Source organism: Humulus lupulus, chromosome 6 (assembly GCF_963169125.1).
Source record: "Humulus lupulus chromosome 6, drHumLupu1.1, whole genome shotgun sequence".
Classification (NCBI taxonomy): domain Eukaryota; kingdom Viridiplantae; phylum Streptophyta; class Magnoliopsida; order Rosales; family Cannabaceae; genus Humulus; species Humulus lupulus.
The window spans coordinates 12,176,318-12,248,406 of NC_084798.1; the positions used below are offsets into that span (position 1 = coordinate 12,176,318).

The 72,089-nt window shown below is 39.1% G+C and overlaps 2 protein-coding genes across 3 annotated transcripts; one reads left to right on the plus strand and one right to left on the minus strand.

The window, feature by feature from the left end:
• The first annotated feature begins 12,877 nt into the window (after positions 1 to 12,877).
• Positions 12,878 to 14,517, plus strand: LOC133781678 (zeatin O-xylosyltransferase-like). Its single transcript, XM_062220738.1, has one exon. The coding sequence runs from the start codon at positions 12,883 to 12,885 to the stop codon at positions 14,368 to 14,370; it is 1,488 nt and encodes a 495-aa protein (XP_062076722.1). The 5' UTR covers positions 12,878 to 12,882; the 3' UTR covers positions 14,371 to 14,517.
• A 9,512-nt stretch (positions 14,518 to 24,029) lies between these two features.
• Positions 24,030 to 33,753, minus strand: LOC133781679 (E3 ubiquitin-protein ligase BRE1-like 2). Of its 2 annotated transcripts, XM_062220739.1 has the most exons (19): positions 33,562 to 33,753; positions 32,035 to 32,196; positions 31,844 to 31,931; positions 31,490 to 31,720; positions 31,123 to 31,290; positions 30,671 to 30,864; positions 30,498 to 30,581; positions 30,134 to 30,253; positions 29,858 to 30,044; positions 29,614 to 29,774; positions 28,755 to 28,826; positions 27,087 to 27,163; positions 26,408 to 26,602; positions 25,716 to 25,788; positions 25,530 to 25,616; positions 25,295 to 25,432; positions 25,023 to 25,225; positions 24,613 to 24,775; positions 24,030 to 24,526 (listed from the first exon to the last, which is right to left on the minus strand). In XM_062220739.1, exons 1-19 carry the CDS (start codon positions 33,619 to 33,621, stop codon positions 24,395 to 24,397), a joined length of 2,595 nt encoding a protein of 864 aa, XP_062076723.1. In that variant the 5' UTR covers positions 33,622 to 33,753; the 3' UTR covers positions 24,030 to 24,394. The 2 variants fall into 2 exon arrangements, with proteins under 2 accessions (XP_062076723.1, XP_062076724.1); XM_062220740.1 differs by lacking the exons at positions 31,844 to 31,931; positions 32,035 to 32,196; positions 33,562 to 33,753 and having other exon boundaries at positions 31,472 to 31,592.
• Between the last annotated feature and the right edge of the window lie 38,336 nt (positions 33,754 to 72,089).

A 72,089-nucleotide genomic window follows, 5' to 3' on the forward strand; every position in this document is an offset into this window, starting at 1 on the left:
CAATAATTCACAACATGTTACCCTTTAATACCCGGTAACGCTCTAATCATTAGAATCACCCCGAGACTCAATCCAAGCTCCAACACTTACACATGTTGTGACTAAACCGCTAATCAATATTCTAAGATCGTCTCATGTCGAATAGCTCGAACAAACCCACATTATAATGTGGTCTCAACACATATCATCTACATGCATACAATTATACAATTATACTCTCAATGAGCCAAATGACCATCACACCCCTGTAATTAAAATGCGGGCCCACATGCATGCATTTAACATCATATTATAATATAATTCACATATACATGTATAACACATTTAATGGCGTAATTGAGCAGTTATGACCCTCCCGGCCCACTAATCCAGCCATTAAACCATATTAGAGAATCCGGGGCATTACAGTGGTGGTATGATACATGTGCCACCGTCCATGTCACCTATAACAAATCATTGTTCAAGACCTTTGAAGAGTCAAAGGGCAACCATGAAATACAAATGGGCAATGAGGGCAAATCCAAGGTACTTGGCAAAGGTACTATTGAAGTCTACTTCACCTCCGGCAAGAAAGTTACATTAGTGAATGTACTTTATGTTCCTGAAATGAGTAGAAACTTGGTAAGTGGTGATTTGCTTGGCAAGCCAGGCTTTAAAGCCGTTTTTGAGTCCGGTAAACTTATACTTACCAAATCAAATGTATTCTTGGGAAAAGGGTACTCTTGTGAGGGAATGGTTAAATTGTGCACCAATGATGTAACTTTCAATGTTATCAATAAAAATGTTAATTCCGCCTATATTGTTGAGTATGATTCTTTATTTTTGTGGCATCTTAGACTATCGCGTATAGGTTTTTCAACCATGAAAAGAGTAGTAAAATGTGGTATGATTGCATGCAATGTTAAAAACTATGGTAAATGTGAAACATGTGTTAAGGCAAAAATGATTAAGAAACCATTTCCTAGTGTAGAAAGATCATCTAATTTACTAGATTTAATCCATAGTGATCTTTGTGAATTAAATAGTGCTTTAACTAGAGGCGGTAAAAGGTATTTTCTTACTTTTATAGATGATTTTAGTAGATATACCTATGTGTTTCTTTTAAAGCATAAAGATGAAACTTTTGATGCTTTTAAATTGTATAAATTAGAAGTTGAAAATCAACTAAATAAAAAGATTAAGGTGCTAAGAAGTGATAGAGGAGGAGAGTACTTCTCTAATGAATTCAATAAATTTTGTGAAGAAAATGGTATAATTCATTAGTGCACTGCACCTTATACACCACAACACAATGGTGTTGCCGAAAGGAAAAATAGGACTTATCTAGAGATGATATATTCTATGTTGGTGTTTTCCAAGTTGAACTTCAACTTATGGGGTGAAGCGCTTTTAACCGCTTGTCACATTCTTAATCGAATACCGATGAAGAAAAATGAGATATCTTCATATGAGTTATGGAAAGGAAGAAAACCCAACATAGGGTACTTCAAAGTGTGGGGGTGTCTTGCATATTGCAAGAAAAACCTAATAGAACAAAGTTAGGTTCAAGAGCCATAAAGTGTGCTTTTGTACATATAAACAATATTAACTAAGGAAACACCCATATGTAAACCATGAAAAAAGTTTTATTTTTTTCTTTCTTTTTTACTTGAGGCATCCAGAAACACAGGGAGAACTCAATTTATATAAACTTTAAAATAAATTTACCATAACCTATAAATTTATTTACACCGAAACTAAAATTTGCACATCTTACAAGTAAAAAAAAATATTTATAATCAGATCTCATATATTTGATTTTGAATTGATCACCTATATTTTTTAAAATAAAAAAAATAATGAACTCTTAATAAAACAAATTGTCATACTAAAGGAGATAAACACTAAAGTTTAATACAAACTTTTAAAAAATCCATAAGCAAAAGTATTGTGGATTTCTTTATATTAAATAATTATTCTAATACATATCTTGCTAATCTTACAAACCAAATCTGAGTTTGTTAGTGAAGAAATTAGTTAGTTGATTCAGAGTTAGCCCTAGTGTTAGTTAGGCCTTCAGTTAGTCTCCTTAATAGAATTTGTTAAGTTGCTTACTCAGCTCCATAATTTCTGCTTCTGTAATAACAAATTCTGTTAAGTCCAAAGGCTTCTAAAGCATTCTAATGTATTCTATATATACTTATCAATACAAAAGGTAGTTCTCATGAATTCACTCTGAGCTTCTTCAATCACAGAGCTTTGCTTTTTTATCTGGTATCACAGAGCCAACCATTTTTCTTCTCTTTCGCTGAAGCTTCCATGGCGACATCTTCAAGTACTCCTACTCCTATTGATTCTATTCCTCTTGTTGGTGGCTCCTCTTCCACTGCTGTTGCTTCTTCCCCAGCTCCGGCACCTGCGGTGGTCTTTTCGGCGAATCTGGTTCCTTTGAATCTCCAATTTGACCCTCACAACTACTCAATTTGGCGTTCCCAAGTTCTACCGACTATTCATGCTCATCAACATGATGGTATCCTCACTGGTGGTAACCCTCGCTCTGAGATTCTTGTACCAGATTCCTCTACACCTCCTCCCATGGTTCTTAATCCTGCCTACATTGATTGGCTCTATCTCGACTAATTCTTCATGAGATGGCTCTTCAATTCCATCTTTGAAGCCATGCTGTTCGTTTCCATTCTACAAATGAGATCTGGCAATTTCTGGAGCAGCTCTTCTCCACGCAGTCCAAAGCTCGAGTTCTCCAACTCCACAGCTCCCTTCAATCCACAAATAAAGGATACATCTGTCGTAGAGTATATGGTAAACATGTGTTGCCTTGCCGATGCTCTCATTGTTGTTGGTCAACAACTCACAGACGATGAGCTCATTTTGTACATTCTTGGAGGCCTTGGTCCAGAATATGATGCTTTGGTGATTCATCTAACCTCTCGTGACACTATCACGCTCTCTGGGGTACAGTTTATGTTACATAATCAAGAAATGCATTTAGAACAACAAAAATATGTTGCTAGAGTAGATCTTCCTGCTCCCACGGTCAACTATGCTTCTCAATCAATGAATCCTACTACACATCTTCCTACTCACTCTACTGGCCCCAACTCAACCAATCTTGATCGTGGATCTCATGGTCGTGGTCGAAGCTATGGTGGACATGGCACCAATAATCGCCTGATTTATCAAGTTTGTGGCAGATCCGGTCATATAGCCTTGAAATGCTACCATCTCTTTGATGTGAGCTATTCTGGAGATACCTCAGCTAACTCCTCTAATGTTGCTGCCACTAATGAGTCTCCTCAAGCTCTCGTTGTCAGTGCTGAAACTGTTGTTGATGAGAGTTGGTACCTGGACAGTGGTGTTGGGAATAGTGCCCTTAAAGCAATTGTAGTTGACAAATATTTTAAATGAAATAAATAATTTAATTGAATTATTATATATAGACTATGTCTGATATTATATTGAGAATATTAAATAAATATCAGAAAATTCCAAAGTTTATCTATGTGGTCTTGATCTCAAATTAGTATGAGAGGATCGAGATTAAGATAATAAACTTAAAATAATTCGCAGTAAAATAAAGTTATGGAATCTTTAATTAATTACTGCTAATACGGTCCACTAGTATTATCACTACAAGAAAAAAGGGCTTTTACTTTGGTTTTTAAGCTTGATTTACTTCGGTTTTCGCTAAAATTCGCAACCGCAGTAGTTCGGAGCGAAGTAAAAAGTAGTTAAAAACTAAAGTAGAATCCCCACTTTCTACTTCGGTTTTTACATAATAATCGAAGTAGAAAGTGGGGCACGCATCCATTCTTGACACTTTTAACTTCGGTTTTAGGTAAAAACCGAAGTAAAATGTGCACTTTCCACTTCAGTTTTTTACCTAAAAACCGAAGTAGAAAGTTCCCAGCAATGGACATTCTACTTCGGTTTTTAGGTAAAACCCGAAGTGGAAAGTCACCTTTTACTTCAGTTTTTACCTAAAAACCGAATAGTAGAAAGTGCCCATTTTTTTTAATAATTATTTTTGATTATTTTTAAATGGCCCAATTCTATTTATATATATTTTTTTTTTTTGGCTTAAATTTATTTAAATGGTCTAATTATACATATATATATTTTGGCCAAATTTTTTTTCAACGGTCTAATTATATGAATTTATAGTTATATATATTTTCACAATTGGAATTGGTTAAGAATTTTTTTTGAATGAAAATATGCTAACTTTCATTAATTAAAAATGTCATGCATAAGCATATAAAACACAAGTACTTAAGTAAGATAGCTAACCTTAACATTAATACATTTACATAAAAGTAAACTTACAACTAAACGAACTTATAAACAAAATAGGCTTACTGATAAATGTATGTCATCAATCGACCTAACCATTCGTGTTGGATTGGCAAGAGGTCTGCAATGTCACAATATTGCTTCTTTCCATCAAACTGTAAAATTAATAAATATAAATTAATTTTATAGATTATCGATACCAAAATAAGTTATAAAAAATGAACTTACTTTTTATTTTAAGGTTTCTATTGCATTTGATGCCATACAAGATCTCTAATGTACTTCAACACATAAAAACCACATTCATGACTTTGTGGTTGTCTTGGACATGAAACATTGAATATCTTTGTAGGATTGTCGAGTAATTCATTGGAAAATGCCTTATAATATGCACTATTTAAAAAGAAAATTAACAAAAGTTATTATAATGTAGTAACATGTAATAGTTGTTGCATATTGAGAAATATTTTTAAAAATTTAAGACTTACCTCATTATCCTAGAATGAGAGGAGAAACCTCATTTTATAGGCTTCATGGAGAATTGAAAATGTGTGTGAATCAAGTGCATTAATGCTCAAATATCCAACAAATATAGAATCTTAATTTCTGAAAATTAATCATAATTAATCACACTTATCTGGTAATATCAGCAGTTACCCAAAGTGATTTTCTAAAAATCAATCAGAATTAATTACACTTATTCTGGTAATATCAGATGTTATCCAAAGTGATTTTCTTACAATCAATCTGAATTAATCACACAATTTTATGATATCTCAATTTTGACCAAAGTGATTTGCCAAAATCAATCAGAATAAATCACACAATATTACAATATTATGATAATCTCATCTTTAATCAAAGTGATTTGCTAAATCATTACCATTTTAGACATCAATTTCTCATTCACTCATTTTTTTTCTAATATATATATATATATATACTAGATACAAGCAACGTGCAATATGCACGTTTGCTTAGTTTTATTTATAAGATTGATTAATTATTTTTATTAAATTTATATTAATATCATATAAATTTTGAAATAAATATCCTATTTTAATTAAATAATTTATTTATTTTTGTTTAAGTTTATATTTTTTTTACTTTTTTGAATTTGAGACTGACAACAAGAGATTATATATTATATGTTTAATGTAATATTAAATATTTTAAATTTAAGTTTCTTGCTAGGTTTTAAAAAAAAAAACAATTTGTTGCTAACTCACAAGAGATATTATTATTGTTTAATATGATATTATTCTAATAAGTAAGTTTAAGTTTAATTAAATTTTATTTAAGTTATAAAACGTATGATTTTATTATTTTAAAATGATTATTATTGTAAAATATCTCAAAAATATCATATTTTAATTTGTTTAATTATTTATTATTTTTAAATAATTATCATTGTAAAATATCTGAAAAATATCATATTTTAATTTGTTTAATTATTTATTATTTTTAAATAATTATCATTGTAAAATATCTCAAAAATATCATATTTTAATTTTTTTAATTATTTATTTTATTTTAATTAAGTTTAAATATTTATAAACTACCGTTAAATATGAGAATATTCTGTTAAATATAAGAATATTTAACATTAAAACCATAAAAAAAAAAAAAAAAAAAACCATTAAGACCAAGAATAATTATTTCTATACTTATTATATAGAAATGATATATATATATATATGTATGGGGAATTCTTCCATCCCTCGGTTTGTTTTGAATGACTTAGTCCTGTGTTGATTTTGAGCCTTTGGATTTATTGTTTTAGAAAATGGATGGTCAGATTTAGTTGCTGAGTTTATTGGGTGTCAAAGTACAATTATGCCCTTAGTCACCCCTTAGTAACCAATCACCTTTTTTTTATTCGTGTTTTCGCCCGTTTAGGCCATTCTTCTACTTTCAAAAGGAAAAGTCCCTCCGAACCCAAACAATAACTGTTTGGAAGGAAAATTCCCTCCCATTTAGTCCATTCTTCTCCCTGACGAATTTGGGGTAGATTTTTTTGTTTGGAGTAGTGGGGATTTCGATTGAGCTTGGTAATTTTTTCCGGCGTGGTTTGGAGGTGTTTGATTCTACATGCGATGTTGTTTGGCGTGAGTTTGAAGGACCGAGTGCCCACTTTTCTGATGTAAAGCATAAATCCCTGCATCTTTGTGTCAAGTTATTCGGGTAAGTTCTTATAGCACATTTACTCAATATGTTTTGGGCCTTAGCTATTTAGGCAACAAATTTTGTTTGGCTTCATTTTTTTTTGTAATGGTGCACTCGAGTATTCAGTGCCCGATCATATATAATGGTGACCACCTCATGTTTGAATTTTTGTTTGAGATAAATTATAATAGCAATTCCGTCAAAATGGAAATCAAAATATACATGAAAAAAAAACGTCAAAATAGAAGTCAATTCCGTCTCCATTCTTATTTTTCTCAGGTACTGTGCTCCCAAAGGTCCTCCCACGTAATACCATTCACAACTCACATGACCATGACGTGCTGAAATGCAAATTCTAATTCTTCCCACGTAATACGTGACTGCTTCCTTATGTTTCTAATAATAGCATACTTTATGTAATTTTGACTGATGTGCAACCCTATTTTTTATAAGTGACAGTGCATTAACAACTCCGCCATTTACAGGAAGACCTCACCTTACACTTACTTGATCCACTCCTCCATGCTTGTGTTTTCTATATGTATATATATGTGTGTAGGAATCATGTTAACCTCAATTCAATCTCCACCACCCTACATGTATACTTGTCTATCCTCTTTTTCTCTCTAAAATGGACTCCACACCTTTCCCAATGAATATCATCGTTAACTTCCAGTCGTTTGATGACAATCATCTTGAGCTAATGCAATACATTAACCGAATTGTGCATGACAACGTCAGGCTGGCCACCGAGCGGAACGAATGGGAGAGGAGATACAATGCATCCAACATCCAGAACACTCTTCTTAAGTCTGACCTACAGTCCATCAAGATGTTTCATTTATTCCCCAACAATCAAGCAAGCAAGCAAGTACTGACTCTCCTAATTAATCAATCATCTAAATAACATTTTTCCATACCTAATTGAGTTAGTGATTCATTCATCCCAATATTGAATAAATGAAACTTCTCGATGGAAATTTTTTAAAAAAATCTTATAAAACAACTACAAAACATATATCAGTTTTACTTACGTAGTTATTATTGCGTCTCACTCAACATAACATATAAATCACTTGGCGGAAGCACAATGCTTACGTTACCAAAATCGTAAATATCTCTCAAATTCATATTAAGTTTACGATCAAGTCCTCAACTGTATATATTTTTTGACATGGAATTACTTTTTTGCCCCTACTTTTTATACCCACATCACCAACAACTTTCCAACCGGTTCACATAACCGGTCATTGCAAGTCAAAAGCAAATGTGAAAAAAAGACTTACCTCTATAAAATTTGGACAATTGGCAAAAAAATAGACCCCACACTGAAAGACTGAGTCCTATGAGGGACTGAAGAATTCGCCTATATGTATATATTATATTGGGAAAGTTTAAAAGTTACACTATATGCATGGTAACCACTTTCGATCAACTTCCTGTTGTATCTCATTTCTATGAATAAATTAAGCTCTCGGCCGGGCCTTGCTTCTAATTGAAGTTTTGAGCCATATATTTCATTCAACAACCTTTCTTCAGCCGAGAGCATCCTACACCTACATATATATAGTGTCTAGCTAAGAAAGGATCATAAAACTGGTGTGAATGGTAGTTCATTTGTGATATATTAATCTTTTTGTAATAATTAAAGTGAAAGTTGCATTATCAACGTGATATGGTCGCCAGTTTTGATGCCTTATATTTGATCGAAGAAGCTCAATAATTCACTCATCACTTGACTGTAGTATTATTGAGCCGCCCATGACAAGGTTCATCGTTACAAATAATAAAGTAGCACCACTCACAACACACCTTTGTACACCAAGTAATAAACCATAATACAATATATACTTAATATTCTGTTATTTTATATACTTAATATTCTGTTATTTTTACCTTTGGACAGCTGTCCTTGTGGTCCTTTGTACCTATATATACATTGTAATGGTCTCAGTACTATTTTGAGGAATATACACATTTTGGCCCTACAACTTCTGACATGGTATCAGAACCATAACGGCTCCTCCAATGGCCTCTGAAATTAGTACAGGCTCCACTCACATTCCTGAACATCCACACAAAAATATACCAACACAAACCAATACCTCTTTTTCTTTTCCTTCCTCCCAGTTGTCCAACAACTTTCCTTCCGTGAGCCAAACAATAACAATCAAGCTTGATGAAACAAATTACCAGATCTGGATAATGCAAATGCTCAATATCATCATTGCCAATGGTTTGGAAAGCTTCATTGACGGCAGCTTCGTTTGTCCACCCTCCCAACTACCCGACGACCCATCCAAATCCAACCCCGATTTCGTATCTTGGCACCGTTATAATCGATTGATCATGAGCTGGATTTATGCTTCTCTTTCTGACGGGATGCTGGGTCAGATTGTTGCCTTCTCCACCGCCGCCGAGATATGGTCCTCACTCGAACGGATCTACACAGCAGCTTCTTTTGCTAGAGTTTCAGAGCATCGCACCACACTGTAGAACATCAAGAAAGATGGTCTGACTGCATTTGCTTATTTGCATAAAATAACCTCTCTCTGCAACATCTTAGCCTCCGCCGGTGACCCCGTTTCTTACCAAGATCACCTCATCTACTTGCTCAATGGTTTGGGTCCAGCTTACAATGCTTTCGTCACGCCGATTCAAGCTCACTTCCCACAACCGTCCATCGAAGAGGTGCATTCTCTCTTGCTAAGTTATGATGCTCGTCTTGATCCTCAAACCGCTGCGGCTTCTCTGAGCTCCCTTCAAGCCAACTTCACCAATCTCCATTTACCCAAATCAAACCCGAAATCACCCCATCGACCACCCTCTTCTTCCTCACCCTATCCCTCAGCTCCTCCAAGCCGTCCAACTCCTCGTCCTTACTATCTGCCTTCCACCCGTCCGCCTAACCCTCATTCCCAACCCCATCGTCCTCCTCCCAGACCCCCAAAATGCCAGATCTATTTCCAAATTGGCCATTACGCTAGCTCCTGTCCTCATCGAACCAATCTGCAGTTTCAACCCCCACCTCCACCTAAGCGTTACAATGCCTATTTTACCCAATATTCCTCCTCCACCGCTCCTCAGCCTCCTGTGGCTCATCCTAGCATTGTGCACGATCCTCACTGGTATATGGACTCTAGAGCATCTCACCATTTTACTCCAAATATCAACATGCTTGAATCGACGCAACCACTATCTGGTGGTGATAAGATTACTCTCGGCAATGGTACAGGTACCCCCATTTCTCATGTTGGTTTTGCACATTTACCTGCTTCTCCCTTACCTCTTAAACTGACCCATGTTTATCACTCCCCTGCCTTGTCCAAAAATTTACTCAGTGTTTCTAAGCTTTGTCACGACAATAATGCCTATGTCGAGTTTCACCCTTCTTTTTTTTGTGTCAAACACCAGGTCAGTCATCGAATACTTCTCACCGGTCTTCTTGATCAAGGGATTTATCGGGTCTCGTCTCCATCTTCGCAGTCCATCTCCTCTGCTAGTCCAGCTCACCTTCTCCTCACCACAAAATCGTCTCCTTCTCTCTGGCACTCACGTTTGGGTCATCTAGCTTCTGATGTCATTTCTAGTGTTTTTTCTCTATGCAATTTTTCTTTTCCTAAGTCAGCTACCACTACATTTTGTAATTCCTGTCACTTGGCCAAGTCGCATCGACTTCCCTTTCCTGTATCTGTTTCTCGGGCTTCCATGCCCTTTGAATTAATACATTCCGATTTATGGGGTCCTTCCCCTGTTACCTCTATTACTGGTGTGCGTTATTTTGCTTTATTTCTTGATGACTATACTCACTTCACATGGCTATATTTACTCCATACTAAGGATGAAATTTTTCAAGCATTTCTTACTTTCAAAACAATGGTTCACACACAATTCTCTGCCAATATTAAACGTGTTCGCACTGATTGGGGTGGCGAATTTCGTTCCCTCGCTCCTTATTTTTCTAAATTGGGTATCCTTCATGAGTTATCTTGTCCCCATACCCCGCAACAAAGCGGGCATGTTGAACGCAAAAATCGACATGTTGTCGAAGTTGGCTTAACTCTTCTCTCTCATGCCTCCATGCCTCTGCATTTTTGGCCTTACGCCTTTAGCACTGCCGTTTACCTCATCAACCGTCTTCCTACCCGAGTACTGTCCTCTCAAAGTCCATTCCAAGTTTTATATGACAAGCCTCCCTCTTATACTCACTTCCGGGACTTTGGTTGTCAATGTTTTCCCTTTCTTCGGCCTTATAATCGCCACAAATTGGAACTCCGTTCTGCCCCCTGTGTTTTTCTTGGGTATAGCAGCCAACACAAAGGCTATCTATGTCTTAATCCTACTTCTGATCGTCTCTATATTGATCGTCATGTCGTCTTCAATGAAGAGCACTTCCCTTTTGCCACTCCCACACCGTTTCTCCTCCTACACGCCCATATCATGTTGTACATTGCCTTCCCTTTCCTAGTTCACACCCTTCCTTTCCCAACCCCTCTTCCCCACCTCCCTCTTCTTCGGCCCCAACTCCTTCACCTACTCGACCTCCTGCTTTCTCACCTCAACCAAGTTGTTCCTCATCTTCCCCTGTCTCTCCCGCTTCTGTCTCTTCTTCATCTACCTCTTCTTCACCCCCACCCTTCCCATTGCAGGTCATGTTGCAAGGCCCTCGTGAGCCTACTGTTGCTACAACTAACTTACACCCGATGGTTACCCGTGCCAAGTCTAGCACGCTTAAACCGCAATTATTTTATGGTGTTATTTCAGGTACCCCTGTTGAGCCCTCTAATTTTCGTGAGGCTAGCCGTGATCCTCATTGGAACAATGCCATGGACACTGAAATGTCTGCTCTTCGTTCTCAAGGCACTTGGATCTTAGTTCCTCCCCCTCCGCATTGTAAGATAATTGGTTGTAAGTGGGTCTATCGTATCAAGCTCAATTCTGATGGTTCGGTTAGTCGTTACAAGGCTCGTTTGGTTGCCAAAGGATATGATCAAACTCCGGGACTTGACTTTCATGAGACCTTTAGTCCCGTCATCAAACCCACTACCATTCGGCTGGTTCTCTCCATTGCGGTATCTCTTTCTTGGCCTATTCAACAACTGGACATTCAAAATGCTTTTCTACATGGGGACTTGACTGAGACCGTTTACATGCACCAACCCCAAGGTTATATCGATGCCACTGCTCCCACACATGTGTGTAAACTTTCTAAATCCATCTATGGGCTCAAACAATCACCTCGGGCGTGGTTTCTCAAACTCAGTACTGCTCTTCTTGCTTGGGATTTCATTGCATCTAAGGCTGACTGTTCTATGTTTCTCTACACATCGGCTACTGCCATGCTTATAGTTTTGGTCTATGTTGACGACATCATTGTTACGGGCTCCTGTTCATCTACTATTTCTCGTCTCATGGCCTATCTCCACACTCAGTTTGCTGTCAAAGATCTCGGTCCCCTGCATTTTTTTCTCGGCATTCAAGTGTCCCAGTCCTCGTCCAGCCTTCATCTCTCCCAAGCTAAATACATTAGAGATCTTCTCACCAAAACAGGTTTGCTGGATTCGAAACCTGTGGCCACTCCGCTTGCACTTGGTTCTCTTTCTCTCTATGATGGTACTCCTCTCTCAAACGGTACTGAGTTTCGCAGTCTTGTTGGTGCTCTTCAATATTGTACGTTTACTCGACCTGACATTGCATACTCCGTCAACAAGCTTTGTCAATTTATGCACGCTCCCACCGATACTCATCTTCAAGCCGCCAAACGTATTCTTCGCTATCTCAAAGGTACGGCTCATCTCGGTCTTCTCTTACACTTCGACCCTCACTTTCATCTTCGATGTTATACGGATGCCGATTGGGCCTCTTGTCCCGACGATCGACGAAGCACGAGTGCGTATTGTATATTCCTTGGTGTGAATTTAATTTCCTGATCTTCTGCTAAACAGAAAATTGTTTTTCGTTCTAGCACCGAATCTGAGTATCGCGCTCTTGCCAATGGAGCCTCGGAAGTGTCCTGGATCGAATCTCTTCTTTCTGAACTTGGCATCCATCTCTCCGCTGCACCATCTCTGCATTGTGACAACTCAGCACCTTACATGTTGCTTCGAATCCGGTCCTTCATGCTCGTACCAAGCATGTTAAACTCGACTATCATTTTGTTCGTGAGCGTGTTGCTAACGGTTCTCTCTCTGTGGTCTTCACACCATCCGCTGAACAACTCGCTGACTGCCTCACTAAACCACTTGTGGCTTCTCGGTTCCAAGAGCTACGCATCAAACTCTCGGTGCTTCCTAGCCCCATGAGTTTGAGGGGGGATAATAAACCATAATACAATATATACTTAATATTCTGTTATTTTTACCTTTGGACAGCTGTCCTTGTGGTCCTTTGTACCTATATATACATTGTAATGGTCTGAGTACTATTATGAGGAATATACACATTTTGGCCCTACAACTTCTAACACCAAGGAACCTGAGGAGGAAAAAGACTAAGAAATCAATGGAGACTACTGGAGTCTTGAAAGAATTATCAACACAATCGTCAGTTGTGGTGGTAATGGTTCCATTCCTAGCTCAAAGCCACCTGAACCAGCTCCTTCAGTTCGCCCATGTAGTTTCCTCATACAACATCCCAGTCCACTACGTTAGCTCAACTCTTCACAACTCTCAAGTCAAGTCTCGAGCCTCAAACCCTCTTCACCAACTAACCAAAATCCATTTCCATGACTACCCACTTCCATTTTCACCATCTTCTACACCCGAACCCTGCTCCGGAACAAAGTTCCCCGAAAACTTCATCCCTTGTTTCGAAGCCACCACGCACCTTCGCCAACCGGTCTCTGATCTCCTCCGAACACTCTCTCCATCGTCGAAACGACTTGTCGTTGTTCATGATGCTTTGATGGCTTCGGTAGTTCAGGACGTTGCTCGCATCCCGAACGGAGAAGCATACTCAGTCAATTGCGGATCAATCTTCGCTTGGTTCGGATACTTCTGTGATGCCTTGGGACGAAACGACATCTTCCCAACAAACAATACACCGCCTTTGAAATCATGTTTCCCTGCTGTAATCAACGATTTTATAGAAAGAGAGTTACAGGAGTTGAAATACCAAGCTGGAGAGATCTTCAATAGTTGTAGAGCTATCGAAGGCACTTTTCTACAACATCTAGTAGACGACATTGGTATTTGCGGTGGGGAGAAGAAGATGTGGGCAGTTGGACCCTTACACCAAACGACAATCACCAAGGAGCTGAGGGATCAAGATAAGTGGTTATTGGAGTGGCTAGACGAACAAGAGCCAAGTAGTGTGTTGTATGTCTCTTTTGGAACGACAACTGTTTTTTCAGAGGAAGAGATTAAGGAGATTGCAGTTGGTTTAGAGCTGAGTGGGGTGAAGTTTATATGGGCCTTGAGAGAAGCAGATAAAGTTGATGAATTAAGTACTGATCAACAGGGGAGCGGGAGAACCCAACTTCCAGATGGGTTTGAGGAGAGGATGAAGAAGGGAATGGGAATTGTGGTGAGGGAATGGGTACCCCAAGTGGAGATTTTAGGGCACAAATCAACAGGTGGGTTTGTGAGTCATTGTGGATGGAACTCTTGCATGGAGAGCATAAGTATGGGAGTGCCTATAGCAGCATGGCCAATGCATTCAGATCAACCTTGCAATGCTTTGTTACTCACAAAACTGCTCAAAGTGGGCGTGGCTGTTATGGAATGGGAGCAGAGAGATGAGTTGGTGACTTCATCCATGATTAGCAGAGCTGTGAGGACATTAATGGCATCAGATGAAGGTGGTGAGATCAGGAAGAGGGCTGAGGAGTTGGGAGCTGAAGTTAGAAAGTCTACAGCTGAAGGAGGAGTCACTCGAATGGAATGGGATTCTTTCATTGCTCATATCACTAGATAATTAATCTCCATCAGATCTTTAATTATTAAGCTCGGAAATGTTTTGATTCAGTAATTAGACTACTTTTGGTATTGTATTTTTTTCTATCGTTATTTCTGATTTAATAAATTTACGTACATGCATGATACCACTTGCAGTTATTGGCAATCGCAATTATTCATAAGAAATAAAGTTTTCAAATTCAAAAGAAATGAAGGTGCACCTACGTGTTAACACCACATCCACATGAGACAATTTATATTTAATCAATGCATCGAGATATATATATATATATATATTTATAGGGTCGTGACCTATTGTAAACCACTCATTTTATATATTATTTTTACAATGTGAGAATGACCATGCCATAGAAATTTAGTTATTTATCATTTACTTGTAACTTTCATGGGAATTTTTTTGTTTGCTGACAAGTCATATACTTCTGCTATAAAACTAGTGTTATATATATTTATATATATGTAAACCTAGAAAGATCATATACTGGTTTTAAATGACATGCATTGATTTCATTTATAACTGCAAGACCTTAGTGGGTGAGATGTTGTAAAGATAGTGTCTATTTGATATCTCATAGTTAGGGCTGTGCAGAAACGATCCGATCCAATAACAAACCGACCGATCCAATGTCAACCGACCGCTAAAAATTGGATATCCAATCATGATTGGATTGGATCGGATGACATTTTTAAAAATCCAATATTGGATCGGTCGGTTCTTGGATGACATGTAAATCCAATGGATCCAACCGACCGATCCAATCCAATAATGATCCAATACCATCCAATTAATATTCAGATAAAAAATATATTATATATATTTTTTTAAGTTAAAATATATTATATTTTATTACATTTACTATATTTTTATTATTTAGATGAGTAATTAGTATTTTTATAATTGAAATAATATATATTTTTTTTAAAAAATCAGCCTAAATAAAGGTTTTAAAATATCGGATGGATCCGATCCGATCCAATGGATAACCAATGGATGCATCCAATGGATGGAACCGAACCGATCCAATCATTCATTGGATCGGATCGGATTGGTTGGTTCAAGATGATTGGATTGGATCGGTTCCAAAAATCCAACATCCAATTGGATTATTGGATCGGATCGGATGGGCTTAAAAACATTGGATGTCATCCAATGAACACCCCTACTCATAGTGATAATAAAGAGAGATATGGGTCCATTTAGCAGCTGACATATATCCTCATAAGTAAGCAAAATATATTACATGATTGGCTGATCTAATATGTATAACTACATAGCTACCTATGGTAAGCTTTTTTATCTTTCTAGGACTACACTACCCAATTTCATATACGTGGAGAAGTTATGGGCCTAAGTTTTTTATACGACGATGTTTATTATAGTCATTGTAAATCTTCTATAAATTTTTAAAGAAATCTAGATAATTAATTGTGTCACAAAAACAATATTATTTAAATAAAAAGTCTAGATAGTATCATACTAGCTAGTATAAAGTGCCCAACAAGGGACATTCTACTTTGGTTTTTAGGTAAAACCTGAGGTGGAAAAGTCACATTTTACTTCAGTTTTTACCTAAAAATCAAATAGTAGAAAGTGCCCCATTTTTTTAATAATTATTTTTTATTATTTTTAAATGGCTCAATTCTATATATATATATATATATGGCTTAATTTTATTTAAATGGTCTAATTATACATATATATATATTTTGGCCAAATTTTTTTCAACGGTGTAATTATATGAAGTTATAGCTATATATATTTTTACAATTGGAATTGGTTAAGAATTTTTTTTTGAATGAAAATATGCTAACTTTCATTAATTAAAAATGTCATGCATAAGCATATAAAACACAAGTACTTAAGTAAGATAGCTAACCTTAACATTAATACATTTACATAAAAGTAAACTTACAACTAAACGAACTTATAAACAAAATAGGCTTACTGATAAATGTATGTCATCAATCAACCTAACCATTCGTGTTGGATTGGCAAGAGGTCTGCAATCTCACAATATTGCTTCTTTCCATCAAACTGTAAAATTAATAAATATAAATTAATTTTATAGATTATCGATACCAAAATAAGTTATAAAAAATGAACTTACTTTTTCTTTTAAGGTTTCTATTGCATTTGATGCCATACAAGATCTCTAATGTACTTCAACACATAAAAACCACATTCATGACTTTGTGGTTGTCTTGGATATGAAACATTGAATATCTTTGTAGGATTGCCGAGTAATTCATTGGAAAATGCCTTATAATATGCACTATTTAAAAAGAAAATTAACAAAAGTTATTATAATGTAGTAACATGTAATAGTTGTTGCATATTGAGAAATATTTTTAAAAATTTAAAACTTACCTCATTATCCTAGAATGAGAGGAGAAACCTCATTTTATAGGCTTCATGGAGAGTTGAAAATGTGTGTGAATCAAGTGCATTAATGCTCAAATATCCAACAAATATAGAATCTTAATTTCTGAAAATTAATCATAATTAATCACACTTATCTGGTAATATCAGCAGTTACCCAAAGTGATTTTCTAAAAATCAATCAGAATTAATTATACTTATTCTGGTAATATCAGATGTTATCCAAAGTGATTTTCTTACAATCAATCTGAATTAATCACACAATTTTATGATATCTCAATTTTGACCAAAGTGATTTGCCAAAATCAATCAGAATAAATCACACAATATTACAATATTATGATAATCTCATCTTTAATCAAAGTGATTTGCTAAATCATTACCATTTTAGACATCAATTTCTCATTCACTCATTTTTTTTCTAATATATATATATACTAGATACAAGCAACGTGCAATATGCCCGTTTGCTTTGTTTTATTTATAAGATTGATTAATTATTTTTATTCAATTTATATTAATGTCATATAAATTTTGAAATAAATATCCTATTTTAATTAAATAATTTATTTATTTTTGTTTAAGTTTATATTTTTTTTAGTTTTTGAATGGCTCAATTTATTTATTTATTTTTAAATGGCTCAATTCTATAGATATATATATATATATATATTTGGCTTAATTTTATTTAAATGGTCTAATTATACATATATATATATATATTTTTTGGCCAAAAAAAATTTCAACGGTCTAATTATATAAATTTATAGTTATATATATTTTTACAATTGGAATTGGTTAAGAATTTTTTTTGAATGAAAATATGCTAACTTTCATTAATTAAAAATGTCATACATAAGCATATAAAACACAAGTACTTAAGTAAGATAGCTAACCTTAACATTAATACATTTACATAAAACTAAACTTACAACTAAACGAACTTATAAACAAAATAGGCGTACTGATAAATGTATGTCATCAATCGACCTAACCATTCGTGTTGGATTGGCAAGAGGTCTGCAATCTCACAATATTGTTTATTTCCATCAAACTGTAAATCCATAAGTTCTTGCAACTGTATCTTCAACTCTTTCTGTTCTGCTGGTGCCATCCTATACGGTGTCCTTGACACTGGCTCTGTCCCCAGTGCTAACTCGATCTCAAACTGAATCTGCCTGCATGGCAGCAACCCTGGCAGATCCTCAGGGAATACATCCAAAAACTGGCCAGAAAACCTATGCATCCCCCCAGCTACAAGTCTCTGGCTCTCAATGCCAAAATCATAGGTACGCGGGGTCCAGACACCGCACCCACAAAGACAAAAGGGTCCTCTCCCTCAGGCTCAAAAGTAACAATCTTCTTCCTGCAATCAATCATAGCTCCATACCTGGCCAACCAATCCATCCCTAAAATCATATCAAAATCCTCCAGATCCACCGAGAGTTCCCTACTATCAACCAACACTGGCAGTGCCCTAATCCATCTCCTAGAAACTACCAGTTCCCCTGTAGGCAATAAAGTCTCAAACCCTGCAGTCTGATACTCACTAGGTCTACACAATCTATCAATCACTCTACTAGAAACAAAAAAATATGTAGCACCAGAATCAATTAACACTGTAAAAGGAAATCCAGCACTAGAAAGCTGACCGCTCACTACTGAGGGACTAGCCTCAGCCTCCGCCTGAGTCAAGGTGAATACTCGAGTTGGAGTCAAGCTATCCACCTTCCCCGCTTCACCTTTCTTCACCGTTGGGCAGTCTTTCCTGAGATGCCCTACTGCCCCACACACAAAGCATGCCTTAGCCCGACACTCGCCCAAATGACGTCTTCTACACCTCGGGCACTCTGGATAGGTCCGCCATGCCTCGCCGCCACCCTGATGGCCACCCTAACCACCCCGACCCCTCCTATCAGGATCAGCAGCGGTCGAAGTGTCAGGAGTCTTTCTCTTGAAGTCACTGGGGCCTTCGCCCCTACCTGTCCCTGCAGCCCTCACGCCTCACTGCGCTCTCCATCCATATCTTGTTCTCCGCTTCCTCAGTGGTAAGAGCCTTCTCAACGGCCTGGGCATAAGTTGTTCCTCCAAGTACCGTTGTGATCCTGACATCCCGGGCTATCATAGCATTAAGCCCCCTGATAAAACGATCTTGCCTAGCAGCATCAGTAGGCACAAGATCTAGTGCAAACTTTGCAAGCCTATCAAACTTCAGAGCATATTCAATAACAGTCATATTTCCCTGCACAAGACTCACGAACTCATTAACCTTTGCTGCTCTGATAGCAACATTGTAATACTTCTGGCTAAACAAATCTTTGAAACCTTCCCAAGTCAAAGTGGTAACATCCTTGGTCTACGATGCCACTTCCCACCAGAAGCGGGCATCCTCCCTTAACATATAAGTGGCGCAGGCCACTCTATCATGCCCCTCAATTCTCATAAAATCCAGAATTGTAGTGATCATAGTTAGCCACTGCTCGGCTTTTAACGGATCCGGTCCACCCTCAAAAATTGGGGGTTGCTGCTTCCTGAACCGCTCATATAACGGTTCTCATCTGTTACCAACCTCCCCTGTCTGCACAACTGGTACCACTGTAGGTGGTACAATAGGGGCAGCACTCCCTGATGGAGCCTGCTGTCGCAGGATACGAATATGCTCATCCTGACTCTGTAATCGAGCCTGCATATCAACCATTAACTACTGCCAGTTCTTGGGGACTGGCGGGGGATTCTGGCCCTGATCATCACTACCGGTCCCGGACCTAGTGCCGGCTAGTCGTGTAGATTTTCTTGGACGCATAGCTATCCAAGTCAATCTGCAAATAACGACTCGGCAGTCAGACCATGATGACAGGGTAATAGCTTTTCCAGGATCCACCAATGGAACATAACCAATCACAAGCATTCAATATATAAACATCCATCCACATGCACTGGCTGCTCATAAGCACGCCTCCAATTTCACTACACAATAGCTATAAAACAGGCATTCATCCATGCACAATACACAATCAATCATCCATATATTCATGTACACGCACGGCAATGCTAATAAACATGCCTCAATATTCTCACACAACAGTCAAGGGCCAGGCCCTATCAGTATCGCATGCTTCCTAATAATCCAGTAAATAACAACATTCATAGCTCATCTCAGGCACATAAGCACATAAACACATATACACATTACCGAACCCTGTTTGAGCTTGTCTCAAGCAGCGAATGTACATGTCCAGCCTGTCTTCAGGAACCCTTAAACCTAGGAAGGCACATACCAAGTTGTAACGCCCTGGATAGCCAAGACCGCTACACTGTGTACTTTTAAAGGTGCAAAACTTGCTAATCAAGTCACTATTTTAAAAACGTGTCATTAAACATGTAAGAGCTAGGGTTAAAAAGGTTTTGGTCTCAAAAGACTCATTTTATATAATTAAACTGTTACATGCATGGGATCCCAAAAGAAACAGGGTTAAAAGTAAGTTTACAGACTCCCAAGGGTACATGAGTAATCATTAGCCATACTAAGGCAAAATAGACAGTCTTTGGGTCTCGCGTCCCTACCTAAATCTCAACCGTGGCGGCTGAGCAACTGGCCATGTACATTCCACTCGCTGAGCTCTCCAACCAAGGCTGGTCCAACTTACCCTTGCCTTTACCTGCACCAAATAGCACCCGTGAGCCAAGGCCCAGCTAGAAAACATCATATACAACACAATCAATGATATCAGACAGTTAAATCATTAAGCATGAACTTTCATAAAATAATTCACAATAGACATTCATCACATAAGCTTAGATTCTAGATGCAATCAATCATTTATATCATTCACATCACATAATATTCAGGGCCGACGACTTAGGCCGCACCCTCTGTTTATCCCACTGACTCCGGCCCGCTTAAACCGAGCTCAGTGTATAATAAGCTGTGCTCGGCTACCAGTGGCCGAGCCGCACCCTGTGCGCTAGTGAAACCCTTGGCACCCTTAGGCCGTTGGTTCACTAAATGGCTTGCATGGAATAATACCGTCTTTTCAAGCATTTACAATAGGGAACCCTTAGTCCCGTCACATATATTCAACCAGGTGTAGTTTTCTTACCTTTAATCTTTACAGTTATTGAATTACAAGCAACGCCCCTCAAGCGCGATCCGTTCCCGAGCCTAAGCCTTTATCACCTAGTCACAACCAAGGTATAGGGTTCCATTAATATTCAAATATAAGTTTCCAGATACAAAAATAACTCCCGAGAATCCGAATTCCACCAAGCACGGTGGTGAAACCAATCCCGAGCATACTAGACCACATTCCCATGCCTAAAATCCTCAAAAGTTCATGTGCACAACTAAGGGCTGTGGCCCTTGAAGCTTAGCCGCGGCCCTAGCCTCAAAACAGAACCAAGGCCATCCTGGACAAAGACACACGCTGCGACCCTTGCTTTGGGCGCCGCGACACCCACCCTTGGCCAAGCCTCCTTGACTTTTCTTCAACCTAGGGCCGCAGCGCTCTAGAACAGAGTTGCGGCCCTTCCCTTCTCGCCTAGATTTCCCACCATTTCTAAGCTTGAAACCTCACCTTAAACCATCCCAAAGCTTCCCAACTCAACACCGAACATTACCACAACTTATTAAACAACTTATGCTACACAATTCAATAGAAATTCAGCTCAAAAGCCCATAGATATCTCACTTTCAATTCTTAAAACTCTAAGAACATAAACACCTAATTTTAACCATTCAAAACTCAAATTCAAATCATTAACTCATGGAGTAAAACTTACCTTCTTGATAGAACCCTTCCTCTAGCCAAAACCCAGCTGATTCTAAGGATTTTCCAAGCTCAAATCCACCCTAACCATCAATTGAACACACCTCAATAACCCAGCTGAAACTCAAGTTCTAACCACTGAAAGAAAAAAATTCATGCTTACCTTAGCCCTGGTTTAATCCTTGATTGTCTACTGAGCTAATCCTCTAAGTTGCTCTTGAATTCCTCTAAATTTCCAGCAATTCTTCAGCTCTAATTTCCCAATTTTCCTCTGAGTGTTTCTTCCCTTGTTTCCCTTGAGAGTGAGAGAGAGAGAGAGAGTAACCAACTGAGTAGAAAATAAAGTCGATTTAATACTTTTCTAAAAGCTTCCTAACTTTTGTCCTTCTCCTTAAGTTAATCCTAGGGCTCGGGGTACCGGAACTGTCCCCGAGGCCAAAACAGTAAAATCCCCCAATACTCCCGCCTAGACATTCTAACCTCAAATATATCTCCATATATTTATTTTCATGACCCGATAGTCTAAAGTACCCCTGACTTGTCCAAAGTCATATTTTAAGTCCCGTTGTGACTTTCTTTTCCACTATCTAGCTCTAGGATCGCCTCGAGTCGTGCCCTGCAAACCTACCCACATAATAATGTGGTTCTCACATTTATCACATATATATATATATCATATTATCGCAGAAAACATTACTAAACATATAATTACACATTTAAATCACATTTAATCCAGTAATGCCCTCCTGGCACACTAATCGAGGCCCTTAAGCCTCATTAGCGAATTTGGGGTCGTTACAATGTAGGTACCATGAATCCATGAAATCAAGCTCCAATAAGTTATCGTGACTTTATTTACGAATAATTTCACTACCTTATTAATTCTTCGTGACTCCACTATAGACTCGAAATTGAACTCTCGAATTCATAGAACGTATTTTCCAAACCATAAATACGTTATCCATTGTTATAACCATTACCGTCAGTCAATCATTTATCAATGACTTACTAACGAGCTGGGTGCAAATTACGGATTTACCCCTCATCAATATTTTATCCTTAACTTCCACTAAGCTCCTTATAAATGATATTTCCGTGAACTTAATCACATTAATGACATCTCAATCATTTAACCTTTTGAACAAAGCAATTAAGAAAATCATCTTTTCACTTCTCATACAGAAGTTATAGATTTCATATCTATGAATAATATTCCCACTCAATTACATTACTAAATCTCCAAGATGTAAGTATGGGCTAGACCGTAGGGTAAGCTGGTAATGAATAAGTCAAAAGATTTAAATAATATAATTAGCAGAATATTATCACTCAGAATTAAGATCGACTTAACTTATGGTCAACGTTGTGACATTGATTAGATTCGATAACAACGATATTTATTTATCAATCAATAATCAATATTAGTCCTAGCCCAATGTAACGAAATACATCCAATCTTATCTACTTGTTCAATGCATTGGACAAGACATCACACCCTGAATGTGTAAGTTAATTATATCATAGATTGCCTAATCAGTTCAAGCGTAGAATAGCTTGGAATGTGGAAGCAGTTCAAGAGAAAAGCATTTTTTGAGATTGAACTGCAAGATAATGATGATAGAGAAAGAAGAAGATGAAGAAAGTTTGGGACTTTAGTATGGTATAATGGTGTCAGTGTGGACTGATTTTGCTGTTTAATTGGTGAAGCTGAGTATGGAAGAGAAGAGAGTACTGTTGTCCCATCCACATCGTAATATTTTTATGGAATGAATATAGGGTTGTTATGAATGAATTGACTGAATTCTTAGGTACTGTTGAAATTGTTATGTATTAAATTAGATTATGATTATGAAATATAAGAAGATTGATGCATTTAATGTTACTTCTTATCATTATTTTAATCTTAAAAATAAATATTGGGTGACTCTTCAATTTTCTACAATTGTATTGTTTACATCTTGAAATAAAGTAGATGATTTTGAGAGCTAAATGTTAGAATGTTATATAAACTTACCATTATCATATATCAATTTAGTGGATGTTATACAAACATTTGAAATAAAAATATCAAATGTATTGAAAAAATGTATTCTATAAAAAATTATTAATGTAAACTACTTTGTAAAATTAATATGGGTAGGTAACTATTTGATACTCTGTATTATTGTAAAATATCATTTTGATACTCTATGTTTACAATAATGTTCATTTGATATTCTGTATTTTGAAATCATACATATTTAGTACTTTATATTTTAAAATCGTACATATTTGTAACCCCTAAACTTAAATTTAATAAAATAAAATTTACCAATTTAATTAAACTGCTCTCAACTATACGAGTTCTAAATTCAAATTATTTAATTACTTGATTACATATAACTGATTGTATTTTGATTATATCGATAAAATTTTATGTATCAAATCTGAGTCTAAGAAATCAAATATATACGATTTTAAAATACTAACTATTATATAAGCATCTCAAAACTTATATAACAAATTATCAAATATATCCCAAAAAATAATATATTTCATAAAGAAATTATTTACATCAATTACTCTAAAATCTTTGAGTAACTCCTGAGTTCATTTATTTGAAGTTAGGTGGCCAATTTCACCTAAGATTTTTCTTATATGATTGTGTAGCAAAGAGAGCAAAATAATGTTTGGGTTGGGAGAAACACCAACCTTTTTTCTCAAATACCTCATACCAACAGAAAATCACCAGAAACCAAGAAAATCAGGTAAATTTATTTACATAAATGCCAATAACTCGGAAATGCAGAGGCCGCCGGAGACGAAGATCGGTTGGCTGGAAAATATGAAACTAAACTAGAATCAACCCCACCTTAATCTACAAGACAAGGATATGATCATATTTTTACAAAACGAATATCACTTTGACCGAATGCAGTTCCACAGGCAGGACACTTCCGATGGCGGATCTCCAAATTCTTTTGGATACAGAGATTGCAAAACAGATGAAAGCACTTCACAATCACAACCTGAAAAATTGATTGAAACTTTGTATTAGAATACTAGAATAGACCAAACAAGAGACGAAAGTAATGGGGTCAACAACAATTCTCACCTCCTTTGGCCTATCACGACAGACAAGACACTGTAAGATAGACTTGCAAAACTTGATTTCCTCTTGAAGTTTCTGCACTGCAGCCTCTCCAGTTTCAGAAGTCATCTCCTCAACACTAGTTTTTAATTCCTCAAACTCTTCCTCGAGGAGTTTCCGGGAGTTTCTGCATGATAATAACATGTTAGCGAGCACCCAACAAAAAAATTCAAAGCCAGCAAATCAACTGATTTTAACCCTTCATCGCACCTTAGAAAAGCTGAACTTAATGTTTGAAAGCAAAAAACCAAAACTAAGGATCTCAAATTGGCAAGATTTTACCAATATCATTCCAAAAACAGCATTGAATTGCCAATTAAATGATGTGGAGCAATAATAGAAGAGGTTGCAAATGAAATGCATCGGAATACCACCTTTCATTGTCTAGTTCACTTTGGATATCGTCAATATCCTGCTGAATTTGTTCATATTCCTTTTCAGAAGATGACAGAGTAAATTTAAAACACTTCACCTCCTTCTCAGCATCAGCTAATTCCCACTTGGCAGTTTCAAGATTGTCTTTAATATGTCTCCCTTCTTCAGTAACTTTAATCGCTTCACTCAGAAGAGCCTTAACCTGCATTCAAACAATTGTTAAAATGACTAAAAAATGCAAATTTTATCTATAAGACAAGTGAAACTATACCTGCTCTTCACCATGAACAATTCTCGTCCGCAAAGAATCTGTTAATGTTTTTATCTGTTGAAGTTGCTTTGTCAATGCCTGTTTGTCAGAGTGTAAAGAACTCTGTGCTTGTCTTTTCTTCACACTTTCAGAAACAAGCTGCATGAATCACAGGAAGGCTAAAAAAATTAGACTAAATATCCAGTTGTATTGAAGAGGGTGACAATAAAAAATGGAGCCAAACAATGACAATAACCTTAATGTTATAGTCATCCCTCTCGGCCACTTGCTGCAACAGATGCTGGTGCTGTGTCTGCATATCTTCATACGCTTGGCCAATGGTCTGGAGGATAATATGAATTAAATACAATCATGGAAGCAGTTTAATATAATTCTAGTTCAAGACCTGGAGGATGATATGAAATTGAAGCATATCAAGTACCTCAATTTCAGATATATATGCATCTGCTTCCACATCTTTAATTTTAATGGCCTCTGTAAGCTCCAGAACATCCCTACAATGCAATGCGAAAAACAATACTAAGTAATCCCAATATATCTTCATACATAATATTCTTCTTTTGTAATAAAAAAGAAACCATGAGCTATAGACAAGATAAGTTCAGCTATGAACAAGATAAGTTCTTTCATATGAAAACAATATACAAGAAAAACACGCTATTTCTTACAGCTCAATTCATAAAACTCAATACTTTGCAATAAGAGAAGAAAGAGCTTATATTATTAGAAGTTCCCAACTCCAAAAGAGAAAACAAAACTTTGATACATAAACTTAACTATCTCAATTCTTACTGACATGAAATCATTGTCTATGCATATTTGAGCATTTCTAGGGCACCACAAATAACATGCCTGTGTGATTCCTAATGAGAGAGAGAAATGAACACCATAATTTCCTCTCTTAGTATCATCAGATCTTATGCATCATGTCTTAAGCACCAATTTCGGATCGCACCATCTTCTAATGGATATTAATATAACATAACACCTAAAGGGAATATGGCATACCGCATACCCACTTGTGCACCCAGTAAAAGAGCACAGCATTCTTTATATAAAAAATAAAAAATTAGGACAATTTATGTAACTAAATGGTTTGCTTTAAGAATAAACCTCTCTGAAGAATCCAGTTTGGTTCGTAAATCAGCTAGTTCAGCTTCAGCAGCTGACAGCCTTAGTTGACAAGCAGCTTCAGCTTCATTGGCAGCTTTCACTCTCAACTCTAGACTATGTTCATCCAAGGCATTTTTTAGTACTTCAGCTTGGGTGTGAGCTCTTCGTTCTGATTCTTTGATCTCCATTAAGTCACTGAAATTCAGTTTAAAGTTTGTAATCGTTGATATAACAAAACGAGTAATATTTGATAAAGAAAACAAAAACACAAGAACACAATAAAGGAAAAAACCAAAATATAAAACAAGAAAGAAAAAGAAGGGACAGAACTCAGGAGGTATGTAATTCAAAGTTTATGAATAGTGCAGTCAAAAAATAACATTTCAAAATAAAATATATGCATACTGAGATTATTTTATAGGAGGTGTTTTCTGTGTCCAATAAGTACCCTGTTATATGCAACCCGGATGCTTAGCTTACAAATTTCAAGCACTATTAAAAAGCCCTTAAGATCTGCATATCAATGTTTCACTACAGCCTGCTTTGCTTCAAGATTAATATTCAAAATCCACACCACCCTAAACGTGCAGAGAAACTAGTAAACAGACAGCCAGTACATATAAGCTCAGATAAATAACCACAAGACTATCAATTTCCTTCATCATCCAAATTCAATTACCTGTTGTCATTACTTTCCTGTCCGTACATGTCCACGAAAAGTTGCACTTCTTGTTTTTCCTTCTGCAACTCCTCAATCTGCAATATATATTCAATCACATCAATGGCTGACTCATAAAGTTCAGATTTACAGTGCATAACAACTAAAGACCTTCAGCTATAATTTTCACAAAGTTCTGGCAATGATTAGCCAAAATTTTATGTAGTATGCATCAAAAAGGTTTTAATTAATAAGATTTTTTCAGAGAAGAAGAACGCGTACGAAGTGAGGGAGAATTACAGATCGACGAGCATAAACAGCGAGAAGAGAAATAAAAAGAGGAGCAAAGAGGAACAAGAAAGTGAAGAATGAAACAGAGAAGACAGCTAACAGATTAATAACTGGGCAAAATTTGTCTTTATTTTAAAGGAATTTAATTTAAATTGTTTAGTAGGAAAGTTTCATTATCGCTATCGATAGAAAAATTAATTTTTACCATTTAATTCTAGTCTAATAGTCATAGAAACTTAATATTATCCATAAATCATTAATTCCAATAAATATTAAATACAGCTTTCCATACAAATGAGAAATAAAAAATTCCCAATTGAACGGACTCCCTATATAGAGAAAATACTGTTTTGCTCCCCGAAGAATGCTAGGCACACACTCATTTTACACACTCAAAACGCACACAATAATGTGGCATGCACTTTAAACCATTCAAATTTATTAAGGTTAATGCACACTACATTATTGGGTACATTTTGAGTGTGTAGAATGAGTATCTATCTAACATTACTCTTTGGTCCCCTATGTTTTAGCTAAATACCATACTTGACCCTATGTTTTATAAAATCTACCAAAATTTACTCTACTTAATTTTGGTCAAACTATTTTCAATAGGATCTTTTTTCAATTATTTTATTATAATTAATAAAAGCATGGTTATTTTTAAACTAATAATATTTGTTAAAGCAATCTTATATGACACTTTCTTCATAAAATTTATTTATTTATTATTATTATACTTGTTTTTTTCAATAAAACAGTTTTACCGTTTTTTTATTATAATTAATAAAATTTTAGTTTATTTTAAACTTATATTATTTTTTTTAAAAAAAATTCTCATATGAAACTTTTTATAAGATTTGTTTTTTATTAATATTATTTTACCTTTAGTTTCAAAAAAAAATAAAATAATTAAAGTATATTAATTGTAATGAAACAAAGGTAAAAAGGTCTTATTTAACAAAAAAAAAAGTTTGGCCAAGATTAATTTTGGTATATTTTATAAAATAGAAGGTTATCATTGGATATTGTTTAAAAGAGAGGGTCAAGTCTGTAATCAGTTAAAAAGCAGGGGACTAAAATTAGTATTTTCTCTCTATTTTTTTATATTTATATAAATATATATATATATATGTATATAAGTAACTTCAGTGCAAAATTAGAATTCATTTACAATAAGGCCGATCCATATAAGAATACTAGACAAAGTGGAAATGAGATAAAATGACAAACATTATTCAGCACATAAATTGATACCCTTATTGATATATAACAATTAAAATACTACATTGACAAGGAACAGGGAAAGAAGAAGAAAAAAAACATCCATGGAGGAGAGGGACTGGGAGAAGCAAAAGGATCAGATACATCAGTTATGTAAGTGAGCACAAATCTTACCAATGCCTTTAGATCCTTGACCTCCATCACTTGTTCAGCACATTTTTCTACTAAACCCTTTTGTTCAATTGTCTATAAGATACAAAAAGCAAAGAATCAATGATTGAATAAATAAAAAGTACAGGACCAAATTGTTAAGGTTTGCAATATCTCATACACATGGAATATACATGAGAATTGGGATTGGGATCATAAGCAACAAATAGGCAAAATAATATTACTTCAAATTCAAACAAAAACTTCAATTTAAATTCAGTTTGTATCAACTAATTCGTTCATGTACATGTTTGCATATGAACAAGAGGGGGGAAGAGGAGTACAAACAAGAGAGACTGTGGCAGTCTTTTCAATTCTTTCTTAATTTTTTTATTAAAAGGGAACTGTAGTCATAGTCCATGAATAATAGGATTAAGAAAACATTGAACATCAAACTTAAAAGAAGAGATGGCCAAGAGTCAGGTGGTAAGAGGTGTGAGATAAAAATCAGATAGAGCTACAAGTAACAGTAGGGATGGATGTTACATATCACAGAAAGAAAATGCATAAGGAGAAGGCAGGGATGAAAGGAAAATTAGTCAATTACTTACTATAACTATTTTATTATGTACAGAATGCTCACTAAACAGTTTTCTAAAAACCACTGGTTTCAAATGTGTTCAGAAAATAAATCAAACAGACTCTTACTAATCATATAAATCATGTGAACACACTTTTGGCAGCTGCCTTGTAGAAGTAACCATTTAGCAATTCCCCCTACACTCAAGGTTGTAAGTCTTCCCTAAATCACCACTTTCATGGCCAAAACACAATATGCAACTAACAAAGGTGAATAATAAAAACATGGAGACTTAAACAATACCTTCTCACTCAGCAAAATTTTCAAAGATTGGGCTTTCTCACGTAGAGAAAGTGTTTCATCAGCTGTCTCCTGCCATCGTTTCAACTGGACTTCCATCATTTTCATTTCCTTGGACAAAGCTGAGGCCATGACATGAAACTCTGCTTTGATATCTTTTCTACCTGCAGAAGGGAGACCATTTACAAACCAGCAGTTGAAGTAAATGACTGCTAAAAAACAAAGCTCAAAAGATACAATATTTGACCTGAATCTTGGATAGTTTCTTCCATTTTAACCTCAATATCATTCTTTTCATTAATATTCTTCTGTAGCTGGAGCTCAAGTTCTTCAGTTCTGGAATCAGCAATTTCAACAGCATTCCTTGCTGCATCTGCTGATTCTACTTTAGCATTCAGCTCCTTCTCCCTTCTGATCACAAGAGACCTGTCAACCTGAAATTGTACTTTCAGAAGATGCAGAAATATAAAAGAAGTGAACAAATTACAAGGAATTACAAACTAGCAAAAGAAAGCAATTTAACCTGCAAAGCATCAATCATTGCTCTGTATTGCTCAACTTCAGCATTCCAATGTTGGAGTTGATCATTTAACAAAGTGTAAAGTCGAGAAGAATGTATGTATTTGTCATCTTTTAATGCATTCTGCAAAGAAAACAATATCATAGATATAATTATTTGTGTGATGAAACGAAATCCGGATAAATCCCAATAGCTATTATGGGTAAAAAAAAATACAGATCAAAACAAATACTTCTCGCAGCCATGAATCAACAAAATACGAGTTTGGTGCATGAAAAAGCATACTTCCATAGAACTATAAGGAAAAAGAATACAAGTCACTGTGAAAGCACCAATATCAAGTTCTACGACATTAAAGAGTACCAACCTGAACATCCTCCAGCTGTTTTGACAATGCTCGGTTTTCCTCCTGTGCTTCCGTAAGCTCAGAGAGACGGTTTGTTGCTAGCATCTGTATTAGATATTTAAATACAATCCCAACATGAGAACAGATGCATGAGTAAGAGACAGAGCACTAAAGAGATTAAACCACATGTATACCTTTGTTTCCTCAATTGAAATCTTCAAATCACGCAAACTTATTGTCCTCTCAGCAGACTTCTCAGGTGACAAGTGTCCATTTACTGCTCTTGAAGGAGGTATATGAAACCCAGATGCAACATCCTTTTGCATTTTCAGATTAATTAGTTTTCTTCTACTTTCTTCAAGTTCAGCCATAGTATCATCAAGCTCACCTTTTATCAATAACAGAGCAAGTATACATCCAACAGAGAGTTATGAAGCGCATCAGAAAAAATAACAATAACAATAATAGTTCAGGAACATCTCTTTCTTTTCATGAATTTAATAGTGTCTCAGTAATTTTAATTTGCTGAAAAATGAATGGCTATAACAAAGTTGGCATTCATGATTCATCCATATAAATTGCTAATAATAATACATATGTATATATTTATAACTTTGCATTTTAATTTGATAACCATCTCAATTACCTGCAAGACGTTTAATTTCAGACTGATCAGTTGATTGATTGCTTTCATAAGTTGCAATCTGATTTGCATACACTTTATGCTTTGAATGAAGAACATCAATCACGGAACGCAAATTATTAGCCTCCTCTTTCATCATATCATCAATCTTAGATAACTCAATGATGGCATCTAAATTCAAAATAAACATAAAGAAGCACCGTTTAATAAAAATGCACAAACATGTTTACTATTCATCAGTGAAAGATAAGAGATTTATTTATTTCTTGATAAGATTCATACAAGAAAAGGGAAAATAACAAACTAAATATATGAAATTAATATGAGGATATGGATTACAATTGAACCTCACATTATGATTTCTTCTGACCTTTTGAAGATAAATCTCCCCCCAGAGCCTGATATATGCTCTCAGTTTTGGCCCTTTGAGCATTAACACTACCTTCCAGGAGTGTCAACAAGTCCCGGGTAGACGCATGGCGGAAAGCAAGGGCTTCTTCAATATATTTTATAATACCATCTTTGTCATTAGCTTCAATGGAATCTTTTTGCAACAGCCTACAAAGAAACATCTCCCCCACAGGACATGATGGAATTGAACCTAAAGTGTAAATCATGTCAATCCATCTTGTATGGTGTAGATAAAATAAAGCTCAAATTAATCAAAATATGTGAACTGAGAGTAAATATATCCGCATACATGAGATAAAGGGGATGAAGATACCTCTATATATATCAGCACGATCCAAAGTCTGCAAAGCATTTTGATCTCCACCAACGTATGCTCCGAGAAGGATTAAATCATCTACCAGCTAAATATAAAATTTTATATATACTTGTCAGAAAATTTAAAATCATATTTTGAATCAGAAATTGAGACTACTAGAACATGTGCTAAATAATACATCCAATAACCTGATTCCATAGTTGATTCACTGCAATCAACATGTCATCGTAAGAACCTTGCTTTTCTTGTGATTTTTTTATTTTTGCTTCAAGATCATGCAACTCTTGCTTTTGTTTCTCTATCTGCTGATGAAGTTTCTGATTCTGGTAATGAAGAACTCCTGCATCAACCTAGACAAAAAGAAAAAAGCAAAACTTTGAGATAATTTTCCACCCCTATTGAATTGATTATAAGCAGAGCAAGTCAGATTTATGCCTAACTATAATTCCAATTCCACTCCACTGATCCATAAATACACAAAACAATTTGATGTTTCAAAGTCAAAGAATGCAATGATGTAAAGGACATGTGCCTATCACGAATAAAGGTATAAGCAAAACGCGCATACACAGCAATGCATGTTCATGTACATAGAAAATCACACCTTTATGTGAATTCTACTAAAGTTGGCGAGTCTCCTAAAACAGAATCACGATCATGTCATTCAAACAATCTAATTTCAAGATTACTAGTGAAATTTGTGTTAGTGTATCACACGTGATGTAACACTTTGTCTCCATATAATAGTAAACTTTTGTACTTTAATCAAACTTTTCCTAGGGACTGAATGTAATCAAATTCATTTCTTTCTTTCATTTCCAAGTGGCAAACACTAGACTTACATAGAGAAATGCATAGAGTCACAATTTCTTGAGCCCCGTGAGTCAATTAAGATATATGTTAAACCTCAATGTACGTTATATTAATTTGTGAAAAATCATAGATATAATTATTGCTTTTGATCTAAACCATTCTATCCTTGCCCAGAATTGGCTTTGGTCCCCAAATTCTATTTCCGTTCTTCTAAATTCACTCAAATAAGACTAGCTGAATTCTAGATGAGTCGGTATTCAGTTGTGTTGCGTAATCTAAGGGAAGTAGAAGTTGTTCCCATTTACAAAACCTCTAAACCAAATTAAAATTCAATTACTTGTAGATGAATTTGTTTCATTCACTGACAAATAAATGGCGGCAAAAGTCAAAAGGCAACCATCACAATTGCTTTCAGTATACCAAAATGGAGTCTTTGCAGCATTCACCTTAAAATATAAAACACCTGAATTTCATATATGACAATAGAAGATTGGAAGAGATAAATCATGGGCGTGAATTATTAGCTCTACACAAAAATTATATTCTTACAGGCTCATTTTAATTTCATAGGGTTCGCAAAACTCACTTTGATGCATTTGATTCAAATATTTCAAAAACTTGCATATCTAATAACTACCAAAATTTGATTAAAACCCTAAATGGGTTCTCTCACTATCTCAAAACAAAGAAACTGCAACACTTTGAAATTTGTAATTACATCAAACATATCCCCCAACAATCCATATACAAGAACAAGCATAAACTGAGTAATTATGAGACAAAATACAAACTCTTAGAAACAAAATACTCACGAATTGCTATACTTTAAGAAACTGAATAACTTCGACAAAAATCCAAAAGAAAAAAAGAGAAGATTTTCTGAGTCTCAGAAGAAAATTTACCTGAAGAGGTTCATGATTTTCGGAGAAAATATCCTTGAGATTAATCCCAATGCCATCCATTATCTGATTCTTCCTCCTTCTGGATTAATCGATTAATCGAATTCTGTGAGCAATGGCATCACTTGGTTCCTTCTGCGTCGAGAGTAGTGAGGGAATTTTACAGAGAGAAAGTAGCAAGGGAGGGTTTTATTTATGTAATAAAAACGTAAAAGAAATTTTATAGTTCTCTCAAAAAAAAAAAAAAAAAAAAAAAAAAGATAAAAAGAAAAGAAATATATGGTTTTCTCTTAAAAAAATAAAATAAAAGAAAGATGTGGTTTTTCCGAAAATTGTGGCTTATTCAAGAAATGTGTCGTTTTTAATGAGAATTGTCATTTTTTTAAATAACATTGCCGTTTTTTAGAGAAGTTGTCGTGTTTAAGAAAATTATCATTTTTCTTCAACTCTTAAAATTTTAAATAATATTGTATTTGGATTGGATTGGATTTGATGCATATTAATATTTTTATTTATTCTTAAATGCTTGATTTCGACAATTATTGAGCCGACCCATTTGGAATTGAGGACCAATAAATCACTTTCCGTCGAGGTTTCAAGGACAATTATGGAGTTGGGTTGTGTAGGACCCTTTCGATGATAACTTAAGAGAGTAAGGATGTTCATTGATTGGTTTGTGGGTTGGGTGGATTTTTGACAAACTCAAATATATAATTAGGTTGGTACTTTTCAACCAGTAATCCATCCAATTAAAAAAATAAAGTTCAATCTAGCTATCGATTTAGGCAGGTCAAACCGCCAAAATTTTTTAAATCATTTTTCAATAATTTTTTTTATTATTTTCTCTATTTTTAGTTTGCATTTGTAACTAAAAAAATTCTTACTTTAAAATATAGGGTTTTTTTATAAAAAAAAATATAATTTGAATTTAGTTTTATATATGTATAATTAATAATTAAATAAATTTAAAGTTTAAAAAAGTAGACAAATTCTTAATTGAGTTGGGTTATGTTGGATGGGCTGCCAAAAATTTCAAGGGAATTTTTCAAAAATGTTTTTATACTATCAATGTGCAAAAATATAGGAATTATACTTTTCTTAATTTGTATGGGAAAATTTATTAAAGAAAAAATTAAAGTATGGGAAATAAAATTAGTAGCTAACTAAAACATGAAAATGCCACTTTTTTTATCATAGTTATATTTTCTCTGATTTTGAAGGTAATTTTATTTTACTTTTTTTTATTTTTTATTTTTTATTTTTTCATTCATTTTTTATTATTTTTTCTTTCTTTTTTCTCTTATTTATTTTTTTTCATTTTTTCTTTTTTATTTTTTTCTACCAATTTTTCCTTCATCCTTTTTTTTCTTTTCATTTTTCCATTCTTCTTCTTCTTCTTTTTATTTTTATTCATTTATCTATTTTTTTCTTTCATTTATATTTTTTTTTTCCTTTTTTTTCATTTTTTTCCTTCTATTTTTTCTTTATTTTTGTATTTATTATTTTCTCTTTCTATTTTTTTTTCTTTTTTCACACTTATGAGCTTTTTTTTCCTTTCTTTTTTTCTTCTTCCATTTTTTTCTACCAATTTTTTCATTCATATTTTTTTTCCATTATTTTTCTTCTTTGTCTTTTCATTTTTATTTATTCATCTATTTTTTTCCTTCATCATTTCTTTTATTTTTTTTTCATTTTTGTACTTATTCTTTTCTCGTTCCATTTTTTTCATTTTTTTTCACACATATATTTTAACATTACATAATTATTTTACTATTTTTTTTATCTATTATCTTTTATATTATTGTAATTTTTTATAGTTTTTTGCACTATATGTAAAAAATTTCAAATCAACTTTTTCAACATTTTCTTTTTACTGTAACACTTATAGGAATACCAAAATTTGGAAAGAAAAGTAATAAAAATATGAGAACGTGAATGGGTAACTGGTTGTTACACCCAGATTTCGAGCTATGTTAATTATGACCTCAAAAGTTGGATTCGCAAATAAGTGGACTCATAAGGTTGGAAACATGCTCCAGGATTGTATGTCGAGCTTGCAGGATATAGACGACCTCGAAGTATTCATGATCTCGAAAGATAGCTCCGGGAACACGCTCATCTTCAGGGACGACTTCAGATCAGGGGTCCCGAGCTCGACGCACGTACGATCTCGAAAGCCATGTGGCCTCGGGAGATGTTTCTAGCTCGATAGATGACGGGAAACCTGGGAAGCTAAAGCCGTAGAGATACGCGATAACCACCTTGAATATCTACAAGTGTTATAAATATGAGATGTAATCCTCATTTATTATTGTAAATCCCCTAGAATTGTGGGATATTATTTGGTCAGTTATACGTCTCCTGGTCTTCAGGGGACGTTTCCTTTTATATCTGATTATAGACATTTAAAGTCATTTATTTTATTTATACAAAAAGAGTAACTACCCAAAGTATGTGGGATAGTATTTTGCAGCCTTCTCTATAAATAGAGAAACCATGCACCATTGTAAAGGACCGAAATTCTGATCCTTGAGAGAAAACTCTGGAGAATTCATTCTTGAAGAATTCCTAGAGATAATCTTGAGTTTAATAACAAAGACTCGTGGACTAGGCAGATTTAACTGCTGAACCACGTAAAAAATCGTGTGTTTACATTGTTTTATTTCAATTGGCCATTATTAACTATTGTTTATGTGCTCTTCTTTCACTGTTTGACGAAAAACGGCGTCAACAGTTTGGTGCTTTCATTGAGAGCCTTAAGCATTCATCTCTGAGAAAATCATGGCCACAAACAATCAGAACACCCGTGATGAAAACTACCCAAGGCGTCCTGGAAAACAACCAATGGAGAACCCGGATGCTGAGGAGAGAAGTGGGTCCTCTGATTCCCGGGGACCACCGCCTCCACCAAGGGATGAGGATATGTACTACAATCCTGAGCGTTACGTTCCTATTGTAGAACTGGAAAACCGGCAGTTGAAACAGCTGTTGGCAGAGGCCAACAAACGGAATGAGGAGTTGACTAGGATAGCCGCAGATGCGCAGGTGGCTCAGCCCCCACCTCCGCGCGAAAACCAAGTCCCTCCTCCAAGGGACGTGCATGTTCCTCCCCGGAGGCCCCGTGGGCGTCCACGAAAGGATGTTGCCACAAGGAGGCCGACTCAACCTTCAGCGCTAGCAGAGCCATCTGCTCCTCCTAGGCCCCAGATGAGTACCCGAGCTCGGGTCCCGCCTAACCCGCCTGTGGAAGTGCCTGCAGGAACTGAGAATAACCGAACCCCTGCAGAGGCTCGGACTCAGGTACCTGGGAGCGCACCAAACGCGACTGACCCATCTCAGCAAATTCTGGACCCTCTAGGCCACGACAAGTGTAACGCCCCAACTCCTGGGACAGTTACGGTGTGCCTTGTAAACAGTGCTAAACTCGCTAATCGAGTCATTTGGACAAAATCGTGAACTAAGTATGATTAGCGGTTTAGGGATTAAAAACTTTGGTTAAGATGTAACGTTTCACTAGAACGTTTAACATATACATTGGGATCCCGAAAATATAATTTCAGAGTCTATTACAGAAAATATTTACAACAGGCCGCTCTAAGCGGCAAAACAGGGTTCAACCCTAGTTCCACTTTAAACCTCGGCCGTGGCGGACGAGCAGCTGCATATGTACACGTCATCACCTAAGCTCTCCAACTCAAGGATAGTCCAGCTTCCTTTTGCCTTTACCTGCACCACGTAGCACCCGTGAGCCGAAGCCCAGCAAGAAAACATAATACATCATGATATAATATCAACAATAACCAAAGTAACCCTTCAGAACCAACGGTCCATACAGGTAGGTGACAATAGCCAAAAGTCACAATAATGAGCATCGCTCCCTCTAGCCATGTGACGATGGGGTCACCAGGGCTCAACTGATAAGTGATTCTTTCTTAGGTTTGATTAGGACAGGTGCAAGGTGATTAATCACCAACATAACCTTCCTCAAGACTCTAGAGTCGAAACTATGGACAACGTCCCTTAGCCATGTGACAAACAGTCACCGGGGTCATATACCTTGGCTATAGTCATCTGGTCGTAGACCAGGCAAGCGCTTATAGTTCTCATTGACCTTCCGGTCGGTCCAGCACTAATACCCCATATGAGTCATTCAATGCCGACCTCGATTAGATCTAATCTTTATTTGGCCCGACGTTTACAACGCACTGCCACCTCTGACCCTTGGGTCGGTAAAACACGACCAGTGCTCAGCCCGTGGTGAACTTAACTAATAAGTCACAACTTCACAGACGGATCTGACACCATTGTCGATTCTGACTAATAAGTCAGCGCCATACACAGGTAAGCCATGCCACCAAACATATACCACATGTCCATTACCCAGTAACAAGGTATTCAGCATGCTTACTCAACAGATATTAGTACAATTAGGACTATGCATTAACACAGAGGCTCAAGCTCCGAACGATATCACACCCAATATGCAAAGCATGTCCTAATCACATGTTCCCATGCATCATATGCAATATATCCCACAATCCAACATGCACCAATAACAGCCATGCATGTCACGTTAACAGTCAACCAACATGCATCAAGAATAGCCATGCATGTCATACATAATAGTCAACCGACATGGATCAAGAATAACCACGCATGTCATACTCAATAATCAACCAACATGCATCATAATAGCCATGCATGTCTCATACACACAGGGTGCAGTTTTCTTACCTCAAATCCAAGCTAGAACCAATATAAGAACGACCATCGAGAACGGTCAACCTTTAAGCCCTTAGCGGTCACCTAATCATAACCAAATATGGAACACCATCAATAACATGATAACCAAAGGTTTTCAAACCAATATCTAGCCTCCAAGAGATAAATCCAAACTAATCCAAGTAGTAGGGACACTCCCGAGGCCCATAGCTAAGTTCCCGGGGTCAAAACGAGCAAACGGGGTGAAAACAGGGCAAGGGCTGCGGCCCTAGCACCTTGGCCCGCGGCCCCCAGAATTTCCAGAGGCAAGCGCCGCGACGCCCCACACAAGGGCCGCGGCGCCCAGCGAAACAGAAATGCCACCTGCTAACTCGAGCTAGGGTCGCGGCGCCCAACCCAGAACCATTCTCCAACGTGTTTTCAACACTTCAAAGTCCCCAAAAGCACACCTAAACATTCCCCAATCATCAAAACAAAGTTCCCAAGCTTCCCAATACCTCAAAACCCAAGGTTCAAACAAACCGAAAACTCAACGATTCACAAAATCAATTCAAAGCTTAGAAACTCGAAATAACTCAAAACTTAAACTTCAATTACCTTTGATTGGGTTGTTTTCCGTCAAATCCTTCAGCTAAGAAGCTTCTATTCTTTCCTAGGATCGCTATGCCTCGACCCTCGCTTGATTCCGACTCCTAGAACTCAAGATATCTTCGAAAACGCTCAAACGGTAAAACGGACCGTCGAGAGAGAGAACGAGAGGTATCCTAACGTACGTTCTTATCTGACAAGCTACTTCAAGCTTAGGTAACCTCAAATAAAACCTAGTGCTCGGGGTCCCGAAAACACCCCCGGGGACATTATAGTCAAAACTTCCAGAATTCCATCCTGATCTCAAATACTCACAATCCATCACCAAATAAACATTTCTATTACCCCGAAATTGACCCCGTTATGACAAAACCGCTAATCCACTATACATGATCGTCTCATGTCGAATAGCTCGAATATATCTCCATTATAATAAAATCTCATTCATAATTTACAATATGCACCCAATTTACAAATATGCCCTTAACAGGCCAAATTACCAAAATGCCCTCATAACTAAAAATACTCCCATATGCATGCATTCACCAGCATATAATAATATAATTCACGTAAACATGCATATAATCATTAAATACTATAATAAATCAATTATGGCCCTCCCGATCTCCTAATCAAGGTCCTAAACCTTATTAGGAAATTTGGGGCATTACAACTATCCCCTCCTTATAGAAATTTCGTCCTCGAAATTTACCTGTATAGCTCTGAACCAGAGTTCCACTCACTGGATATAAATTTCCTTAAGTCATTTCCTGACTTCAGTATTTTGATAGCCTTACCTTAATCCAAGGTACATTCTACTCAATAGAACCTCATTACTCATGTCATAATCTGAACTGGCTATTCCTTACCGGAATACTTAACCTTAACCTTCAGTTACTCATAATTTAATTCATAAGTTCCTTCGGCCCATGCCCACTGCATGGAAGCACATAACTCACTGTATACAACTGCCAATGCCAAAAGTAAAACTGATCCAGAGTTACCCTATTCAGACCCAATCAGGATCCAACTGCTGAGACAAACTAGGGCTTAACTTGTCTTAATTCCTTATCCCTTTTTTTCCATGGTGATACCCTAGAGAAGATATATTTCCCCTACTTGGAATTCCACATTCCTACTTTCCAGTTCGATAATACTGTTCCATCTTTTCTGAGAAATGAGCAACCACAATTTAAGCTCCAGCAATCTCGTAAATCCCCTGAACCACCTCAGGATCCAGATATATATATATATTTCCTCACTCATCTTATAAGATGTTCCTCCAATAATAATTGGATAACCCTCTCTCTCTCTGATTCACCATCAGTCTGAGAGTAATAACTACACCGAGTTCCATTTATGTTCTCATCGCCCTCTAACCCTTCCAAAACTTGGAAGCCACAATAAAGCCTTTGTCTGATATGATAGACCTTGAGTTCACGAAGACTTTCTATTCTTCTCATAAGGAGACTCAAACATTGATCAGCTGTATCATTCACCCATCCTTACCGATATAATAAACTCATTTGGACTACCAGTCCACAATGACTTAATACACATTTCATGCTGATCCATCAACCTGGGAATCCCACCGCGAAACCCATCGCGACGCTCACTTATTCCCCACTATGAACTATCCAAAGGCTATAATGGCCTTGATGTTTCCTGATACACTGTTTTGACTTGCTAACAGGTAAGAGCTTTATACATGCCTCTTCATCTCAGGCCATCACCATAAAATCTCCATATTAGGTTACCCTTTCACAATGCCTGAATGAAATGAATTAAAGAATAGCATGAGATTCATCCAGAATCTCTCAGTTAATCTCAATGCCCACCGGACCCCAGATCCGATCTCTAAACCACCATAAGCTCATGTCTGTCACTAGACAACCTTTAGCTAGTCCAGCTAAAGCTTTCCATTCAACCATGTCCATCTGTGGCTCACTTAACCATCTTTCCTTTTATTTTTCTTGAGATAATAACCTCAAACAATAAACTGGCCACTTGGCCCACCAGAAACTCTACTCCAGTTCTAGACAGATTCTTTAATCAACATGTTGCATAGGCAATCACTCTTCTCTATCACTAGGATGTCATAACAATCCTCAAACTAATCCTGGTCTATAAAGACCCAGCACTTTCCTCCCCAAGGCACCTGAAATATCTTTACCATCCATGGACACCCCTGTCCCCAAGGCACTCTTCACTCTTGGCAATTCTCCACAGAGACAACACCACTATACCATCGTCCAAGACGATCATAAATCCCATTCAAATAAACCTTTGAATGCTCTATTCCTCCGACTTACAAACACTTAACATTAAGCCAATTCTCAAGATATACTCAGCACTTGCAGTGCTCTAACCTGATACCAACTCAATCCTTTACTCTGATCTCTAACTGGTCTTAACCAGATCCAAGATCCACCTTAAAGGATTCCATCTTACTCAGCAACTAACTCTTTAATTCTTATAACCCCACTGAGCCACTCGAAACAGTGTTTACATCTGATTCCATCTTTGGTACTAAACCAATTACCATTCCAATCTTCTTTTAATAAAAAGAAGGCCTGACAGACCACTTGGAAACACATTTAAAAACCCACAGACTAACCCAGTCTGTCCTGATCCCACTAACACAATCTAAGTGGTATCCACCACACTGACTAAGAGTTCCATGCACCTCCCTGCACAAACTCTAGCCCTCACATCCGGTATCATAAACATATCAAATCCAGGCACAGTGCCAACTGTCACAAGACTTTTCGCTCACAAGCTCAAGAATTACTACACTTTCCCTGCCATTCAAGACTGCTCTCTAGTTACTAAACCAATCCAAACCCTGGATCAACTATAGTCAGTCATAACCAATTCATGGAGCCAACGATGAGTCCTTGCCATAACTCAACTTATCTCTTAGGTTGCCAATACCGTATTACTTTTACCATCACAATGTAACCATGTGATCCACATATATACCATCAATATATCTTTCTCTATATATATATATACCAACGAAAGAATAACATGGCGCCAAAGTCAAACAACAATACTCAAAACTCAGAACTAGAAGACTGACCTGCCATCCCCGAGGAACTAGTCTCGGTCTCAGACTCTGATTGCCCTGGAATAAACACTCGAGTTGGAATCGAGCTGTTTATCCCATTTTGCTCATTCTTCTTCCGCATTGGGCAATTCTTCTTACGATGTCCAAACATCCTACATGAGAAACATGCCCTTGCTCGGCATACCCCAAGGTGATGCCTCTTGCACCGAGTGCATATCGGATATGTCTTCCGACCTTCCTTGCTACCTGTTCCAATAAGTGGAGGTACCACTATCTGAGCTCCATGCTCTCCAGCACTCCGCTGCCCAACTACCATACTCTCAACAGCAAGAGCCTTCTCTACCACCTGAGCATAGGTAGAGACTTCATACATTGGGGCAACTCTAATGCCCTGAGCTATTCCAGGATTCAACCCCTGAATAAATCTTTCCTTCCGGGCCACATCTGTGGGTACCATGTCTAGGGCAAACTTGGCCAACCCATCAAATTCAGTAACATACTCGGTCACTGATGCATTACTCTGAACAAGATTCAGAAACCCATTCATCTTGGCAGTCTTAGCTACATCACAGTAATACCTCTCATTAAACAGCTGCCTAAATTCTTTCCAGTCCATTACAGCTGTATCTCGTGTCTGGGATACTACCTCCCATCATGTCCGGGCATCATCCCGCAGTACACATGTAGCACAGATCACCCTATCGTGACCTACCAGTCCCATACTATCAAGAATGGAGCTGATCATGCCCATCCATTGCTCAGCTCTGAATGGATCTAGGCCTCCCTCGAATACTGGAGGATAAAACTTCAGGAATCTTCCACAGAGAAATTCCCATCTATTCTCAACCCTAGGCTGAGCTGAAACTGATGCCACCCCTGGCATAGGAAAGGAAGAGGTACTCCCCAACAGACTTCGATGTTGCTTCAAATACCCGATCTCTTCTTCCTGCCTCTGCAATCTTAATTGCAAGTCTGTAAGTGTCTGCTGAACATTCAAAGATGCAGACGAAGAACTGATACCCTGGCTGTAACTCCCAGCCCCTGTATAACTATCACCAGGCCTCATAATCTGCCTTGAATAAACCTGCTGATTCAATCTGCAGTCAATAACTTGACCCATTAATCACAATAACCATATCAAGGGCTTTCCCCCACGGAATAAACCTTACCACACCACAATCATAAACCCATTGCAGTGCTACAAACATGCCCATGGCATTCATACATACTCATAATCCTTGCTCTTCCAACCCTCAGCCATGCCTCTAATCCCAGCATGCAATAACACAATTATATATATTCATGGAGCAGGCAATCATATGATCACACTCATATATATATTCACGGAGCATATAATTATATAGTCAAGAGCAAGGCTCTATCAGAATCTCATGCTCCCTAATACAATATGCAGGTAAAGCATTCACATTTTATATAAGCAGCTATGCATATAGCTACAGAAATAGATACCATTCCTTGAGTGAAGCTATCTTCAGTGATGAGTGTACATGCCCAGCTTGTCTTCAGGAACCATAAACCTTGGCTTGCTCTGATACCAAGTTGTAACGCCCCAACTCCTAGGACAGTTACGGTGTGCCTTGTAAATATTGCTAAACTTGCTAATCGAGTCATTTGGCCAAAATCGTGAACTAAGTATGATTAGCGGTTTAGGGATTAAAAACTTTGGTTAAGATGTAACGTTTCACTAGAACATTTAACATATACATTGGGATCCCGAAAATATAATTTCAGAGTCTATTACAGAAAATATTTACAACAGGCCGTTCTAAGCGGCAAAACAGGGTTCAACCCTAGTTCCACTTTAAACCTCGGCCGTGGCGGACGAGCAGCTGCATATGTACACGTCATCACCTAAGCTCTCCAACTCAAGGATGGTCCAGCTTCCTTTTGCCTTTACCTGCACCACGTAGCACCCGTGAGCCGAAGCCCAGCAAGAAAACATAATACATCATGATATAATATCAACAATAACCAAAGTAACCCTTCAGAACCAACGGTCCATACAGGTAGGTGACAATAGCCAAAAGTCACAATAATGAGCATCGCTCCCTCTAGCCATGTGACGATAGGGTCATCAGGGCTCAACTGATAAGTGATTCTTTCTTAGGTTTGATTAGGACAGGTGCAAGGTGATTAATCACCAACATAACATTCCTCACGACTCTAGAGTCGAAACTATGGACAACGTCCCTTAGCCATGTGACAAACAGTCACCGGGGTCATATACCTTGGCTATAGTCATCTGGTCGTAGACCAGGCAAGCGCTTATAGTTCTCATTGACCTTCCGGTCGGTCCAGCACTAATACCCCATATGAGTCATTCAATGCCGACCTCGATTAGATCTAATCTTTATTTGGCCCGGCGTTTACAACGCACTGCCACCTCTGACCCTTGGGTCGGTAAAACACGACCAGTGCTCAGCCCGTGGTGAACTTAACTAATAAGTCACAGCTTCACAGACGGATCTGACACCATTGTCGATTCTGACTAATAAGTCAGCGCCATACACAGGTAAGCCATGCCACCAAACATATACCACATGTCCATTACCCAGTAACAAGGTATTCAGCATGCTTACTCAACAGATATTAGTACAATTAGGACTATGCATTAACACAGAGGCTCAAGCTCCGAACGATATCACACCCAATATGCAAAGCATGTCCTAATCACATGTTCCCATGCATCATATGCAATATATCCCACAATCCAACATGCACCAATAACAGCCATGCATGTCACGTTAATAGTCAACCAACATGCATCAAGAATAGCCATGCATGTCATACATAATAGTCAACCGACATGCATCAAGAATAACCATGCATGTCATACTCAATAATCAACCAACATGCATCATAATAGCCATGCATGTCTCATACACACAGGGTGCAGTTTTCTTACCTCAAATCCAAGCTAGAACCAATATAAGAACGACCATCGAGAACGGTCAACCTTTAAGCCCTTAGCGGTCACCTAATCATAACCAAATATGGAACACCATCAATAACATGATAACCAAAGGTTTTCAAACCAATATCTAGCCTCCAAGAGATAAATCCAAACTAATCCAAGTAGTAGGGACACTCCCGAGGCCCATAGCTAAGTTCCCGGGGTCAAAACGAGCAAACGGGGTGAAAATAGGGCAAGGGCTGCGGCCCTAGCACCTTGGGCCGCGGCCCCCAGAATTTCCAGAGGCAAGCGCCGCGGCGCCCCACACAAGGGCCGCGGCGCCCAACGAAACAGAAATGCCACCTGCTAACTCGAGCTAGGGCCGCGGCGCCCAACCCATAACCATTCTCCAACGTGTTTTCAACACTTCAAAGTCCCCAAATGCACACCTAAACATTCCCCAATCATCAAAACAAAGTTCCCAAGCTTCCCAATACCTCAAAACCCTCAAAACCCAAGGTTCAAACAAACCGAAAACTCAACGATTCACAAAATCAATTCAAAGCTTAGAAACTCGAAATAACTCAAAACTTAAACTTCAATTACCTTTGATTGGGTTGTTTTCCGTCAAATCCTTCAGCTAAGAAGCTTCTATTCTTTCCTAGGATCACTATGCCTCGACCATCGCTTGATTCCGACTCCTAGAACTCAAGATATCTTCGAAAACGCTCAAACGGTAAAATGGACCGTCGAGAGAGAGAACGAGAGGTTTCCTAACGTACGTTCTTATCTGAAAAGCTACTTCAAGCTTAGGTAACCTCAAATAAAACCTAGTGCTCGGGGTCCCGAAAACACCCCCGGGGACATTATAGTCAAAACTTCCAGAATTCCATCCTGATCTCAAATACTCCCAATCCATCACCAAATAAACATTTCTATTACCCCGAAATTGACCCCGTTATGACAAAACCGCTAAACCACTATACATGACCGTCTCATGTCGAATAGCTCGAATATATCTCCATAATAATAAAATCTCATTCATAATTTACAATATGCACCCAATTTACAAATATGCCCTTAACAGGCCAAATTACCAAAATGCCCTCATAACTAAAAATACTCCCATATGCATGCATTCACCAGCATATAATAATATAATTCACGTAAACATGCATATAATCATTAAATACTATAATAAATCAATTATGGCCCTCCCGATCTCCTAATCAAGGTCCTAAACCTTATTAGGAAATTTGGGGCATTACAACAAGGGTGGCAACCACCGTCGCCTATACGGTTCCTTCCGTCACCCATAAGATATCCTTCGCCGCCCCGCAGAAATGCTCAACCTGTTCGAGATCAGGATCAAGGGCGTGCAGGGAATGGACAAGGAAACAGGGAGACTTTCTAGGAGCGGAGAGGCGCTCCATCTGAGAGAAGTCAGACGTCTCGGTCTCGCACCGCGGAGACGAGGCGACGTGGAAAGAATCCATCTCGAAATAACCGCGCAATGAGTTTCACCAGTGATGAGTCTGGAGAGACCAGGTCCGTCAGTAAAGACAACCGAGGTCGTAAGAATACTGGAAGTCGCAAGAATCGTCCCGACCTGCGTAATCATCTGAATCAGAGACGGGGGAATGGAGATCAAACAAATCCGGACCTGGGGGATCGCTTGAATAGGCGTAGAGATCCCTCGCGGAGACGCGAGCCTGGAATCACTATCAATGACAGTCAATTCCAGACAGTACCTCCTACTGACCCAGTCCAAGAAAGAATCGATCAGCTCGAAAGAGCTTTTAGGCTTTTAAAAAGTGAACGAGGAAATGGTCGATATGAGGACTTTGATGAGGAGCTCGAGCCGTTTGCTCCCCATATTTCTGATACTCAATTTCCTCAAGGGTTTCGGATTCTTCACGTCCCTACGTTTGAAGGAAAGACCGACCCGTGTAGTCACCTGAGCACGTTCAACACTATCATGAGAGCCAGTAACGTGGATTACGAGCTCAGGTGCATGTTGTTTCCAACATCATTGACAGGACCTGCCAAAAGTTGGTTCGAAAAGTATAAGAGACACTTAATAACCTCATGGGAGCAGTTGTCCAAAGACTTTAAGAAGCAATTCAGAGCAATGGTAGGGGTCAGACCAGAAGCATCCACCTTAACTAATGTCCGGCAGCAACCGGGCGAAACCTTGAAGAGTTACTTGACAAGATTTAATTTGGAAGTAGCCCGAGCTCGAGATGTGGATGATAGTGGACACCTCATGGCTATCCGAACTGGTGTATTACCGGGAAGTTCCCTTTGGGAAGACATGTAAGGGAAACCGGTAAGGTCGATAACCGAGTTTAACAGACAAGCGCAGAGGTTTGTCAATGTAGATGAAGCGAGGTCGACGCTCAAAGAGACCTCCCAGTCCGAAACTACAACGATAAACATCAACTCTGCCTCAACCTCGGCGGACCCAGCGGCACCAAAGCCTGCCCCGGAGAACTCCTCCAAGAGGAAAAAGAACGAAGGAAGTAACCCCGAAGCCGAGGGAGGAAAGAAAAAGAAAGGGGAGAGGTATTTCTTCGTGTATAAGGTATACACCGAGCTCAATGAGTCTCGAGAGAACATATACCTGGCTAATGAGAACCAGGTCCCCTTTAGGCGCCCTGACCCGATGAGAAATCAAAAATCCAAAAGGGATTCCAGTAAATATTGTCGTTTTCACAGAGACACCGGACATATAACCGATGAATGTCGACAACTGAAGGACGAGATCGAAGGGTTGATCTCGAGAGGTTACTTCTGGCATTATGTCAAAAATCAGAGTACTGGACAGGCAGCTGCGAGCCAGAAAGTAGCCACGCCTTTGACGACACAAAACAATAACTCCCGATCTCGGGAAGAGGACAGCCCCCCCCCCCCCCCGATAGATGGAGAGGACGTAATAACCATCTCGGGTGGACCTCATCTCGCAAGAGGGGGAAGGAATGCCCAAAAGAGATATGTTAACGAGCTTAAGACAAGGGACAGGTCTCCTTATGAACCCGAACCTAGGGCACCTAAAAGCCAGAGGATTGAATCACAACCCATAACCTTCACTGAGGAGGATGCCTCCCATGTTCAGTTCCCACATCATGATCCGCTGGTTATTACTCTTCAACTTGCCAACAAAAGAGTCCACCGAGTTCTCATAGATAATGGGAGCTCAGTCAACATTCTTTACAAAGCAACCCTCGAGAAAATGGGACTCTCCCTTCGCGACCTGAAGGCATGTGCAACTACTTTGTACGGCTTTTCAGGAGAAGGAACTGCCTGCATGGGATCCATTGAGCTCCCCCGTTACCTTGGGAGACTATCCAGTCTCGGTGACCAAGATAATGGAGTTCGTGGTGGTAGACTTGCCATCTGCCTACAATGTGCTGCTCGGGAGACCCGCCCTGGTCGGGCTGGGGGCAGTTTCATCAGTAAGGCATCTGGCCCTTAAGTTCCCGACCCCTAGCGGTGTCGGGACATTAAAAGGGGACCAACTGGCAGGGAGGGAGTGCTATAGCATCTCTTTGAGGGGAAAGAAGCAAACGAGCGCTCAGGCACTCGTTATCATACAAAATAAAGATGGAACAGTCTTAGAAGTCGATGAGGAGATTGATCTGAGGATTGAGGAGAAATTTGACCTCGAACCTCTAGAGGAGCTCGAAGAAATTCAACTCGAGGAAGCTGAACCCTTGAGAAAGGTGAAGGTCAGAAAACACCTCCCAGATGAGACAAAATAGCAATTAATTTGCTTTCTAAAGAAAAACCAGGATGTCTTCGCATGGTCGCATTCCGAGATGGTGGGGATAAGCCCGAATGTAGTAAGCCATGCTCTAAATGTAGACAAAAGCTTTCCCCCAAAGCAACAAAAGCAAAGACAGCTGGACGAGAACAGAAAGAAAGCGCTGAAGGAGGAGGTTGACAGGTTAAAGGCAAACCATTTCATTAGGGACGCCTTTTACCCTGACTGGGTAGCCAATCCGGTGTTGGTCCCAAATCCCAATGGGACGTGGAGAACTTGTATTGACTACTCGGATCTCAACAAAGCTTGCCCAAAAGACTGTTTTCCGTTACCAAGGATTGAACAGCTCGTAGATGCCACGGCGGGGCACGGCTTGATGTCGTTCATGGATGCCTATTATGGATATAACCAGATTCCCATGCATGCCCCCGACCAAGAACATACGAGCTTCATCACGGATAAAGGGCTATACTGCTACAATGTCATGCCATTCGGGCTCAAGAATGCTGGAGCCACATACCATCGGCTCGTAAACATGATGTTTTTAGAGCAAATAGGGAACAACATGGAGGTTTATGTTGATGACATGCTTGTCAAGTCTTAACTTAACAAGAACCATGTTGATGACCTCAAAGAGTGCTTCAGCGTGCTCAGGAAGTATAACATGAAGCTAAATCCTCAGAAGTGCACTTTTGGGGTATCTTCAGGAAAGTTTCTGGGCTTTATTGTAAACTCTCGTGGAATCGAGGCTAACCCCGACAAGATCAAGGCCCTAATTGATATGCCCTCACCTCGAAGGCATAAAGACGTCCAAAGTCTGACTGGTAGGATGGCGGCCCTAAGCAGATTCATCTCAAAATCTACAGATCGTGGTCTTCCATTTTTCAACTTATTGAGAGGAGGTAAGAAGTTTGAATGGACGGAGGAATGCGAGCTGGCCTTTCAGGAGCTCAAAAAGCACCTTGCGGAACCACCCATCCTGTCAAAACCTGAAACGGGGGAAATACTATACCTATACCTTTCAACTACCGAACACGCAATAAGCGCAGTGCTCGTCAGAGAAGAAGAAAGGGTGCAGAGACCCGTTTACTACATCAATAAAAGATTACTGGGGGCAGAGTCAAGATATCTATTGATGGAGAAACTTGCGCTCAGTCTAATTCATTCATCTCGGAAGCTCTGCCCCTACTTTCAGGCACATCCCATCCATGTGCTGACTGATCAACCACTTAGACAAGTCCTATCTAAACCAGAGGCTTCAGGTCGACTTCTTAAATGGGCTGTTGAGCTCGGACAGTTCGAGATCACCTACCACCCAAGAACGACCATTAAAGCACAGGCATTGGCGGACTTTATAGTGGAATGTACGGGTATAGCCGACGACGAGGTAATAACCACGGCCCACGAGCTGTGGAAACTCTACGTCGACAGCTCGTCAAATGAAAATGGAGCAGGGGCAGGGGTCATTTTGGTTACCCCCGCAGGAAGCAGATTTCATTCCGCCCTAAGATTTGACTTTAAAGCATCGAATAACGAGGCCGAATACGAGGCTTTACTCGCGGGACTTCGTATAGCTAACGAGCTCAAAGCTAAAGCTATACATTGCTACAGTGACTCCCAGCTCATGGTTAATCAAATCTTGGGAGAATATCAGGCTCGCGGCACGAGAATGGCAGCTTATTTGCAAAAGGAAAAATCCGCGTTAGAGTGTTTCGAATTCTATACAATCGAACAGGTTCCCCGCAAGCAGAACTCGAATGCAGATGCCTTAGCTCGACTCGCCACGTCCCTCAAAAATGAAGAGCTGAATGTTATGCCCGTAGAGCATCTATCAGCACCTAGTATTAACGAGCCAGAAGAGGAAGATGTGTGTATGATCGAGACAGAGCCGACCTGGATGACCCCCATAGTTGATTATCTCGAAAACGGAGTTCTTCCAAAAGATCGGAGCCAAGCTCGAAAGTTGTTGTATCAACTTCCCCGTTACACAATTATGGATGGAAGGCTATACCGAATTCCATGCCGTTACTCAGGTGCGTAACCCCTCCCGAAGCTAAGAAAATCATTAAAGAAATCCATGAAGGGTTCTGCGGAGATCACACCGGGGGGCATAACCTATCCAAGAAGATAATACGCCAGGGATATTTCTGGCCAACCATTAAAACAGATTCTTTTGAGTATGTGAAGAAATGCGACAAATGCCAGAGATTCGCCACGATACCCCGAGCCCCACCATCTGAGCTGACCATGTTGACATCCCCATGCCCTTTCGCGGTATGGGGCATCGACCTCATCGACTCTCTCCCAACTGGCAAAGGTGGAGTGAAATATGTTGTAGTCACCGTGGATTACTTCACAAAATGGACAGAGGCTGAACCATTGGCAACCATAACCTCGAAGAAGATCCTTGATTTCGTTGTAAAGAGCATCGTGTGTCGATACGGAGTGCCGAGGAAGATCGTATCTGACAACGGAACCCAGTTCGATTGCGACCTATTCACCAACTTTTGTAAAAAGAACGGTATAATAAAGAGTTTTTCATCAGTGGCTCACCCTCAAGCGAATGGCCAGGTCGAAGCTGTGAACAAAACTCTCAAGAGTTCTCTAAAGAAAAAGTTGGAGGAAGCAAAGGGACGGTGGCCCGAGGAATTGCCACAAGTCCTTTGGGGATACAGGACAACGGCTCGGACCTCGACAGGACATACCCCGTTCTCTCTAGCATACGGCTGCGAGGCAATGTTGCCCATAGAAGTCGAAATCCCAATGATCCGAACTCAGACTTACGACCAAAGTTCAAACCATACTCAGCTCGAGGAGACCTTAGACTTGATCGAAGAAAAAAGAGAAAAGGCCCAGCTGAGAAATGCTGCCTACCAGCAACGAACTACCAGATATTTCAACAAGAGGGTTCGAGATCGAAAATTCAGAATGGGAGATCTGGTGTTGAGACGCGTTTTCTTGGCAGCTCGAGATCCCACAGCCGGAGTGCTCGGGCCGAACTGGGAAGGACCATACCAGATAGAGTCAATCATCCGACCTGGTGTGTACAAACTTGCGAGATTGGACGGGAGCCTAGTACCGCGAGCATGGAATGGCGAACACCTTAGACCTTACTATCAGTAGTATAGGAAAAGTGTTGCCTATAACCATGAGTTTCTATTTGTATTAGCTTATTTGTTTTTGAATGTCATCAAATAAAAGTTCCATTTCGTTCAAATATGTTATTTCTTTTCATTTTTGCAATCTCTCTTAATTTAATAACCTATGGTCACACTCATAGGATATTAAGGGGGCATCATTGGTACATATACCATCAGCTTAAAAAATAAAATAACATATGCAAAAAAAAATATATATAAAGTATTTGGATATAACCAAATACACGAGTTGAGATAGTTCGGACATAACCGAATTATCAAAAATATATAAAGTATTTGGATATAACCAAATACACGAGCTGAGATAGTTCGGACATAACCGAATTATCAAAAACATAAAGTATTTGGATATAACCAAATACGCGAGCCTAGATAGTTCGGACATAACCGAATTATCAAAAACATAAAGTATTTGGAGATAACCAAGTATGCGAGCTTAGATAGTTAGGACATAACCGAACTACCAAAAACCTAAAACGTTTGGAGTTAACCAGATGTGCAAACTTAATAGGTTTGGAACAAACCAGCCAAAAAATTAATCGATGATAAGTAGGAACCTAAACCAATTGCGAAACAAGTCGAGATCGAGGCTGGAATATCTTAAAGAAAAATAGTTTCGAACTCTTAACCTCGAAGCAAAAACTGAGGATGAGTAAAAGTGACTAAACAAAAAAAAGATATAACCAAATCATTCACATTACATACCATATAAGTACTTTTGGGTTCATGGTTAAAGTAATACCCGACTTTGAAAAATAACGAGGTCAGAAGCGGATAATTTGAACAAACTATGCATGAATGCATTGAGCTTCGAACCTAAATCCACGATATGTTTGTATGAATAAATAAACATAAATGATTCATCCATAAAAAATGTGCAAAATATTTCGAACCAAGAAATGTAAAGCACATGTAAGTAATATTTAAAGAAATTGTATCAGCCCCGTGGGCATAAATTAAGATAGTTACAAAAATAGGGGGACGCAGCCCCAATAAATGATTTCCCCGAGATCAGATTTAAGGAAGAGGAGTCTCCTTGGCCTTCTCAGCATCAGTAGCAACGGACCCCCCAGGACGAATAGCATGACTATCCTTCTGAGCCGCCTCTCGAGCAGCTTCACTGGCCTCAAGACGGGCATTCCACCGCTCAACATATGTGGCCTCGAGAGGGCCCAGGAAGCTGGTATCGAGGTCGGCATTATCAGCCCAAAGTTTGTACATGGCTTGGTCGACCGCTTTCTCCTTCTGCTCCTTATACTCGTCCAGGAGGCGGGCCTTCTCGCTCTCCATGAAGTCGAAGGTGGCAGATTTCTCCTCTTCGAGCTTGGCATTGGCCTTCTCGAGCTCGGCATTCGACTTCTCCAGCTCCTCGAGACGGGTCTGCATTTTTTCAAGTTCAGACTTCGAGTCTTTGAGCTCGTCAGCCATCTAAAGCTCGAGATCCTTCGACTTCTGGGCCAGAGACATGCTCGTTTGCACCTCGTTGGTCAGCTTATAGTTGAGCTGTGCTGAAACGACAAGGGCCTGAAACACAAAGAACGAATCAGAATTGCGAACTGAGGCACAAATATTTAAAATAGAGTTGCGAAAGCTACCGCGGCGGTGAGTTCGATACTCTTATCATAAAGAGTATTGCAGTCCGAGGCCTTGCGCACGAGGTCCCAGTGGTTGGCGCCAAAGCCAGAAAAGCTCTGACCCACTCGAGAAAGGACATCGCTAAAGAGCACAGCATCGAGGTTGGGATTCATGGCACCTGTGCAGTTCCAATAAGTTAGACAATGATAATAAGTTTGGAAAGAGAGGGAAACCAGGTAAAGAAAAAACCTAACTGGAACTCTCCCCCGAGCTCGAACTTGGGGACCATGAAATTCCCCCGTCTTCAGAGGAGGCGGGGGGAGTGCCTTCCCTATATGTGGGTGATAACCTCGAGAGGTCCCTATAATCGTTGGTCCCATACTGAACGGCTATCTCGTTCCACATCTCGTCCGTGGTGTACATAGTGTCGTATTTCCCGAGCCCACTGTCAAACCTATGGACACAGTCATCTACCCAACTCCATATGTAGAAGTGGTATCTATCCTGTGGGCATGAGACTAACCTATTGGGCCTATGTTTTAGTAAGGTTGGGGACCACATTCTCGAGGTAGGAAGGACTTTACCTTCATCCGAATTCGAGCTCGAGGCTTCATCATTAGCCTCATTCCCCGACTGCGGACTCCTCAGGCGAACTGGAAGTAGTGGCCTCGTGTCTCTCCTCGGAGGGAGGGCGCCTGTGGGCAGGGGGACCTGCTCCCAGTGTTCATATTTTTTGTTGGACCAGTCAAAGGTGGACTGGCCCTCTCCCAAAAGTCCACACTTTCGGAGCCTCTCCTCGTGTAAAAGGTATAAGAGAGACATCTTGCCATGTGGAAGTTGGAGCAGGGTCTCTCTATGCTCCTTCATTGTATCGTCGGGAGTGGGACGTTGAAAATTGGCTGAAAGATAACATATTTCTACTAAGTACGGGTCTAAGAGCTAAAGTCACGAGCACAGAAATAAGGATAACAAGAATACTTATGAATCCGCCTGAACGAATAGTGTCGAGACGGGGACAGACCATCTATCCAGAAGAAGGCCCTTTTGAAATCGGGCGGATGATTGGGAAGATCTTCAAAGACCTTCTTCTCCTTGGGATAGCTCGAAAGGTAATAAAAGCCATCCCCTCCCCGAGCTCGGGAGGGGTTACTTTTCAGACAAAAGAGATACAAGATCTCTTGAGGCGAAGGTCCTTTCCACCCCATCTCGTGGTATAAGGACCTCAGGGCAGACAGTACCCTGTAAGAGTTGGTATTGAGTTGGAACGGAGCCAACCCAACGAAATCCGTGAAGTCCTTGAAAAAATACTTCAAGGGCAACAGAGCTCCTGCCCTCATATGTTTCTGGCTCCAGGCCGCGTATTTCACACTGGCGTCGCGGCCCCCAGGGGCGAAGCAGCTTCGTTCATGATTGGCCGGAGGTCGACACCTCAAGGAGCCTGAAAGGCTAAGGTCGTGGGAAGCCAGGATGTCACTTATCTGACTAGTTGTGGTAACCGAGCTCCAGTAGTGCTCGGCCTCAAACATTTCTCTCCCCGGCTGCGAGGAGGAAGGTTCTCCCATTAGTGAGAATTTGAGCTCTCCCGGATGGTACGCGACAGTAACCTTTAACGAAGGATCGAGAGGAATCGGCCTAGGTCCTGAATTGGATTCCGGATAAAGGGCCTCTCGAAGAACTCTCCTTGTCCCCTCTATGACCTCGTCAATCTGGCGGCGGTAGTGAGCTCGAATGTCCTCTTGCTCGCGCGCAAGCTCGTATTCTCTTATCCAACGTTGATTACGGGCGAATAACGATTCTGGGCTCGGAGATTTTGGCTCGTAAGGGAGTGCCAGCAACGACCCCCACCGTCTTTCCAGATTCTGTGACATCTAACGAGAAAGAAAAAATAGTGAGGGCCATGCATGCAAGAGTTCCGAACTCGAACTTACGAGCTCGGGTTTAGGGAGCAAAACAAGTTGAATATTAAGACCCTTATTGAAGGGTCAGGGCGTGCATTCCACGAGAAAGGAAGGAGAGTGGAAAGTTTTTTGAAAATCCCGAAAATCAAGGGAAAAGAGAGTGACGGTTAACCAGGAAAGGCAACTTTGGGTTTCGTGCATTTATCAAGGCCCATGTTTTTTACCCGAAAACTTAGTGTACAAGAAACGTCGCCTAAAAAAAAAAAATTTCAAAACCCAGTAAATTGGAACCTCACTCAAATATGAAAACTGGGTATAAGCCAGTGGTGTAAATCCAGTACGGAAGTCTAAAAAGCATAAGAGTCTATCGGATCAAAACCTCCTATCGTATTATGCTAAGGATGTAAACTAGTATATACACATACACAGCAAGAACAGTTTGAATAAAAACTGACAAAATGGGAAACAAAGATTGCTTACTTACACAATAATGGCGACGGCAGAGAGATTGTCGATTGAAGAAGAGGTAGCAAATAAGAACTCACTGACTCGAACAGACCAGGATTTCTTTGTTTCTTTGGCCGAGAAAACATGCGCGGGACAGAATAGCTTTTTAGGAAGATCTCTGGTTTTCTTTTTTCTTCTTTTCTTGCTTATGGTAAACAAAAGTGAAAAAGAAGATGAAGAGTGGGGTCTTGTATATATAGGTGGGAAAAAGGAATTAATCTGGAACGTTGAACAAAATCCTTGCAAAATCCAACGGTCAGAGATCAATGACAAGATGGCGCCGAAAAGGTGTCAGACGGACGATCGTGGGCGTATTTCCAAGGTACTCAAGTACCAAAAATGAGCAATACCCAATTGACGCGTGTCCATTTTCAAGAGTGTATGATGGTACAGTTCTCAAAGAAAGTAGTTCAAAAGTTTCCTTCTCTTAGGATTCGAACAAATACTTTTGAGGGGGCAAGATGTTACACCCAGATTTCGAGCTATGTTAATTATGACCTCGAAAGTTGGATTCGCAAATAAGTGGACTCATAAGGTTGGAAACATGCTCCAGGATTGTATGTCGAGCTTGCAGGATATAGACGACCTCGAAGTATTCATGATCTCGAAAGATAGCTCTGGGAACACACTCATCTTCAGGGACGACTTCGGATCAGGGGTCTCGAGCTCGACGCACGTACGATCTCGAAAGCCATGTGGCCTCGGGAGATGTTTCTGGCTCGATAGATGACGGGAAACCTGGGAAGCTAAAGCCTTAGAGATACGCGATAACCACCTTGAATATCTACAAGTGTTATAAATATGAGATGTAATCCTCATTTATTATTGTAAATCCCCTAGAATTGTGGGATATTATTTGGTCAGTTATACGTCTCCTGGTCTTCAGGGGACATTTCCTTTTATATCTGATTATAGGCATTTAAAGCCATTTATTTTATTTATACAAAAAGAGTAACTACCCAAAGTATGTGGGATAGTATTCTGCAGCCTTCTCTATAAATAGAGAAGCCATGCACCATTGTAAATGACCGAAATTCTGATCCTTGAGAGAAAACTCTGGAGAATTCATTCTTGAAGAATTCCTAGAGATAATCTTGAGTTTAATAACAAAGACTCGTGGACTAGGCAGATTTAACTGCTGAACCACGTAAAAAATTGTGTGTTTACATTGTTTTATTTCAATTGGACATTATTAACTATTGTTTATGTGCTCTTCTTTCACTGTTTGACGAAAAACGGCGTCAACACTGGTTGACATTCTTTATGTGTATATTTCTGAGGGTAACTGGTTACCTTCACGTTCTGGTGTGTATATTTATGAGTTTTTTATGGTAACTGGTTACCTATGTTTTTAAAATCATAGTTACTTGTTATTCATTTTTAATGAAGTGTTCTTCCTCTTTTTCTTTCAAATTTGATGTTCCTTTTCATATTTAATATGAGTAACTCATCACCTCTCTTATGTTAACTGGTTACCCCTTTTATGGCAGAAAATTACTCATCTCAAGATAACTGGTTACCCCTCCTGATACATGTTATTTAACCTAGCTCTAGGATTTTTTTTTACATAACTGTCAAAAATCAATCAAGTAACTGGTTACCTTACCCAGAATTTGAAAAAAAGAAACGTATAATCTAAAAAAACAGGAAAAAAATGTTTATAATAAATAAAAAAATAATTTTAAAAACAATTCATATTACAAAAAAAAAATGCAAAACAACCAAAGAAAAATTTAATATAAAATTAGTAATATAAAAAAAATATAAAAAATAAATAAGCTAAAAATATAATAATTAAATTACAAACATACCCTTCCAAATTAATAAAACTTGATTAAGAGTAAAATTATGGCATAAACCAACTTTTTTACAAAAATATGGGAAAATAAACCTATAAAAGTGAAAATTCTTAGAAAAAGCCATAGATTAACTTTTTTTTTAAAAAAAGCCATATTTTTGCACACTCTATTCAAATTCTCATATAAAATGTAATTTCCTTAAATTTCAACTTGCCCAATATAATAATTGGGTGGTTTGAAATGAATGTCAGGTTTTTCAGGTTACATTTTTTATTGGTTTTTTCGAATTAGTTTGGACAGATTATTCGAGATGTGCGGGTTGAAAAAAAAAATTCACAACCCTACAAGCAAGTTAGCCATTGGGTCTTGTGTTCTCTGTGTCAATGACTCTAATAGCCAATTCTCTATAGAATTCAACATTTTATTTGATATCTTCTAATATTAATTAATTTACTATTTATATTAGAATAAATTAAATACAGTTTTTTTTAACCTTCATTAAATGCATTATATATGTACTCGAACTTTTTTTTTTTTAAAGAATATGTACGTGAAACTTATTAAATTAAAATAAGTTATATGTAAATAAATAAATATCTTTAAATAGTTCTAGCCTCAACATTAGTATATATTCTGTTTTCTTCAAATTTAAAATTTGAAATTTGAGACCATATTTTTAAAAATATCATTGTAATACTTATTTTAATATAATTCTAATTTATTTTGAATTAAATTCTAAATATAAAAGAAGAAGAAGATTATGCATTAATAATAGTAGAAGTTGAAGATATGGTCCTCCACGAAGACATATTAGTTGAGATATTCATTCGAGTGAGTGATATTCCATCAATTATTCAATGTAGCATTGTATGTAAGAGTTGGTTTTCTATCATCAATTCAATTTATTATCGTCACAAAAATCTACTCCATGATTATCGATCCAGAGAGAATACTTCTTTCACTTTCCTAGTTAAATGATTATCGATCCACAGAGGATACTCCTTTCACTTTCCTAGTTAAACGAACTTTCTTCAACAAAGCAGGAGACCCATTCTATGATTATTATTCCAAAGAATCACAAATTCTCCATCACAATAATAAAACAAATACTCATTATTATTATTATCTCAGTTTTTTACCTTATACTTATCTTCGTATATATTAGCTACGTGCGATGATTTGTTACTGATTTTGCATCATCCTAGCCTAGCGCGTTTATTGATATGGAATCTGTTTACAAGACAGTGGATCAAACTTCCTTGAATACAAACCCAACTTCCAATGTTATGTAATGCAAGTGTTGGATTAATAATCGATCGTCATCATAAGAAAATCAGGTACAAAATTATGGTAATGTGGGCGTATTATTTCAACGTTACTACTCATATTGCAAATTGTTGTGCCATAAAATTTTGTTCCGAGATCGGAAGATGGACTACTAATCAACCATACTTGTTCTCGATCCCTCAGATTGACTTCTTCAACCCTAATCCTCCTATTCCTTACAACGGAACCTTATATTTTCTACTCTCTCATTACAATACCCATAAAATCTCTAAAACCATTGCTTTCAATCTCTTCAATAGCAATACTTACAACGTGGTTAAGTTTTCCTTAGGTTTTAACCAAAGGAAGCATTGGTGCTATGATAATCTGATTCATCTTGGATTAGTTCAAGGTCGACTGAGGCTCTCACAACATGATTTTGTAGCTAAGTCGAAGGATTTTCTTTTGAAAATTTGGGAATACAATGATCATACAAACGAGTGGAGTTTGGTGCATGACATTAACATTAGAGCTATAAAGGATTGGAAAGATATAAGAAAGTATATGATTGATTTTCATCCAAATAAGGATAATGTGATATTCTTGTTATACAAAAGTCGTTATCTATATGAATATGATATTGTGGAAGAGAGGCTTCATAAGGTGAGTCAGTTTACATACTCAAGCGTTGTACACAACTACACTCTTCTGCATCCCTTTTGGCCTACACAAATTCCTACTCTTCCAAGCTAGTATTTTTTCTTTCTTTCTTTTTTTTTTCACATTTTATTTGAATGTGATATTTTTAGTTTAGACGATATTTTTCTCAGATGTTGAAATTGTCTTATGTTCATTAGGGGTTTGCTTTTTTGGCTTATCGGATCTATAGTTTATATCGATTATGAAAGTGGGTGTTTTTAGATTCTTTATTTGTGCTATATATTAGGCAAAGGAATTATTGATTCCCATCAAAAGAATCTTAATGTTTTTGTGTACTTACATACCAGGCTCTACACTAGTTGTAAGACATTAATAACTTGAAAAGTATTTTATGTCTAAGTTTGTAAGACATAAAATTTATGTCTTATTTTTGTAATACAAGGAAAAAATATGTGAAATATTGAAATGAATCATAGAAAGATTGGAGCGTGAAAGACCTACAACGTCTTTTTTGAAAAGTTATTGAAAATCTTTCTAAGTGTTCAAGTCATAGTAAATCTACCTTCTTTGCCAAGTTTAGTCCTACAACTAATAATTTAACATTTCATTATTTCTCCTCTATATAAAATAATTATCCTTCTTTCTTTCTTTCTTTCTTATACATTAATTATTTTATAATAAAAAAAGTTTAAAATTTTGATTTTTATTAATTAATTAAATATATCAAATAATATAAAATGGTATTTATTTTTTTAATTAATATTTATAATTTGAAATTATTATATTTAATAAAATATAATATAATAAATAAATAAATAAATTTTTAAAAAAATTGTGACTTCTCTCCCATCATTAAATCAATGACCGGACTTTGTCTTCACTTTTGTAAAAGTAATTTAGAAGTACTTGTGTCTGGTTTTTTTTAAAAAAAATAATTAAATAAATAATTATATAAAAACAAGTGGACTTTACTTTTTACTTTTTGTTGACGCTGTTTTTCGTCAAACAGTGAAAGAAGAGCACAAAAACAATAATAAATAATGGCCAAATACAATAAAACAAATCAAACACGCGATTTTTACGTGGTTCAGCAGTTAAATCTGCCTAGTCCACGAGTCTCTGTTATTAAACTCAAGATTATCTCTGAAAATTCTTAAACATGAATTCTTTAGAGTTTTTTCTCCAGGATCAGAATTTCGGTCATTTACAATGGTGCATGACTTCTCTATTTATAGAGAAGGATGCAGAATACTATCCCACATATTTTGGGTAGTTACTCTTTTTGTGTAAATTAAATAAATGGCTTTAAATGCCTATAATCAGATATAAAAGGAAACGTCCCCGAAGAACAGGAAACGCATAACTGATCAAATAATATCTCACGATTCTAGGGGATTTATATTAATAAATGAGGATTATATCTCATATTTATAATCCTTGTAAATATTCAAAGTGATTATTGCATATCTCCAAGGCTTTAGTCTCCCAGGTTTCCTGTCACCTTTCGAGCTGGAGACATCTTCTGAGGTCACTTAACCTGTTCGAGATCGTATGCGCGTCGAGCTCGGGGAACCCTGATCCGAAGTTGTCTCCGAAGATGAATGTGTTCCCGTGGCTATCTTTCGAGATCATAAACTCTTTGAGGTCACCATACTCGAGATCATCCATATCCTGCAAGCTCGGCATATGATCCTGGAGCTTGCTTCCAACCTTATGAGTCCACTTATTTGCGAATCCAACTTTCGAGGTCATAATTAACATGGCTCGAAATCTGGGTATAACATTTTGCCCCCTCAAAAGTATTTGTTCGAATCCTAAGAGAAGGAAACTTTTGAACTACTTTCCTTGAGAACTGTACCGTCACACCTTTGAAAATGGACACGCGTCAGCTGGGTATTGCTCACTTTTGGTACTCGAGTGCCTTGGAAACACGCCCACGATCGTCCGTCTGACAACTTTTCGGCGCCTTCTTGTCATTGATCCCCATCCGTTCGATCTAGTGAGGATTTCACTCGACGCTCCTGATTAATTCCTTTTCCCCACTTATATATACAAGACCCCACTCTTCATCTACTTCTTCACTTTTACATTCATTCGCCATAAGCAAAAAAAAAAAGAAAAACAAACTCAGAGACCTCTCTGCAAAATTCCTATTCTGTGCATGTTTTCTCGACCAAAGAAGCAAAGGAATCCTGGTCTGTCCGAGTCAGTGAGCTCTTTTCTGCAACCTCTTCTTTAATCGACGATCTCTCTGCAATCGCCATTACTGTGTAAGTATGCCATTTTTTTCTTTAAACTGTCCTTGCTGTGTATCTGTTTATACTGGTTTGCATCCATGATAGGAAGTTTTAACACGATAGGCTTTCATGCCTTTTAGACTTTCATTCTGGATTTTCGTCTCTGGTTTATACCCAGTTTTGACGTTTGAATGTGGTTCCCATTTTCTGGGTTTTGAAATTTTTAGGCAACGTTTCTTGTGCTCTAAGCTTTCGGATAAAAACGTGGGTCTTGATAAATGCACGAAACCCAAAGACGCCTTTCCTGGTTAACCGCCACTCTTCTTTCCCTTGAATTTCGGGATTTTCAAAAAATCATCCACGCTCCTTTTCTTTTTCGTGGAATACACGCCCCTGACTCTTCAATAAGGGTCTTAGTATTTAGTCTCGTTCCTAAATTTCCGAGCTCAACCCATCGAGCTCGTGATTCTTGCATGCATGGCCCTCACCATTTTCTCTTTCTCGTTAGATGTCACAGAATCTGGAAAGACGGTGGGGGTCATTGCTGGCAATCCCTTACGAGCCGAAATCTCCGAGCCCAGAATCGCTCTTCGCCCAGAACCAACGTCGGATAAGAGAATACGAGCTTGCACGCGAGCAAGAAGACATTCGAGCTCACTATCGCCGCCAGATAGACGAGGTCATTGAAAAGAAGAGAAGAGTTCTTCGGGAGGCCCTCTATCCGGAGCCCAATTCAGGACCTAGGCCCATTCCCCTCGACCCTGCGCTAAAAGTCACTGTTGCGTATCATCCAGGGGAACTCCAGTTTTCATTAATGGGGGAAACTTCATCCTCGCAGCCGAGGAAGGAGATGTTCGAGGCCGAGCTCTACTGGAGACGGTTACCACAACCAGCCAAATATCTGAAATCCTGACCTTCCATGGCCTTAGCTCGTCAGACGCTATTAAGTGTCGAGTTCCGACCAGCCATGAACAGAGCTGTTTCGCTCCTGGCGGCCGCGATGCCACAGTGAGATACGCGGCATGGAGCCAGGAGCACATGAGGGCAGGAGCTTTGCTGCCCTTGAAGTCTTTTTTCAAAGACTTTACTGATTTCGTTGGGTTGGCACCGTTCTAACTCAACACCAATTCGTACAGGGTGATGTCTGCCCTGAGGTCCTTGTACCACGAGCTGAGGTGGGAAGGACCTTCACCTCAAGAGATTTTATATCTCTTTTGTTTGAAAAGTAACCCCTCCCGAGCTCGGGGAGGGGATGGTTTTTACTATCTCTCGAGCTATCCCAAAGAGACGAAGGTTTTTGGGGATCTCCCCAATCACCCGCCTGATTTCAAGAAGGCCTTCTTATGGACAGATGGTCTGTCCCCGTCTCGACATTACTCGTTCAGGCGGATTCGTAAGTATTCTCGTTACTTTTATTCCTGAGCTCGAGAATTTAGTTCTTAAATCCATATTTAGACGAAATGTGTTTCGCTTTTCAGCTAATTTTAAGCGTCTCACCCCCAATGAAGCAATGATGAGGCACAGAGATGCCTTGCTCCAACTTCCTTATGGCAGGAGGTCTCTCTTGTATCTATTACACGAGGACAAGCTCCGAGCTTGCAGGTTGTTGGGAGAGGGCCAGTCAACCTCTGACTGGTCCAGCAAAAAATATGAATGCTGGGAGGAGGTGCCACTGCCCACAGGCGCCCTTCCTCCGAGGAGAGAAAGGAGGCCATCACTCCCAGTTCGTCTGAGGAGTACGCGGTCCGGGAATGAGGCCAATGATGAAGCCTCGAGCTCGGACTCAGATGAAGGTAAAGTCCTCCCTACCTCGAGGATGTGGTCCCCCACACTACTAGAACACAGGCCCAATAGGTTAGTCTCATGCCCACAGGATAGATACCACTTCTACATATGGAGTTGGGTAGATGACTGTGTCCATAGGTTCGATAGTGGGCTCGGGAAATATGATACCATGTACACCACGGACGAGGTGTGGAATGGGATAGCTGTGCAGTACGGGACCAATGATTATAGGGACCTCTCGAGGTTATCACCTACTTATAGGGAAGGCACTCCCCCCGCCTCCTCTGAAGACGGGGGAATTTCAGGGTCCCCAAGCTCGAGCTCGGGGGAGAGTTCCAGTTAGGTTTCTTCTATCATCACTCTATATGTCTGATACCGAAATTACTTCATGTACATTTCTCTTTTACTGACTCACTGTGTTGTGACTTGTGCAGGCGAGATGGACTCCGACCTTGACGCCCTTATCGACAATGCAGGCGCCAAGAGGAGCAAACGCCCTAGGGCGGGGTCACTGAAGACCGGTCAGCCGGGAAAAGGCTCCAAGAGGTCCAAAAAGACACCTCCCCTTGCCCCGCCGGTTTCGAGCTCTATTGCTGCGTCGACTATCCAGGCTAGCGCCTCCACGACAATGCCATACTCGCAGGCCGTCGTCTCCGTGGTAGCACCGACTTCGCTGGTTGATGCCCCTGCCATTGAGTCCCAACCTCCTGTGGTGGGCGAAACGTCTTCAGCTCAGCTTTCCAGAAGGCCTTCTGCTTCTCGAGTTCAGAAGCTAACAATCTCCACCCATATGGACTCGTATGTGGTGGATAATGCTGTTGGACCTCACGGATCTCGCTGATCTCGGATGTTATGTCCCGGATCGGCCAGAGCTATGGCAGTTTCGAAGCTCCTCAGTGGCAGTGCCTAACTGGCACCCAAGACCGCACTGTCCTTTACAAGAAGAGTATCGAGCACACTGCTGCGGTAAGTATCCTTCTATATTCCTTTTGCTTACATTCATACTGACCTGAGGCTAATGGCGGTTTCTTCCTTTTTTCAGGCTCTTGCCTTCACTGCCCAGCTCAATTACGAGCTGAACAACGAGATCCATTCGAGCAGGACTCATGCTCAAGAGGCGAAGGACCTCCACCTTAGAGAGAATGACGATCTGAAGGCGGCGAATGCTAAGCTCGAGGCAGTGGTTAAGGAGCGTGAGGACATGGTCAAGGAGCTCAGAAAGCTGAGAGCTGAACTCGAGGAGCAAAAGAAAGATAATAGCCAGCTTCGGGAGACCAATAAGAAGCTCGAAGAGGACAAGGCCGCCACCTTCGACATCATAGAGGATGCCAAAACTCGCCTTCTTGCCGAGTACAAAGAAAAGAAGGAAAAGGCGGTCGACTCAGCCATGTACCGGATGTGGGCTTATAATGAAGATCTGGACACCAGCTTCTTAGGTCCCCACGAGGCGTCGCTTCTTGAACGATGGAATGCTCGGCTTGAGAAGGAAGAGGCTGAACAGCTCGAGAAGGAGAAGGCTGCTCCGGACACCGTTTCGGAGGGAGCTGAGGAGGATAGTCATGCTATTCGTCCTGGGGGGTCCGGTGCCACTGATGTTGAGAAGGCCAAGGAGACTCCTCTTCCTTGAATCTGACCTCGGGGAGATCAGTTATCGGGGCTGCGTCCCCTTATTTCTGTAGTTATTTTAATATATGCCCACGGGGCTGATACAATTTCTTTTACCATTCTTTTATATGCTTTACATTTCTTGGCTCAAAATATTTTGCATATTTTTATATTGATGAGCCGGTTATGTTTATTTAATTCATACAAACATAGTTTGGATTTAGGCTCGAAATTCGATGCATTCATGCATAGTTTATTCGAATTATCCGCTTCTGACCTCGTTACTTATCAAGGTTGGATATTACTTTAACCTATGAACTCAAGAGTACTTATATGGTATGTAATGTGAATGATCTGGTTATATCTTTTTTTGTTTAGTCACTTTTCCTCATCCTCATTTTTTGTTCCGAGGTTAAGAGTTTGAAACTATTTTTCTCTTAAGATATTCCAGCCTCGGTCTCGACTTGTCTCGTGATAGGTTTAGGCTCCTACTTATCATCGATCAATTTTTTGGCTGGTTTGTTCCAGACCTGTTAAGTTTGCACATCTGGTTAACTCCAAACGTTTTAGATTTTTGGTAGTTCGGTTTTGTCCGAACTATCTAAGCTCGCGTATTTGGTTATCTCCAAATACTTTAGATTTTTTTTTTTTTTTGATAAGTCGGTTATGTCCGAACTATCTAAGCTCGCGTACTTGGTTATCTCCAAATTCTTCATATATATATTTTATTTTTTAATCTGATGGTACATATACCAATGATGCCCCCTTAATATCCTATGAGTGTGACCATAGGTTATTAAATTAAGAGAGATTGCAGAAATAAAAAGAGATTACATATGGAACAAAATAGACCTTTTATTTGATGAAATTCAAAAACAAACAAACAAACTAGTACAGATAGAAAGTCATGGTTACAGGCTACACTTCCTACATTATTGGTAGTAAGGTCTAAGGTGTTCGTCATTCCATGCTCACGGTATCAGGCTCCCATCCAATCTCGCAAGTTTGTATACACCAGGTCGGATGACTGACTCTATCTGGTATGGTCCTTCCCAGTTCGGCCCGAGCACCCCAGCTGCTGGATCTCGAGTTGCTAAGAACACGCGTCTTAATACCAGATCTCCCATTCTGAACTTTCAATCTCGAACCCTCTTATTGAAATATCGTGTAGTTCGTTGCTGGTAAGCAGCGTTTCTCAGCTGAGCCTCTTCTCTTTTTTCATCAATCAAGTCTAGGGTTTCTTCGAGTTGAGTGTGATTGGAACTTTGATCGTAAACCTGAGTTCGAATCGTTGGGATTTCGACCTCGATGGGCAACATTGCCTCGCAGCCGTATGCTAGAGAGAACGGGGTATGCCCTGTTGAGGTCCGAGCCGTGGTCCTATACCCCTAAAGGACTTGAGGTAATTCCTCGGGCCATCGTCCCTTGGCTTCTTCCAACTTTTTCTTCAGAGAACTCTTGAGAGTTTTGTTAACGGCCTCGACCTGACCATTCGCCTGAGGGTGAGCCACAGATGAAAAACTCTTTATTATGCCATTGTTTTTGCAAAAGCTGGTGAACAAGTCGCAATCGAACTGAGTTCCGTTATCGGATACGATTTTTCTCGATACTCCGTATCGGCATACGATGTTCTTTACCATGAAATCAAGGATCTTTTTCGAAGTTATGGTTGCCAATGGTTCAGCCTCCGTCCATTTCGTGAAGTAATCAACGGCGACTACAGCATATTTTACTCCACCTTTTCCGGTTGGGAGAGAGCCTATGAGGTCGATGCCCCATACTGCGAAAGGCCATGGGGATGTCAACATGGTCAGTTCGGATGGTGGAGCTCGGGGTATCATGGAGAATCTCTGGCATTTGTCGCATTTCTTCACATACTCAAAAGAGTCTGTTTTAATGGTTGGCCAGAAATATCCTTGGCGTATGATATTCTTGGATAGGCTATGCCCCCCGGTGTGGTCTCCGCAGAACCCTTCATGAATTTCTTCAATGATTTTCTTAGCTTCGGGAGGGGTTACACATCTAAGCAGCGACATGGAATACCCTCTTCTGTATAGCTTTCCGTCCAGAATGGTGTAACGAGGAAGTTGATACATCAATTTTCGAGCTTGATTTCGATCTTTTGGAAGAATTCCATTTTCGAGATAGTCAACTATTGGACTCATCCAGGTCGGCTCTGTTTCAATCATACACACATCTTCCTCATCTGGCTCAGTAATGCTGGGTGTTGATAGGTGTTCTACGGGTACAACATTCAGTTCTTCATTTTCGGCGGAAGTGGCGAGTCGAGCTAAGGCATCTGCATTTGAGTTTTGTTCTCGGGGAACCTGTTCGATTGCGTAAAATTCGAAATACTCCAATGCGGATTTTTCCTTTTCCAGATAAGCTGCCATTCTTGTGCCACGAGCCTGGTATTCTCCCAAGATTTGATTAACCACGAGCTGGGAGTCACTGTAGCAATGTATAGCTTTGGCTTTGAGCTCTTTTGCTATTCGTAGTCCCGCGAGTAGAGCCTCGTACTCAGCTTCATTATTAGATGCTTTAAAGCCAAATCTTAAAGCAGAGTGAAATTTGCTCCCTGCAGGAGTGATCAGGATAGCTCCTGTCCCCGCTCCATTTTCATTTGACGAGCCGTCGACGTAAAGTTTCCACAGCTCGTGGGCCGTGGTTATTACCTCGTCGTCGGCTATCCCAGTACATTCCACTATAAATGTAGTGCCCCGAATTCTCCGTTGTGTTTAACGGCGTGAACAGTAGGCCGGGAGGGCCATACTTGTTTAATTATGCTATTAATTGATTAAATGCATGTATATGTTGATTATATTATTATATGATGTGAAATGCATGCATGTGAGTCCATATTTTTATCCACAGGGGTGTGATGGTAATTTGGCCTGTTGAGGGTAAATTGATTATTTGTTCATATGTTGGTGATATAATTTGAGACCACATTATAATGTGGGTTTGTTCGAGCTATTTGGCATGAGACGATCAAGGAATGTTAAATATCGGTTTGGTCATAACGGGCTTAAGCTCGGGGCTCGGGGTGAGTCTCGGGGTGCTTTTAATGTTTAGAGTGTTACCGGGTATTAAAGGGTAACGGGAGGTGAAATATTGATGTTTGAGAATATTGAGATTAGCGGGAATTGGGAAGCGTTAATTATCATTAACGGTGTAGGTGGAAAATGTCAAAATTACCCTTGAAGTGGTTATAGGAGCTTTATTATACCTAGGGGTATAATGGTCTTTTGTGTTATGGATATATATGATGTATGGATGGCTGTAAAACAGGATCCAAAACAGATTTTGCTTCATCCTTCCCGTACCTTCCCTTCCCTTCATTTTCTTTGCTTCTCCTTTGGAGATTTTGGGCTCAAGGGGTGGAACTAAGTTAGGAAATCAAGGGGCTTAAGCTATAGACTTGGTTCAGCCATTGGAGAGGGTTCAATTCCAGGTTTGAGGTGAGTTTTATCCATTGTTTTACTGGTTTTGCTCTGTTTTCGTTCATGGATTTCAGCTCTTGATTTAGGTGTGGAAAGTTGGAATTAAGGGGAGTTCTTGGGATGTTTTACTTGGGTTATGATGAGGGATAGCTATGGGTGATGTTTGGTGGTTTAAATGGGTGTTTGAGAGAGGTTTGGGTGGTGTTTAAATTGGGTTTGAAGGGTTGGTTCTAAGAGAAATCGTAGGGGAAGAAAAACAGGGGTTTTGGCTGAACTGGGCGTTGCGCCGCTGCATGGCCAGGGTGAGCCGCGGCCCTTGGTGAAGGCTGGGTTTAGGCGCCTCTGTTTGAGGGGCGGGCCGCGACATGGCCAAGGAGGGTCGCGGCCCTTAAGACATTTTTGGCCAAAGTGAGCTTTTTAGCATGGGGATGCAATCCTAAGGCCTCGGGATTGAACCTACTACCCGGTTGAGTAGTGTTTGAGGTCCCGGAGGTTAGGTTTTGGTTTGGGAACCTTTTATTATTTATTTTATTGATGGAATCCCATAATTTGGTTATGACCAGGTAATCGCTAAAGGACCAAAAGGTCGATCGTTCTCAGGGTCACTCTTTTATTTGTTCTAGCTCGGAACCCGAGGTAAGAAAACTGCACCCCAAGTGTGACATGCATGGATATTTGTAAGGCATGTTGATTGTGTAATATGGACACGAATTGAATATGGAGGTAAGAAAACTGCACCCCAAGTGTGACATGCATGGATATTTGTAAGGCATGTTGATTGTGTAATATGGACACGAATTGAATATGGATGCTTAGTGTATGTTGTTCGCTTGTGCATAGCACTGACTAATTAGTCAGGTTTGGCAAAGGTGCTAGTATCAACTGTGAAGCTGTGACTGATTAGTCAGGTTCGGCAGTGGTACTGGGCACTGGTCACGTTGCACTGACTTGTCAGTCAGAATTGGCAAAGGTGTTAGTGTCAGCTGAGAAGCTGTGACTTATTAGTCAAGTTCGGCGGTGATACTGGACACTGGTCACTTAGCGCTGACTTATTAGTCAAGGATGGACTTAGCATGGTTCACGCAAGCCAATGGAGATTAGATCTAATCGATTATTAGCATTGAATAAATCAAGGAGCATTAATGCCTGACCGACCCTGAGGGTCGATGAACAAACAGAGCTTGGAGGCTAGCGGCTTACTTAACAGCCACTCTCCCGCTAGAAAAGAGAGCTTGGAGGCTAGTGGCTTACTTAACAGCCACTCTCCCGCTAAAATCATGTGATGTTCATTTGCTTGTTGAAAGCTTTATGTTCAGTATGATTATAATGATAATCATTTGATAACGTTTATGAGAAGTGTTATGTTTTCTTGCTGGGCTTTGGCTCATGGGTGCTATGTGGTGCAGATAAAGGGAAAGAAAAGCTCACCTAGCCTCGAGTGGAGAGCTGATGGGGTGTTGTGTACATATGCGGCCGCTTGACCACCATGGCCAAGGCGTTCTCAGAGGAACTAGGGGGTTTACCCTATTTTTGCCGCTTAGGTCGGCGGGATTGTAAATTTAAAACTGTAATGACCATTTTAGAGTGAGAACCACTTGTAAATGTTTTGTTTAGCTCTGCAGAGCAGTTTGTAATAAAATCTCCATTTCCTTTTTATTGGTTTTATACCTTAACCTGTTAACTACACTTAGAGCACGTTTTTTACCAAAGGACTCAGGTAACGAGTCAAATTTCCGGTCCACCATTCACCGTAACTGTTCTGGGGTAGCCAGGGTGTTACAATAAAGTCCGCCAATGCTTGTGCCTTAATGGTCGTTCTTGGATGGTAGGTGATCTCGAACTGTCCGAGCTCAACAGCCCATTTAAGGAGTCGACCTGACGCCTCTGGTTTAGACAGGACCTACCTAAGTGGTTGATCTGTCAGTATATGGATGGGATGTGCCTGAAAATAGGGGCTGAGCTTACGAGACGAATGAATTAGACTGAGGGCGAGTTTCTCCATCAATGGATACCTTGACTCTGCCCCCAGTAATCTCTTACTGATGTAATAGACGGGTTTCTGCACCCTCTCTTCCTCTCGAATGAGCACCGTGCTTATCGCGTGTTCGGTGGTTGAGAGGTATAGGTACAATACTTCTCCCGTTTTGGGTTTTGACAGGATGGGTGGTTCAGCGAGGTGTCTTTTGAGCTCCTGAAAGGCCAGCTCGCACTCCTCTGTCCATTCAAACTTCTTACTTCCTCTCAATAAGTTGAAGAATGGAAGGCCACGATCCGTTGACTTCGAGATGAATCTGCTCAGGGCGGCCATCCTGCCAGTCAAGCTTTGGACATCTTTATGCTTCCGAGGTGAAGGCATATCAATCAGGGCCTTTATTTTGTCGGGATTAGCCTCGATTCCACGAAAGTTGACAATGAAACCCAGAAATTTTCCCGAAGATACCCCAAAAGTGCACTTCTGAGGATTTAGCTTCATGTTGTATTTTCTGAGCACGCCAAAGCACTCTTCGAGGTCATCAACATGGTTCTTGTTAAGTTGAGACTTTACAAGCATGTCATCAACATAAACTTCCATGTTGTTCCCTATTTGCTCTGAAAACATCATGTTTACGAGTCGCTGATATGTAGCTCCAGCGTTCTTGAGCCCAAATGGCATAACATTATAACAGTATAGCCCTTTATCTGTGATGAAGCTCGTATGTTCTTTGTCGGGGGCATGCATGGGAATCTGGTTGTATCCAGAATATGCATCCATGAATGACATCAAGCCATGCCCCGCCGTGGCATCCACGAGCTGATCAATTCTTGGCAGCGGAAAGCAGTCTTTTGGACAAGCTTTGTTGAGATCCGAGTAGTCAATACAGGTTCTCCATGTCCCATTGGGCTTTGGGACCAACACTGGATTGGCTACCCAGTCAGGGTAAAAGGAATCCCTAATGAAATGGTTTGCTTTTAACCTGTCAACTTCCACCTTTAATGATTTCTTTCTGTCCTCGTCCAGCTATCTTCGCTTTTGTTGCTTCGGGGGAAAGCTTTTGTCTATGTTTAATGCGTGGCTCGCAACATTCGGGCTTATCCCCACCATGTCTGAGTGTGACCATGCGAAGACATCCTGGTTTTTCTTCAGAAAGCAAATTAATTGCTATTTTGCCTCGTCTCGGAGGTGTTTTTCGACCTTCACCTTCTTCGAGGGATCATCTTCCTCGAGCTGAATTTCTTCGAGCTCCTCTAAAGGTTCGAGGTCAACTTTCTCCTCAATCCTCGGGTCGATCTCTTCGTCAATTTCTAAGACTGTTCCATCTTTATTTTGTATGATAGCGAGTGTTTAAGCGCTCGTTTGTTTCTTTCCCCTCAGAGAAATGCTATAACACTCCCTTCCTGCCAATTGATCTCCTTTTAATGTCCCGACTCCGCTTGGAGTTGGGAACTTAAGGGCCAGATGCCTCACAGATGAAACTGCCCCCAGCCCGACCAGGGCGGGTCTCCCGAGCAGTACATTGTAGGCAGATGGTAACTCTACTACCACGAACTCCATTATCTTGGT

Coding starts and splice junctions, on each gene's coding strand:
- LOC133781678 (XM_062220738.1), top strand. CDS start 12,883: ATGAGGAATATACACATTTTGGCCCTACAACTTCTAACACCAAGGAAC.
- LOC133781679 (XM_062220739.1), bottom strand. CDS start 33,621: ATGGATGGCATTGGGATTAATCTCAAGGATATTTTCTCCGAAAATCAT. Junction 30,582..30,670: donor TTTCAATTGAGGAAACAAAG/GTATACATGTGG, acceptor TATCTAATACAG/ATGCTAGCAACAAACCGTCT. Junction 26,603..27,086: donor CAGGAAAGTAATGACAACAG/GTAATTGAATTT, acceptor ACTGAATTTCAG/TGACTTAATGGAGATCAAAG.